This window comes from Tyto alba, unplaced genomic scaffold (assembly GCF_018691265.1).
Source record: "Tyto alba isolate M040663 unplaced genomic scaffold, T.alba_DEE_v4.0 Super-Scaffold_7, whole genome shotgun sequence".
In the NCBI taxonomy this organism is placed as follows: Eukaryota; Metazoa; Chordata; class Aves; order Strigiformes; family Tytonidae; genus Tyto; species Tyto alba.
The window spans coordinates 10398254-10464912 of record NW_024881328.1 but is presented as its reverse complement, the minus strand read 5'-3'; the positions used below and the strand labels follow the sequence as shown (position 1 = coordinate 10464912).

The window sequence follows — 66659 nt, the reverse complement described above, 5'->3', positions numbered from 1 at the left end:
CCAACAGAAAGAAAACCTTTCTACTGAGCTGGCTTGTACCTTTCTCCCCCACACTAGCTAGTGACTAAATATATACAGGCTGCTCTTCTTGTGTCTATTCAAAAAGTCAGTCTTCCTAGAGCTAGTGAAATAATGAAGGCAAAATTAGGTTCTGAGTACCTTCAAAGAAGGAAAAAATTACATTTAGAGTTCCTTCACAGAAGGAAATTTGCACTGAGTGCTACTTTCAGATTTTCTGTTGTCAGCTTTGATATTAGGTGTCATTATTTATGTCTAAAAACTTTGTCCTCCATAAAAACTGGAATTCTAATTTGTAAATCAAATCATTTAACTTTGGCACCAATCTGTTTGTGAATTCAAGCTGTGATGTGTCTGCATTCCATGCACTTCTAAATAAAATAACCTGAATGGACATTTTAATTCGGGATTTATGATTTTCATCAAAATTGCTTCAGTATCGAGCAAAATTTCCTAGGTAGGGTGAGTAATGAATTCATGTGTAGAATAAGCGGTGTGATTATTTGTCCAGTATAACATTAAACTTTTTGCTTACCTGTTACAGTAACCTGGAAATGTCAACATGGAATACAAAAACATCAGATCTGTTGCTCTAAGCTCATGATTTTGACTAAGATATAAGTCTGGAGTTTGTGAAGATCCAGTTATTCCTTGTAGAAAATAAATCAGAGTCCAGGTTATAACTTGATGTAATGAGTCAATTTCTTTCTACAATAGATTGAAATCCAGGGCAGATGGACACTACCTTTGCTTTCAGATCCCCGTGTGAAAAAGAGGAGAGAGGCTGGAGAGGTATGAAAAAAAGTTACATTGGCTGTTCCTTGCTTTCTGTCGCAGGCTGTGTATGTTGGGGGTGGCGTTTCTTCCGATACAATGGGGAGGAACCAAACTGAAAGAGGCACTTCTACTAACAGCCACCTTTGTTCCTCCTCCTGGTTCACTAGATGGCTGGCAGGCGTAACCACGAGACCAGGCTGGCCCCAGTCTGGTTTAGTGTGGAGGAACAAGAACACATCATGCTATGGATACTCGTGGGAAGGTGATTTTTGGGAACCATACCCAAGATGGTTTGACACTATAAACACGACAATCCTGCTAAGCAGAAACAAGTCTGTTAATTTTAGCTTTCAGTAAAATGATGACAGCTGTTTGTCAAAGTGAAGGGCAGTGTCAGGAGGTAACTTCTAAGTGGCATTTTCAAAGGAAGGAGGGCAGGGCTTTAAAGTGGTTATTTTATTTAAGTCAATACGCTTCAATGTGTACCATGTCTTTGCTGGATATTTAAGGTCTTTTTATATAGTTATTACATTAATTTTTTGATCTATAGAATTTAAAATCTTTTTAATGCCTATGGTTGGGTGATTGGAGCTGTGCAGCCGAGGTGCTAAATTCTGGGAGTGTAGATGCATGTATGCAAAGGACTATACAAACGTATAGCAAGCAGAATCTCTTAATTCTCTATTTCAGCTGGTTGCAAAGGAGGAGCTAGGAGCTTCTCAGAATTCTACCTCAGTGTTGCTGGATTTCTTTGACTGTTTAAAGATAAAATCTTGCCCTGAATTCATTTGGTGTTTCCAGGTGTGTAAAATAACATTTACAGGACTTGTAGCAAAACTTTTTTTATTTGATAGAGCCTGCTCAGAGTTTTAATTTGCATTTCAATAAATTTAATTATTTTGATATGCTGATGAATAAACTGCTGTCAAATAAGTCTGCTCTTTGTTTCAGAAGCTGAGACAGTCTCTGAACTTAAGGCATACACTTACCTTTTAGACCATGACAGCTTTCTTTAAATGTGGTTCCACAAGTGCATTTGTAAAATAGCTCTTGAGAGTGAAATTGATGAGATACACCTAATCCAAGCGTGACAAAATCCAGACAATCTTTTTGTTACAGTATATCAAAATGAATGGAGTATTGCACCAAGTCACTACTGATTTGAGTAAAAGAAAATATTTGAAGGCAAGTTAAAATGTGACCAATATTTTCTTTAAGGTTTCTTCCCTTCTTCCTTTTTATTTCTTGAAAAATCTGCTTATTGAAGTGTGACCTTAGTGTGCAGGTTCCAGAACCAAACAGTATTTCATGGGGGAGAAAGGTATGACACGCAGAAGCATTTTACTGTATGACAGAGTAGCAGGTTGTACTCTTTATTTTCTGGAAACACTGTTACAGGTATACCCAGCCGTATAGGACACAGCAAAACTTCACTGAAATTTCTTTAAAAACATAAAATTACTTGCATGAGAGAAAGGGTATTACTTCCTTTAGGTCTCACGTTGTATAGCTGCTGGTACTCATGCAAGCCAGACAGCTGGAGAATCGTGCTTTGCTGGTACTCCTGCCTCCTTAGAGCCACCTTTGCAAACTACGCACGTAAGCAGGGCACGTGTGCAGGGTGCCTGCCTTGGGCGGTGGATGCCGTACTCTTGGGACAGTCTTTTATCGAAAAAAAAAAAATTGACGAACAGGAGCCTGTTCACTCGTGCGGGTCCCCGCAGGCCGGGCTGCAGGCTGTGCAAACTGGCACCGGTGCTGCTCAGGCTCCGGTCGCTGGGGCTGGCGCCAGGCTCTGCCTCTTCACCGCAGCTCTTGGGGCAGCAGCGGCAGCTGCTTCGCGCCCAGCAGCGCGAGCCCGCAGTCAGCCGCCCCGAGACCTGGCGTCTCGGTGACGGGCGCGGGCTGGCTTGCGGGGTCTGCAAGTGGGTATTCCCAGGGTCAAACCCATCATCTCTCTTTGCATCAATCTTCCTGTAGGAAAGGCTCGGGAATTCTCGTGTGAAGTGGCTATTTAGGAGGAGAGACCGAAGTTTGGTTGGAAGATCGGGAACAACAATACATCGCTGAAGGGCTTTCAGTGTGGAAGCTGTAGCGTGGATGTGGGTCTCTTCGAGAGAGGAGCATAGAAAGTTATTAGCATCTGTTTGCACTCAGCTTCCAAAGTTCTTTGATTTCTGCACAATCCATGGATTCCAACAGCACAACAGAGGCCTCCATTTCAATGCAGCTGCAGAGTTCTCAGAGCCTTACTGCAGGATACAGCAATGCCTTTCTGCTGAGCAGTAGTCTCCAGTGAGTTTTTCTAAGAGCAGCTTCAGTGTCAGAAAAGAAAATCAAAACTAGCAGTCCACTACGTACAAGCAGAGATGACTGGTGTACTCCAAATTAGCAACTTCTATTTGAGGAAATAAATGATCGTATGTGTAAGTACTGCCAAATGATGTTTCTTCTTTAGAATAGATTATTTTTTTTTTTAATTTGGATATTTAAGATGCTATATAATTTATCTTAATTCACATGGGAGTTGTATTTTCCATATTTTCTTTGGTCCATCTTGAAGCCAAGGATAACAACACAGCAACAATGTAGGATCTAAACTGTAATGCTTGAAGTGCCAGAAAGAAGGATGTTTGCATGCTTGGTTTTACTCTCTTCCTTTTTCAATTAAAATAAAGTTGCAAGTTTTAATATAGGTAGTAATTAATCACAGAAATGAAGTACCAAGGGAGGTAGAAAATTATGCACAGTTCCAACTTTTTTTAATCAAGGTTGATGACTATCCAACAGTTATGCTGCCGTTGCACCAAGGTACTGGGTTTGACACAAACCTGCGGGGAAACCTCAGTGCTTGCTGCGCAGAAGGCCGGGGGGTGGTGGTCCCTTTTCTGGCTGGAAGCGGGAAGCAGCATCCAGCAGCTTGGGCCATAACCCCAGAAACTGTGTTTGTTTCTCCCACACTCAGCTCAGATTCCATGTGATTTAAAATCCTGATTATGTGCCGCTGCTCTTCTAAACGCAGACGTGCACAGAGCCAGTGTGGGAAGTCGAATTTGTTAAGAGCTTTCTGAAACTGCCGTGGAGTGAAATGAGAGCTCTGCTTGTTTCTCGTCGCCTCTGGGCGAGTATGAAGGCAGGCTGCTTTCAGTGCAAGCCTGTCATTCTGTAACAGCTCACTGCTGTCACAGATGCTTGGGTGGGCAGAGCACTAAGCTAGTTATCTTGAGAACTTCTCCCAGTAAAATTACAGGGGCTCAGATTCACCTCCTAAGGAAGCTAAATTCATCTTTGAGGAGGTGGAGAGCTACATTGTATGTTACATCAGTAGCCCTGCTGCATCTTCAGTGCACAGCTACACTGAGCTGCCCCGTACTCTTCTGGCTTTAAGGTGTTTTCTCAAGTTCCAGATGCCAAGACATGGTAAAACTTACCCCAAAAATCTGTGTCGCTTCTTGGAAGGGTTGCTGCACCGGAACAGGAGGCTGGTGTTCCTCTGGTCTGCTGGCACATATAGTTGGAACAAATGTCTTGGCTGCTGCTGCTTAACTTCAGTGCAGCAGGGTTGATATTAGATTTGCATGCTAGCAGGGGCTTGTCTTACCAGGCAGATGTGATAAAATTTGGCCAAAATGTGATTAATGGAAACTTCAGGAGCGGCCACATGCAGGAGATTCGTATGCTTTTCAACAACCTGCTTAAGATGACCATTTTCTCCTTCCACGTCATCTCTTTGAATTTCAAGGTTTTGAGAGCAGTGACTGTCTTACATGAAAAGTTCAATTCACTTGAAAAATTCATCAATGGTTCTGAATAAGGCCTGCAGGTTTTAGTAACTCTTACATATCTCTGTGTCTTCTGGTTTAATTAAGCCTCCAAACACTAGTTTGAACTGTAGCTATTCCATATGCAGGCAAATTGAGATTCACAAGGGAAAGAGTTATTTAAGTTGGCATTTAAAAGTCTGAGCCACTAGCTAAAGACCCTTTGAAATTCTAGGTTATTAAAATTTCTTAATTCCCATCGAAATTGAGAGAAGCATCCTCTGCAGGTACGTAAGATACGCAGGTGGCTGTGGCTGCAGACATGGCAGGTTACACTGGAACTTCACAGTACTGCAGGGCGTGACGTACAGCGGCGCCTGTCTCGCCATACATACGCTGTGCTGGTGAGATGGGGCCAGGCCGTTCCCTTGAGGAACTGGAGGAATGTGTGCTTGGATGGCATTTGTTTAAATCACTTACTTAGAAAGGAGCTGGAGCTTGCCTCGGTCTAAGCTGCCCATGTACCTGACATTAAGCTCATTTTGACATCACCAGGTACATGAATCCCTTTAGGCTACACTGCAGTAAACTCTGCTTTAAAGCTAAGCAAGTAAAGGCTGCATCATTTTTTTGGTTTTTTTTTTTCAGAATACACAAGCTGCATGGTAATACCCCTCTGACACGGCTGATGAGTAAGTCAGTCCCTAGCTGACAGGAATACACCTAGCTGCCATTGCCTGGGAGAGACGGCGGTGAGATCAAGATGCCAGTGGTGGTTATTGCTGGAGCCCAAAGCTGTGGCTTTTAGTCATTCTGGGCAGTTTTGCATTGTTTGCCTGAGGGTTTGCTTTGAATCAAAGTGTTGCTTAAGCAGCAGAAAACACAAAACTGGCAGAGAAAGGCAGTGTAAAAGGTCAAATCTCAGCTTCAAAAGGAGTTGTGATGTTGCCCAGCCCCATCAGAGCTAGGTTGTTTTGCCCTTACAGTACCTAAAGAAACTTTAGGAGGACATGGGAGAGGGTGCCAGGGCTCTGTGTCAGTAAAGAGCTGCCACACTAGAAATACTCAGAGATGCTGTCAGCAACCCCCCTCAGGGAAGGGGAGGAAGTAAAGCCCAGTAGAAGAACAAACCAAACACAGAGATAGAGACTTGGCAGTATGCATGAAAAATCTTTTAAGTTATTTATGTATATATTGTTGGGACAGAGGTGTTTGTTTGATCTTAGAAAAACAATTTAAGGCTTAGTTTTGAGTCACTTTGGAGTTTCTGGAGTCACTTAGACCTGATGGCATCAATACCTTTCTTACAGTAGGAGGAAGTTGATGCAAGCTGACAAATTGTGGACTTCACTCAGGTAGGGTGCTGAGCACAACATTTATGGTGCAATGACCCCAGGCAGCGCCGTGCAGATACCTGCCCACCACGGCCGAGCAGCCACATCTTGCTGCCAGCAAACCCAGTGACTGAAAACAACACGCTTGGTGTCTGTAACACAAATGCATGTCTAGTTTTATGGTAGCATGAAATAATAACGCATACAGTCCCCCTGCACTTGGAGGTATCGGGTGTCTATCTTGAGCTCACCCAGGTTTTGGAAAACAGGGAAAGCCTGAGCCCTGCAGAGTGAGGGAGTACAGTGCAGGGGAAAACTTCATGCTAGATCTTCCTCCTGCACAAGCGGTGTGAGCACATTCTCAGTAGCTCTGAATAATTTTACATTTGACTCTAAAATTTTACTTAACCACAGTGAACTTAACTGACCTATACTTCACCAGGACTTCCCATCAAGGACTGCTCCCTGCTGGAGAACACACAGCCCTCCAATCATACGAGGGCATGTTTTTGAGCTGCTTAGTCATCCATTTTAATTTCACATCAATTCAACAACTGACTGAATCCAGCATGTTTATTCCCTTCCAAATAAATCTCAAAATGAAGGCGGCGTCCTGCCCGTATCACAAACATTTCAGTATTGTTCAATTAGCAGTTCCCGCTGGTGCCTTTGCTAACAACGAGAGAGCTACAGAATGGCACCTGTAGCTGGCCAGAGGAGATCAGTCCAGTTAGGTTCCACAGTCATGGTATTAGACACACAGAGTGCTTCGCCTGCAGACCTTACCACGTGTTGGTTCCAGAGCGGATGGGAGTTTTTCACTGCTTCCATCTTCTTTGCCAAACCCTGGAGTAGCATATATATATTTCCAAGGGGGAACTATAAACTGTCAGTAGGTTTATATCCAAACATCTTCCATCTTCTTTTTCATTGTTCCTAAATCCCCTCAAGTAGCTCATATGACAGGCATGCTTCCCTCAAGAAATCTCTGTATTATGCAATAAGTAAAGGAACAATTTTCTCCTCTGTGTCCCCTTTTATCTCTGCTTTACAAAAAGGTTCTTGAAGGCATTGTTGTAATTTTTGTTAAATGCTGTATAAATGAGAGGATTAAAGAAAGAATTGGAGTAGCCAAGCCAAAGAAAGATGCTTTTCCAGACGGGTGGGATGTTGCAGGAACAGAGGGGACTTATTAATTCTGTGATGAAAAAAGGGATCCAGCACAGTACAAAAACTCCAATTAAGATGCCAACCATCAGAGCTGCCTTTTTCTCTTTCTGTTCTCTCCATGTTTCTCCATCTGTCTGGAAAGTGATAGCTGCACGACGAGCTGTAAACACCATCTGTGGTTCATGCGAAGCTTCCTTCACCTCAAAACAAAAGCAAACACAGATTCTTACCAAGACAATTTGTTTGAGTGAAGTATTACTTTTAAATGACAGCACGACATCTGTGCACCTACCACCAACTCCATTCTTTCCACACTAAAAGAAAGAAAATGCCCTAGAGTGCCAAAATTACCAGACTTCTCATTATGTTGGAAAAGCTGCTGTGACTGACAAACAAAGCTAAATAAAGAGTAACTGATGCCACGTGTATTGTGGGCATTCTTTTTCAGTTTATTTTATTGGATGTCTTGATAACTAGTGGGACATCAAGTTGTTAAGGAAGGCTAACGAGGGCATGTGCCTTCGGCCTATCCCTAAACCAGATTCTCCTATGCGGCTACATGACCTTCAGGGCTTTTCAGGCCTGAATTGTACATTAATTTCATTTCATTGCAGGCCTCTTAGGTCATTTCCCTAAGGTATTAGGGAGGGACCTGCAACAAATGCCTGCTTGTCGACTACAAGATAAAGCTAATTTCTTCAGCCTAACTGACTGGACACAGAGCTCCAAATCCCATCTCTGGTAGGTGCAGGAGCTTGGCACCACCACTTGTAGTGCAGAAGGGACAGAGCACACCCCAAAAAACTCAGCTAAATCTGCAGGAAGATTTTTCCATTGGATCGCTTTTTAATGAAAGAATGGGATTTCAGTTAAAGGAAAGTTTCAAGACATGTGTCTGATCTTTGGAAAATGCTGATATTTCATTACCCCCAAGAATCATAAATGCCTGAAATAAAATTGAATTCTTTTGAAATATTTCAGTGGAAAGTAAACCCATCAAGAAGAGTCCCTTATGAAAGACAGAACTCGGGTGCCTTCTGCTCCTCCTTGACAGAGGCTGTCTCATGGCAGGCACTTCTGCTTCCCGGCGAGGGACAGAGCAGCGTTTCACAGCGGCTGCAGCCCGGCCACAGTACCAACACAGTAGATGACAGTGGGTGCATAAGGATGGGCCTGAAATGATGCAACCTCAGGCCCTGTGCCACCATTTTGAATTAGCTTATAAAACACTCTGGTAGTAATCAAAGAAAAGCTTTGCTGGAGAAGCAGCATTTTCTGGTCCTTACTTTCTCTCTTCTGTCACCCGTCCGTTATTTCACTCAGATCTACTTGTTACTCTCACAAACAGTACTCCATTGCCAGAAAACCACCATTTCAATCAGCCTTCAGTTCAATCTCTGGCTTCAGCAGAAGTTACATAAGAGAGGGGAAAACACCAGCTACTCCAGGCTGCCGACGGTGCTTCTTGTCTCCTCTCTTGCTAGGGGCAAGACATTCATCTGTGCACAGTGCCCTGGGTGGCAGCAAGACTGTGGCAAACAGGTTTTGGGCACAAGTTATTAATGTGCTGAGAGTCTGACCAGAAAAAGATACTCCCTTGTGATTTTAATCTGAAGATTAAAGCATCTGTGAGTGTAAAGTTCTTCTAGGCACTACAGTTATGAAGACAGTGCAATAAAATCAACAGCTAAAGGATGCAACCTGAGGCTCTAAAATTTGCGTAAGTGATAATTCACAGGCACCGCAAGACTTTGACACCACTCCTAAAATGGCTTGTTGTTGAATTAGCTACATATTCCACGTGCACGTGCCCCCTTTGTGCAAGCTTTATAATAGATGGAGGGCCTCTATTTAATATAAGCACAGCAACTCAGAGAGGGAAGCACTGGCAATGGCTAGGCAATCACTCTTCAAGATGGATATCCCTGTCTTCACCCTCAGACATGAGACATGGCTGCAGAATGTAAGAGCAGCAGATTATGGGCGCAGGCAAATAATGGAGGAAAATGAAAATCACATCTGTCCTGACAATTAAAATGGGACACCCCTCATGTAGCAAGGATCACACCATTTGTCTGCAGAAGGACTTTACTCTGCACATCCTTAATCACACTCTGCAAAAAGGAATGAATATATGACATCAGGACAAATTTGTGACAAGCAACCCTGAAAGATTATGTCTTAGCCCTGAAGAATAGCCACATAAGTATGCCTCTTGGGAAGAGCCATACAAAGGACTTTGTCACTAGAATTGGGCATAGTTTGGTACTGTATTTAACCTTCAACTCTTACTCAAAAGATAGAGCTTGCAGCGTGCCATCAGCAAATCAGAGCCTTTTCAGTACTCCAGGTATTAGAAGGCTTAGGACTGAACTGCAGAATTTACTAGTAGCATCTCTTTTATCACTTATTTTCATAATGTGAGAAAAAAAATATTTGTTTTTATAGAAGATACCACAGTCCTCAGGTGTTTTCCCTAATGAAGCATGCATTTGCAGCCTGGTGAAGCTCCTCCTGAAATCAGAGGAGTTTCCACAAACTCCACTGGTTGTTAGATCGGGCCTCTGAATACTAACCAGCAAGGGAAAATAGATCATGGCAGCTTTTGTAAATTACAGGACAGCAGTTTTCTTCTTATCTACATAATTTCTACTTTCTCTGTTGTCACAGCTGTTTTTTTTCAATTCTTTTCTTGACTAGCTCTGCCTGAGACTTCCGAGTAACGTTGTAATAACAGTGATAATAATAAAAGTGCAAATAGTAGCCTGGTGCTTTAGGAAAAATAATGGGATCTCTCGTGGAACCTTCCAGTAAGTAACCTGTGTAAATGTCCCTGGCAGACTGGAGATACTTACTTCAAGTTTCCATACGGAGTCCTTCAAAAAGGATACACAAACTGTTCTTGAAAAGGTAACTAGTACTGTTCAGCGAGGTTCTTCAGCCTGTGCCTTCGACACGACTCACCCAAGCACCTAAACCTTGGCAGCTGTACGGAAGCTCAGCTTTCCATGGTCACCGGTGTCTAATGCTCACCTCCTACGTTGTTTCCAGCTAACCTGGGAGCGACCCTGGCTCAGTTGGCTCTCCGTCTGGCTCGCCCGCCGCAGCGCCTGCCTCGGGCCCTCCCGGCACGGGGTACCGCTCCGAGGGCCAGCTTGGCACGCCTGCCATCCACCGGCCAGCTGCTCCTGGCTTCCACCGTCGCACAAGGGACCAGGCTGTACGGAGGGTTTCTAGTGAGCTCCTGTGCTCCACCCTGCCGGGCACGCACCAGCTTTGCGGTCCTGTGCTGCCTCCCTGTCTGGTCACCACACACACCGACTAGAGAACTGCCAGATTTTTGAAGTTAAACACGGATTTAATCCAAAGTGCCGTTCGTATCAGAAAATACGGATCAGTGCAGACTGCAAAGCTGGGAAAGTCCAACCTTTCATTATATTTCCATTTTTTTTAATTATTTTTATCGCTATCTGTAGGATTTGCTGCAGACCTGACTCATCTCCCTGGCCTGGCTGGTGCAAGATTATCCTTGCTGCAACTACCACCTCCCAAGACTATGTTGTCAAGGCTGTTTGTTATAAGCCAACCCACACAAACTCCATGGAAGGTAAACTAGTCTACTGTAGGCAAACACTGTTGCAGTACACAGTGCTGGCAGAGGAACCATGCTAAAGGATTCCCCCCTTATGCAGGCATGGGGTAATTTGTACTGTAATTTGGCATTGTCTGAACAATAGCACAGGCCAAAAAGATTATGTATTCCAGCCTTGCCACTTGTGATTTCCTTGAAATAAACACAGCTCTGACTATACCAAATCTGCAGTTTTCAGTGCCAATCCCGGAGACTTTGTATGACTCCAACTTCTAATATAAGTCACAATACCTGACTGTTGTCCCTGTGCCACCTGGAACAAAGGACAACCCAGTATAAAAACTTTCCCCCCCATTTTGGGCCTAATGCTGAGCTCTATTGAGAAGGCTGTGACAGGGGTAAAGGTGGTCACAGAGTGCAAATTAAAGCAACCTGTGAAGATGCCTTAGTTTATACTAGGGACATCTCTCACATGTGAGCATCTCTGCACAGCGTTGCACACTATCTCACTGGGTGGCTGGCAGCACACTATGCCCCAGGCACTGGTCTCCTCCCCTTTGCCCAGGCTCTGCTCCAGGAGCTGCAAGTCAGGAGCAGTGGGGAAAAAAGCTGGCATGAAAGGACTGCTACTCTGAGGCCAGAATTACGTTCTGAATTTGTGAAATCAGCTACTTCCAGGACAACAGGCTCTGAGAAATGCAGAGATGACCACTTTCCAGTGAGAATATTATAAAGAGAATTAAAGGAAGGAAAAGAGCTCTCAAGTACAAATTCTTCTACAGACACAAAGGAGTTTGGTTTTAGTTTCAGATTTCATTCTTCCATATGTTGATCAGCAGCTACAGTTCAATGCCACTTCTGTTGTTTGTCTGTCCCTAGTAAATTAATGGCTCTGTGTTCCTAGAGCTCTACGTTCCCAATTCCTGTGTTCCTAGCAGCGTTATAAAAAACATGCCACCAAGCAGCTTCTGATGAAATCGCTTGATTTAGTATGTTCCTTATTGCTTTAATGATTGTTATTACGGGTCCTTCGTGGCAAGTACTGTGTATGTGTTTGCACTGTACCTCCAGGGTCTGCGATAACAAAACAACAGTATAGATGATAAACATCAATTAAATCTGGCTTACCACCACAAATTCAGAGGTTTGCCTATTACCGTGTGATTCAGCGAAGATCATTACTGCCTCAGTGCAGCTTTGGCATCCTTCTTGCTCTCTGAACATGAACACGAAAAACTGAAATGTACAATGAAGGATCAAAAACATAGGAATGTCTACACTTTCTTGGATGCTCCACCAATATGACAAACAGTACATTTGACAGGGAAAAGAACACCTGCTTTCTCTCACAGGATTTTCTTCTGCTGTGAGCAGAAATAGCTCTGCATTTCTCCCGGGGAATTGCTAGCCACTCCACTTTGCTTCCTGCCTCACCTTTCTCCTACCTGACATCTGCTGGCACTCTTTTGGATGGTTGCACTTTGACCCATCTCTTCTACTTGTACAGTCAGAGGCAGAAATAACGAATAGAAGGCTTGTGTCTCCTTCAGAGAAGGAGAATCTGTTTCCTCTCCCATACCGTCCTGACTGGTTACATGGGTTGGAGAGGCTGAACAGGCCAAGGTGCAGAATAAGGTGTTGGAGCTCTGGGAAGGACTCTCACAAAACTGATAAGGTTTGGATCAGGCCTAATTACTCATATACTATACTAGTTACTTTAAGAGGGGAGAAATAAAAAAAAAAGACAACTCAAAAACAAAACAAACAAAACAAAACCAGCAGAACTTGATTTTTAACTTCTCACATGAAAATTTAATCCTAACTCTGCAATTGCTACATGTAACTAATTCTGCCATCCTTGGTTTTGCTGGACAAAACCTATGCTACAAGTGACTTCATTGATTTAAAAGGGCACTATCCAGCAGTATCTGCTGCTTTTCAAGCAGTCTCATTTATTTCAATTGCACTATTTACGGAGAGAATTATTACCTACTGCCAGCAAGGTGTGACACAGTATAGCTCTTTGTCAGTGATGGTATGTCACTTGTTTTTTTACAAGGGTCACTAACATCAGTATTGACTATAGAATTCACTTTTTAAGGAGCTTCATAATTAGCAAACAAATAGTTATAAAAGCATCAGCCTAATTTAGGGTCTCAATCCTGCATTTTTTTTTATTTCAAGGGAAAGTAAGAAACAAGTTCTAATTAAAACCAGAAGCACCTCAAATGTTTCCTGTCCATCTCCCTCACCTGTTTTTTTTTTTTTTTTCAAAGACTTTAAAAAGTGTTTTTCAAAAATACAAGTAGAACTTTAACCAAAACTGACTCAAAATAGTTATTTTATAACTATTCTATTCTGCATCTCTGTAAGTGTACAGAACATAACGTATGTATGCCAATTCTCAGATTGGTGACAACTTCCCTTTGTCTGTGGATATACATATATATACACATACATATATACACAGTGGCAACCTGCAAAGCACTTTGGTGCCTGGCTCTGTTGGCTGAAAAGCACTGTGCAAAACCATCAAGGTACCACCATAATTGCTCTACTTGGTGCCTGTTTCTTCGAGGCAATTTTGCTGGCATACGAATACCATCACCTCAAATCTTTTCCTCCTCAAATTAACTTGCTAGAACTAACCAGCTACACTGCTGGTTATTTACCTCAGGCCATAAACTGCAGCCCTGGCACGCAGTTCCAACCCAGTGCTACCTGACAGCTAATTCCCAAGTACAGCACAGACATCTCTCCCAGCAGAGATCACTGCTGTTAGCACTCGCCTCCAGCCTGGGAAGCGTCGCCAGCCCTTGGCATTGGCTGCTAAAAGCCCCTCTAATGCTACTCAGATCGACTCATGCAGGGCATCCATGGTGAGAACTGACAGAGATGCAGAGGGCACTTCACACCCAGAGTAACAGGGACGAAAGAAAAATGTTGCAAGGGTGATCATGACAGGTGAGCATTCTCAGAGAAGGACGGGATGAAAAAAAGTAAAGGTCGAAGAGACATTAGATGAGAAAGAAATGGAAAATGAGAGTGAGTTGATGGGCAAAACAAAGTAAGTGGAACAGAATTTGCCCCACCAGAAAGGTCAGTGCTAACACTGACACCCTAATTCCCCCTGGATATGGATTAGCAAAGCTGGATCACCTCAGCAGGTTTGCCACATACCCTGGCAATGTTATCGTGTTTGCATGTTAAAAAAAGATGGGTTTTGCCAAAGGAACCGTAGTGATGTGTTTGAAGATTCCTCTCCAGAATTCACATGGAAACTGCTACTGTTCCTGTGGACATGATGGATCCTTGTCATGGTTTACAGTGGTTATAGGTGTCGCTCCTACGAGCCTAAATGAGATCAGGATAAAACTTGGTGAGTTAAGTCTCAGTCTCTTAACTCAGAAAGAAAACAAAGAAGAAATGCATCCTGAATGCCAACTCCCTTGATCCACAGGTTCATTTAACACACACATGTGCAGCTGGGCATCAGCTCTTCCTTGAGATGATGAGCAAAGGTATCACAAAAGTCTTTTTATTTAAGCCAGCAAATGAAGCTGCTGAGACAATGGGGAAGGTTGCCACTATATATCAATTGCAGATTCAGGAATCACTGATAAAAGAAGTCAATACGTCAATCACTGCAAACATAAGAAAGATGAAGAACCACTGGCTTGAGCACTTGCTGCTATTGCAATAACAGCTATACTGGCAATCCCTCCAAAATGGGTCTTCAGCTCACACTGACAGGAGCTCTTTTGTCAGTAGAGCCTAAACCAGCTCCAGACACTGCATCAGCAAAAAGCACTTACCTGCCAGCCTAGCTGTGCTCACGCAAGGGCTTTTGCAGACAGAACTATGACAATTAGGAGCCAGACTTTCTTCATGTTAAAACTGACATACCAACAATGTATCCCTGTATGGGCTAAAACTTAAGCAGCTCATTTAGCTTCCCAGAATTTTAGATTTCAAACAACTAGTTCCGTATGAGTATGTGTGTATGTAAAAGATAAAGCATGCAAAACCACTACAAATACTCAGCTTTTGTGCTTGGAATGATTGTACATTAACTCCAAGCAATACATTCATCATAGTTTCAACAACTTCAAAATAAATTTGGTGCAAACCAGGGGATGATGGCCATAGGAAAGAAAAAAGAATGTCACTAGAGAAGACTTTCTCATCTTTTCTAACGCATTTTATGCTTTTGCATAGAAGACAGCGTCCTAAATCAGTTTATATTAAAACCATCTTCAAGACATTATGATCCGAACCTGCAAGTCTGGACACATGTAATTGCAAGTGCTGTCACCTCTTACTAGAATCAGGGGACACAACCTACAGACCTTTATTTGCAACCGTAATAACATGTTTCCTACCATGACTCCAAATAAAATTTAGAGAGATTTGGCAAAGGAGTGAGGCTATGCAGGATTAGCCCCAGTTGAACAGAAATGTTCCATGTCTCTTCAGGTATCTCTAACATTCACACAGCTCATCTTTTGTTATTGGGAAAGGACTGGACTTAGCAAGCATAACATGCAATCACAACAGTGTACTGTAAAGAATCATTTCCACAGCTAGGAGTGAGAGTAAGAGTATGTGACAGAAAGTGAAGAGAGTTTACAGAGAGCACTACTGAGCACCTTGGCGACATGGCATGGGTGACAGCATGGTTATGCAGAGAGCCTGACTTAACGGGACACAAGGGGCCAACCCCAACCCTTCTGCAGGGACACAGCCTTCCTGTCAGCTAGGCATATCCCCGAAGTTAATGAGACCTCCCACGTGACTAGGGCTTTGCAGGATTACAGGCAATGTTTGGGATAAGAAGGAGGAGGATGTGGTTTTTAACACACCTGGTAATTTTAAAATAGAAACAATTAATTGCTCATTGCTTCAGTACTATGCAGTGAGCAATATGTTCCCAGTATTCACGGTAAAATAGCCCAAGCACATAAGTAAAGTGTATAATTTGCTTATTAAAATCTATTCAGACACTGACAGATCCCACACAAAGCCCATGCTGGTAGATAAATGTGCATGTATTTACTCTGTACATGACCTAGGGATCTGTTTCTGTCTTTGTTTACCCCATCAACACTGAAAAAACAGAGAGGAAAAAACCCAAAGGAATGGCAAATTCAGACTTAAAGAGACAATTTCTAAATGGCTCTCCAGACTGGCAGTGAATGCACCTGTCACTTACTCTTATGGCACACTTAAGAGAAAAATGAGAATAAAACTCTTCTCCAAGAATGGCGCTTTTTGACCGGCTAATTACCGCTCCCGTCCAGTCTGCAACAGAGCTGACTTCACACGAGAGCCCCGGGGCGCGTCTCCATCTTCTTGCCGTGCCCAAACTGCCGATGCAGGGGTGACGGCTGGGAGCAGATGAGAAGCAGGAGCAGCAGGCGCCAGGGGGGGAGGCAGCAGGGGCTCTCCTCCCCGTTCCCCAGCCTTACCTGGGCTGCCGCAGGCAGGGGCACCACGGCGTTCCTCCTGCGGCCCCCCACGCGGAACTTGGCCGCCTTGTAGATCTTCCAGTAGACAAAGAGCACCACGCAGAGGGGCAGGTAGAAAGCCCCACCAGTGGAGACGATGGTGTAGGAGGGCTCCTGGCTGACCTGACAGCGCTCCTGCTCGGGGCTGTAGGTCTCCCCCCAGCCGAAGAGGGGGGCGAGGGAGATGGCGGCGGAGAGCACCCAGGTGAGAGCGATCATGACGTTGGAGATGCGGCGGCGGGTGAGCAGCGTGTACTCCAGGTGGCGGGTGATGGACCAGTAGCGGTCCAGGGCGATGGCGGTCACGTTCCAGATGCTGGCCGTGCAGCACAGCACGTCGAAGCAGACCCACACAAGGCACAGCTCCCGGCCCAGCCGCCACCGCCGCCCGGCCGACAGCTCCTTCACCAAGCTCAGCGGCATCACCAGGGCCGCCACCAGCACGTCCGACACCGCCGTGGAGGCCACGAGGTTGTGGGGCACCCGGTGGAAAGCCTTCACTCGCAGGATGGTTGCCAGCACCAGCAGGTTCCAGAGGAAGGTGGCTACGGTCAGGAGCACCAGTAGGGTCAGGATGAGGACGGTGAAGATGGAGAAGGGCTCCCGACCCCTCCACGCGGTGCTGCCCACCAGCGCAGAGGCAGCCAGGGAGGCGTTGGCGTCCACGTTGGCCGACGAGACGTTGGCCTGACACTGGCCCCGTGGGGCGCAGGGGCTCGGGGTCTCCGCCATGCCCGGGGCTCAGCCCTTCACTGCTCCTGCACGCCACCACTCTCCCCCTTCCCACGCCGCCTGTAGCCCCCGGCACCGTCCCCAGCCCCGCTGCCGGCGAGCGGGAGCCCACACCGGGCCTCCCCTCAGCGGCTGCCCGCCATGTGCCGCCGCCTCAACGCAGCCCTCGCCCCCCCGCCCCGACCCCGGGCACCCGCCGCCCTCGCCCGCCGCTCCTCACGCCCATGCCGGGCGGCTGCGGAGGCTCGGCGGGGCCGCGGCGAGGAGCCGGCACGGGGAGGGCGGCACCGCCGCTCCCGCCCCGCCCCAGCGGCCGCCTCGGGGGCGGTGGCGGAGCCCCTCCGCGGCGGCCGGGCCGCGCCGGGGCGGGACAGGCGCCGCCTCCGCCGGCTTCTCCCCACAGCCCCCGTGAGGCGACGGGACACCCCCTTCTCCCCACAGCCCCCGTGAGGGGACGGGACACCCCCTTCTCCCCACAGCTCCCGTGAGGCGACGGGACGCCCTTTTCTCCCAGAGCCCCGTGAGGCGGTGGGACACCGCTCCCCCCCCCCCCCCCCCCCCCCCCCCCCCCCTTCTCCCCACAGCCCCCGTGGGGCGGGGGGACACCCCTTTCTCCCCACAGCCCGTGCCCGCCATGTTCCCCTCAGCGCTCCTACCAGAATGTCGCCTCTCCTCGAGCAAACGGCCCCTTCCCGCCGCCTGCAAGGTGGGTGATGGTTTTAGTACTGAGCACGAGTTATTTCTACGCAGCAGCGTTCAAATGGGAATTTTTCTAGTTCTTAAAAAAAAAAAAAAAAAAAAAAAAAAAAATCTGAAATTCTCTTTAAGTGGCCGGGAACATTTCCATCTTTATGCCTGATTCCGGGCAGCTTTACGGCACAGTTTCTCTACTATGGGCACGTGCCCAGCCTCTGAAAATGTGCCCTTCTCCTGGTCCTTTCCAGTAACTACCCTCAAGATCAAGATGTTTCAAAAATAATTTAAGCCTGTTACACAACCTCTTTTAAAGTCTGTAATAGATGTTAACAGGGTGGTATGCATAAAGGAGACACAGCAATGAGCTTTGTCACTTCCTGAGTAATAAAGGGTGACAAGTACCATGACAAGATCATATAGCAACCTGGATATTACATTTAAAATGTGTTTAAGGTATTATATCTAAGGTATTTGAGAGGTATCTTTCATCCCTGTTTTCATTCCTGGGGTCCTTTACAACCCACAACCAGCATTTCCACCCCCTTTTTTTCCCCTTAGCCTGTTACCAGGACAATTTCAGTGGGAGTTACTGGACAAAACACAGTCTCTTTTCCCTTACCAGGTCATATGGAGCTGTTGAGAAATCTCCAAAGGAGTCTGAAGTTGCAGAGGGTCAGAAAATAAGATCAAAGAAGGTCAGTGAAGTTTGTTTCCTTGCAAATAGCAGTACAGCTACAATCACAGACTGTAATGGGGCAGAGTTTGGGGGCAGGACGTTAGTTGCTCATTTTTGAGGTAGAGAAGAAGTATTTTCTGGGTCAGAATAATCCTGTCTAAATGAATGCTGCTCAAATCAATGTTCTTCACTTGCATTCCCGTTCACTGAAGAAACACCACCATCTGACAAAACACAAGCCTCTCACAGCACCACTATGTTACCCATACAAGCAGGGTCCAGCTTGGATTATTCAGGGATCCCAACTTCAAAAGTTGGAAGAATGATGAAATATTACAGAAATGAAAGACAATGCATGTAATCAGAATAACCAGGCTGTTTTGTGGTTAACTACCGGGTGCCACTTCACTTACCAGATGAACAATAAAGCAAATAAATCCTTTTCCAGGCTCTTAATGAAGACATGACTTTAGTTGTTCTTTCCTATAGTAATTGTAACAAGTGCTCTAGCGTAAGCCAGGAGCAAAGAGAAAACTGTCTGCATTACTTACCAGCTTTTATTATTAGGAGAAAAGGACTTCTGAGTGCTGAATATCTTGCATTTTGCCACTTGAGCTTCCAATAAGCAGAATCTGACAGAGCTTGTCAAGAAAAACCTTTTTACAACACTGCTGCAAGTTAAGCCTAAAGCAGCATCTGAAATAATTAGACACTGGTGAAAATTTGTCAGGGTTGGCAGATAGCATGTGACTGCTTCACAAGCAGCTTTGCATGCTTTGTCTTTATATTGCTTCTTTCTAATTTGTGTCTTATTTTGTTAGTTAATGCTACTTTTAAAATGCCAGCTAAAGAATCACTGAACAACACTTTATGCCTTTAAAAGACACCCAGACTTAAAAGCAGTAAGGGAATCAAGCAGATAAAAAAAAAGCTCTTTAACTTCTAAATGTTTCCACAATTGTCAGTCCAATTCTGTGAACTTAATAAAGGACTTAAATAACCTTGTCACAATTTGAATAATTCAGGTATTAAAGAAAGGCTGCAAACTAACACAACTCTGACTATCTTCACAAGTTTCATGTTTAGGGGCCCAGATGGGCCAGGGTATGATCTGTTTGTTCCTGCTCCTGCAGCAAATTAGGTTGTCTTTTTCTTGTGTGAGAGTACTTCGTTTGTGGCTTGTGGACTATGTGTGTGCCACCATTAAAGCAGCCCAGATGATCTCAAAATCTTCCTTTCCTAGAAGCTGTGTTGTCCCGTCCCTCTACTCCCTCTATTTATTATGTGTATGTTAGGTGCCACATCCATGTAGTTACATTACAGTTCACATGTCAAATGCATTGAAATCTCCCACTTTTCCTCCTGCTTGGCTGAAATAACCTAGTCCTGTAACACAGAGGCTTGAATAAAGTCTCAAAGGGGGTTATTTTTTCTTTACAGTTACCCCACTGCTGTCTTGTCCTGTGAATGCAAATGCTTAGTGCTCATCAAAGACTGCTATGGCAACAGTCGCAGAAACCAGGGTATATTTCAAAAAAGAGAATAGGGAATTTAAAAAAATGAGGAGACTTGCATGTATTCACATATTCTAAATAACAGAAAAGCAAATAAATGTTGCATGAAATGATAAAATTAAAAAAAAAAAAAAAAAAAACACCGAGAAAGAGACAAACCAAAACTAAACCATACTTTTCTTCTACTCAAACTAAAGGATGATCTAGTTTACTTTCTGCACAGTTACAGTGTTACAAGTTGCTGTCATGTCAAAGTGCAATGAAAACAATGAAAATCCTTTGTTTCATTCACTGATATTTTTCAATGACTTCAGAAACTAGTCTGCATCTTCATAGTTTCTTTTTTCAATGAAGTATGGCAGTGTGTATCCTCAAAAGACAACTGATACCACCAACTGTTTAATTGCTTTTAAAGTAAGCAAATAAATATGTGACTAAGGACTTGGAGCTAGATGATAGAATTAACAGTAAATACAAAATAACATCATCTTTCCATCTGGATGTTTTGAGCTTTGTGGGCTGAGAAGTCTGAGGGATGTCAAACACAAAAGGGTGGAAAATACCAATCTGCTTATAAGTCTAAGAGCAGAAATACTTTATATCTTCCCTTGCATCTGTTCTCACTCCTCCATGGTGACCTGAGAATTGCTGAGAAAAGGACTTACAACAGAGGAACTGCAAAACATATTTCCTAGGCCTTATCACCTTACCAAACACCACCTGCAAAACTCACTCTTCTGGCTGTTGATGTCGAATCTCCTCAGACTCAGTCTTGTCATTTTTTTTTTTTTCTGTCAGTCTGAAAGTTTTTAACTTAGCTTAACCCTCCCCGCATCCTTACAATTCCTGTCCAAGCTCCCCTTTGTACAGCTGTGCTAAAGAAGCGTCTGTCTTCACCAGACAGCAGCTACCCGGGCCAGCTTCATTAGAGCTCTCTGCTTTCAAGCACTTTCAAGGACAGCATGCTGCTTAGGAACAGCTTTGGAGGATGATGATTCATCCAGATGACAGAATCTCAGCTCATTATGTGAAATGATGCTGTATTTTTTATAGCAAATATATAACATTTAAATATAGTTTACATTTTTCAGAAGTTTGCTTTTATCTGTTACAGATAGAAGCAGCTTATTTTTAGATGTTATAAAGGGACTAAACTGAACTTGACTGTTTTGAATCGTTTTCCAGTTGTTTTAAATACAAAAGTCCTATAAGAGCTTCTAGTAGCTGCAGTTTTAGTCCATCCTGTTCTCTTCTCTTTAATAGAAAACCAGCTTCCTTTATAAAGCATTTTTCAGAAAAATCAGTTATATAGATCCTGCAATTAATTGGATAAATATCCAGAAAAAAAATCAGCTCAAGGGAAAAACAAGCCCTCAAAAGCCCTTTGACAGCTGGTTTCATATTTTTATGACTGAAAATGTGATCGAGAATCTAGATGTCACATAAATGCTAGCTAGTATTGATTTTATTAATAATAATGAGCAAATCTTTGACAGAATAATTTACACTGAAATATCAGTTTTATGTAACCTATGAGGATGCGAGCCACTAAGTGCAAGATTTTCAAACACAAGGAGTGGTTAGCAGAGATGTGTACACCTGCGTGAATTAGGTTTACCACAGGGGTGTGTGCATGTATCTTAACATATAATGAGCCCTAGTACAGCTAAGGCCAACACATGAATACAACAGCAGCGGATTTGCTAACCTTAGGCTTTCCACCTGTTAAAACCGCCACATAAAAAACCCCCTCAATAGTCTATAGTTGAGTAAATCTAATTTGTCTGATCTTGACTACTGGCTTCTACTACTGCCAATGATCTTGAGGAGTCAGAATTTTTTTTTTTTTTTCAAATTATTATCTTCACTATGTACAAGACATGCGCTTTCTACTTGTGGATTTTAGTTTCTTTAAATGTCAGATTCAAAGTTATTTAGGAATCCACATCCATTGATTTGTATTTTAACTGATGTCCAAGAAAATTGCAGTGTCCAGATGCCTTTGACTCTCGTTCTATCTCACTTCAAACCTGTGCAGCAACTTTTTACCCATTTGTCTTAAATTTGGTAGAAACAGCCTTCTTTCCTTGTACAAAGTGTTCACAAAACATTCCCTCTATGGGCCACCTATTAGTACTAATTAATTCCACTGCCATTATAACATGAACATAAAGCAAGGCCTTTGTATGAATTTATCATGGGTAGAAGTCTGGAACGTGCATGTGTGTGGCTTACTTCTCTGTGCAGTACTTTTGAAAACACAAGTTTCATACCCATACTCAAATAATTATTTGAATGAGTTTAACATTAATTAAAACCTGTAAATCTTATTGATTAGTTTGTACCTAAACTAGCATTGGTGTTATTAAGTATCCTTATTTACAAATAATCCCTTGCTGAATTTATGTAAAGTGGGACAAAAAATTTTAGAGAGTTTACATAAAGTTATAGTAGCACATACTCGCAAAACACCAGAAGATTCTTAAAATTTTGCAGTGAAGTAGAAAATACAATGTTAAATACTCATTTAGCACTTCATATAGTTTTGTTATAGGCCATCTGCAGCAAGGGCTTAGAACAGGTCAAGGATTCTTCTCCTAGTGTGAAAGAATTACCTCTTTAAGTACTACAAGCCATTTGGCTAGTTTTTCCTCTATCACAATTACAAGACGAATGTATATATCAGTGAATACAATTTATGTGGAATGATGAAGTTGCTTTATGTTTTTTTTTTTATATATTTTGTTTCTTTTTTTTTTTTTTTTTTTTTTAAGCAGTATCATTTTAGAGTTACACCTATGCTCTCAGGTTACATTTTATAGGTATTAGTGTTACTATGTACCTTCATAAATTAATTCTCAGGTCTCTTAATAACAATTAGAGAAAGGTGCTGGGTAGAACTTACCTCCTACTCAAGTCTGTTTTCTCTTACCGTACAGAGAGGGCTTTATTAATTAGAAGTAGCAATATATCAGGAACACTTACCCAGTGCTTATAAGTAAGACTTAATAGTTCCTACAAATTCATATGGTTTGTCAACTCCTATGAGTGAACATCTAGATTTAGTTATATAGAGTAATACGTTTAATATCCTTGTAATTGTCAACATTCATAGGTGAGGACCTCAGAAAGCCGTGAATGGCTAAATATCTTCAGATGACAGCCAAAATAGAGAGGAGCATTTGGAATAAGTTTTGGAACTGTTATACAAGATTTTGCAGAGCCTATGATTTTCTTCTTTTTAATTCTGACCAACCAGGAAAAAATAGTAGGTGGTTATGTTTTTCAGTGCTGTAGCTTACAAAAGTGTTTGGGAAGATGGACTGCTAGTGCAGAGTATGCTCAGATATTTTTTTGAAAGGTGAATGCAGTTCTTAAGCTGGATGACACCGATATAACAAAGTGAGTGTGTGTCTAGACAGCACCCCAATTTTCCATTTGTCTTCCATTCTCTTAATGGCATCCTTCCTCTACCTCTCCTCACAACTCCATATCAAAAGTTTATCGTGGTGGCTAAGAGAAGAAAAAGAAAGGTAATCTCTTCCCCACGTGGCTGTGCAATAAAGAGATTTGACACAAGCAGCATTATAGTATTTATGACTTTGATGCAAGCCAGCAAATTTTTTAGAAGCAAAGAGCATTCCAGTTCAAGAGGCTGGATTCTTATTTTCGCAGCTCAACATCTTCTATAAATCTAGAGCAAACAAAAGCATCAGCAACAGTTGCATGAATTCTCCTGTCAAACCACGCAGCTAAAATCCTGAGGAGAAATCAAGCTAGTATAGCAAAAGTCAAGAGCAGAGACATTTTATTCTGCATGCCTGGCCAGTTGATTCTAGGCTTCTTTCAGCATTGTTGTTTTGATCTGAAAAAAACAAAACAAAACAAAACAACCAACCTACCTTTTAAGGGCTAATAACTGGCTCTTTTCTAGTTACGTTTTTAGATCTCTGTAAAATCTGTTCTAAGTTTTGGGGGGTTGAAGTAACTGGACAACTATCTCCTAAACAGGACAGCTGTAGAACTAAAACCAAGTCACAGACCTGTCCTGTATCCTGCCAATACTCTGCCTTCCTTCACAGTGGGAAGAAATTGGAGACCTCTACTAAAATGTTATTTATTTTTAATCATATAGTCCTTTTCATCCTTTCCTGTGAGAGCTTGCTTCCCCCAGTTTGAAAGCAAATCATTAGCATATCTAAAGCTTTGGTAGCTTACTTAAATTGAGTCATCAACTCATACATGAAACAAAAAGACTAATTCCTGCCAAAACATAAACATACTTCTTATTTACAGCAGACCTAAGTAGATAGTATTCTTGCTCTACACTGTCAACATACATGCCCTCTACCTGTGACATTCACCCTGAAAAATTTGATGGCAACACTTTCTGACTAGTCTTGTGCTTGTCTGTAACTCGGCAGCGTTATGGCACGGGAAACTCATGACAAGATTTTTCATGATTATGAGCAGTAGCTTGGCAATGGAATTCTCCTTTATGGGCCTATTCCAAGAACTGTCAAAAAAATCTTCCAGTTCAAGCAGGACAGTTTTGATCACCCCCTTAAGTGGTTTAAAGAGTCCAATTTCTTTGTCAAGGTTCTCAGAGAAAGAAGGCAATTTCTCAAGGCACACAATATTGGTCCCCAACCTATCAGTCACTGTTATGAGACAAGCCTTGAGAGTCTGATGGCTGAGGTCTATTAACTGCTCACAAGATTGATAACAGGGAAAATTGCAAAGGAAACGTTAGATTTCCAATCAGTCTGACAATCTTTTAAACTTCTTGCAATACCATAGAATAGATGCTGCCTGATACACACAGGTATTTCATCAGAAACTATTTTTCATTTTTAATTCCATAAACAAAGAGAAGGTAGCTGCATCTGCACAAGCCAGGGAGCTGAAGCCTTTCTCTTTCAATTCTCATATAATCTCAGCTCGGGAATTTCTCTTCTGCTTAATCAGGAATTTACAGTGTGAAATAGCAGACTATGTAATTACTATAGACTGTGCAGCCATTATATATCTATAATGTTTAAGTAACTGTTAATTTAAGTAACTGTTAACTGTTTTCTGTGGTTATTTTGTGGGGTTTTTTAGAGTAAGCTAGTGCTACTCTAGAGCAATACCATCTGGTCTTTTAATCTTTCTTAGATGAGATTATTTCAAAGATCTCTTTGCATTAGTATATATAAGAAAATGCAAACCAAATATACTAGGGAGTAGTTGTGCAGACTTGTACCAAACCCAAATTTTTCAGTTGTCTTGTCCTCATATCAGCCTTCAGAAATTGACAGTGCCTCAACTCTTCCAAAGAAAAAAATTGGGTGAAGCTGGAGGTTGTCTAGCTGCAGGGAAAGCAGTCAGCCCTCTGGATGAGCAGCAACAGAAAAAAACAGTTCTCTGAGAAGCAGATTTTTGCCTGCCTACCTAGAGAAGTGGCAGGAATTCTGAGGTGCTTTTAAGCCCAACCAGTTCTGGCTCTGCAGCACATGGTCAGACAGGCGCTCACTGACTGTGCCCATCTCAGCTTTTTTCCTGTTCCAAACAAATACTCCACGCTACTTCATTCACACTGCTTGTACCCACATAACCATGCTCTGATCTTTACAGTGGTTTAGTGCAGCTTTGCTTACATCTCTCTCCAAGTAATTAATTTTGCAGTTCATCTAAGGAGTCCCTCTGAGTTAATGTCACCATCATGTAAGTTAATTCCTGTATAATAGCACAGCTGGCAGGTGTACACAGAACCCTTCAACTCTATGCTGCTGCAGATCTCAGAATTCTTAAAATGTACTATTAACACACAGCCATGAGATCTATTTTGATATCCGTTATTTATAAATATATAAGCAAACCCAGAATCAAAGATTAGAACTCAATGAGCTAGGCATCACATACTTAGTATTGCTTACACTTCAGAGCAGATTTTGCTTTTTCATTGCAACCCTGGAAGCATAAGACATTCAACTCCTAGTAACAAAATTAATCTACCTAAATATTTTGACATAGCGATAGTTGTTAGTATCTGACCAATGTTAATTAAGAGTCGCGGAAAGTCCATTAGGCTTAAAGTCAGCTGTTTCACAAAAAAGGGGAAAAAAAGCAACATTCCCAGTTCTGAATGGTGAAAGTACTAACAACAGATTGGTCATACTATTTTCCCCAAAAAATGATCTGGTTTCTCCAAGGGTGAAAAGAAAGTTCACCAGTATTTTTCGGCAATACCTCAATGAACATATCAGTGTTAAATCTGACATGCTACTTCAGAAGACCTAAGGAATTACACTCCATTTTATACTGGAATAACTACATATGCTTTTGGATTCCTAATTGGTCCTGGGTTATGTTTTAGAGGTAAATTAAAAGCTGGTTTACTGTGATCACATAGGGCCTAGATTTCTGGATTCTGTGACATTTCAATATTTTCCTGCATTGATGTACATTTTTAAAATACTATTGCCCCCCACATTGTAGCTTCCTAAGAAGTTACCTACTTCCACAATGGTAGATACTAAAATAATATATGTAATATAGTTATTCTACTTTTGTTCAACTTGGGTATTCTTTTTGTACTTAATCTTCATGTTTGTTCTGTGTGCAATGTGTATTCCACCCTCTTCCATTTCAGTCTGTTTCTCCCTCAAAGTATCCTTCTAGTATATTTATACCCCATTTCACTTTTTCCAGTTATCAAGTCTCTCCACCCCCTCAATCCTGTAGCAGTACTTTGACTTTGCCCATCACTGATCTGATAAACTAAGACTAAGAAGCAATTCAGTTTTGTAATTTGCAAGATACAACTGCAAAAATTCTCACTGCATCAAGGTTATGGAGTATTTTAAAAAACATTATCTGGGCCGAGTGCTTCAATTTATGTAATCTGCTTTTCTTAATTTTCTTTGCATATACATAAGAGTACACTAGACATTACCAGATGGATAAATTCAGATTTAAAGAGAACATGAAGGAAAACCAAACATTTCACTAGCATGTTACCATTTTATCACACAAAAGAAACAGTATTAAGCATGTCTCAGAGGTGGTGTAAGAGATATTTTTTTTTAATCTCGGACACTGTACTTGTTATACAGATACCATGACTGAAATTAATCACCAGCTCATACAGCCTTAATTATTCATAGGTATCCTATGTTCTAAAGGAATCTTCCTATATTCTTCAGCATATCTGATGGACAAACCAGAGTTCTATAGCACTAAAACCCCTTGCAATGATTCATGTGAGCAAAATTTTTTTATCTCACACTATTCTGTCCTTGTGTTGTCTACTCCAACAATTTTCAGAGGTGTGCATAGAAAAAAGTGTAAAACAGATTCTTCTATAAAATCTAAAAGTATTTTTACTTTCTTTAATAAAAAGCTCTGTAATATTGACTTAAGATAACTATATGCAATTACCTTCTTCCTTACAACAAGTATGGCAAAACTAGCTGGCCATATTCACTGTCTTTAGTCTCCCTTCCAGAGTCTTCCTGAATTGAAAAGATAAAAGATGATCCCAGAAACAAAACCATAAAGACCCCCCAAAATGCGAATAGAGTAGTTTAAATTGGAAGTAACTGTCAGAGGGTTTTGATCCAGGTAGTCTATTCCAATGCCACAAACCATTTTAATGAATGTATGGATTAACGAGAAAACTGCCGGCTGTCTGATTTCTTGCTAATGTGCTTGAAGATTTTAGCTTTGTGGACATTCTTCGATTTCTGGTAACCAAATCCCCCACCTCCACCTCTTTTCTGCAGTCTTCTGCCATGGTTGCTGTTCACATCTGGAAGTTTATTGGTTAAAGAACTTAAAAAGGAATAATTTGAAATGTTGCATTTTAGGTATTGTAAGGGTTATTAACATGAGAAAAATAGCAGCATTATACAAAAAGTTGAGTTGCATAACTACAGACGAAACTAGAACTTTGTGCCTGTGGTTCTAAATAATGCCTTTATTCCTCCAGTTGACCAGCTAAGCTCGTGAAAGTATTACTCTTTCAAATTCCATCCACTGGCAGGTCTGACAGTAAATCTAGACAGTCTTCTATTCCATGTTCTTGCCCCTGTATTTCAGTATTCCATGATTATTAAACTTAAGCACGTACCTTTCTGTGACAATAATTTCGCATGGAGAACAGTACTCTAGAACATGTATGCATTCCAGCAACAGAAGCACATACAGCACGTACATGCACTAAAGCACGGATGTTTTTAGACAATTTTTGCAGTTTTAATATTTGCTTTTAACATTTTAGTTGATAAACTATTGTTGGAGCATGAGGCATTTATGTGGCTAATAGCAAAATAAAATAATCAGTATTTCAAGTAGCACAGGAACTTCAGTAAGTTGCATTTAACATTTATAATGTAGAAATTCAGCTTTGAAACACTGCAGTAAAAGGATACTGAGGTCAACAAACGGCGGAACTTTAAAACCAAAGGAAAGGCTGACTTTGGGAAGATCCAAGTTATTGACATCATAGATCTGCTTCAGAGAATGTGAGTCATAAGCTCTAATGTAAGCTTTGTATGCTTCCTGGGCTGACTTGTGAAGGAAGTAGTTCTTCTCAATCAGTTTTTCCAGCTGGTGAGGGGGGAAAAACCAAAACAAACAACAAAACAAAAGACACATCCAATTACAGCTGTAACAAGTATACAAATTATATTCAAGCAGATTATTTACTGTGTGAGTTGCAGTGACATTCACTATTCACTTCAGCCAAATTGCCCTGTGACAGTAAAGTGTACATACATATATCAGAGTGTTTTTATAAACAGAGGGACAAAAAAAGCCTGAGGCTGAATTACAGTACAAATCCTCAGCAACATGAAAATTTACAGAACTATTAAATTGGGTTGTCCGAAACAAATTAATCAAGGCATATACAACTGCAGTCATACCCTGAAACTATGCGTATTGAAAATTAACAGACAATGACAGTATACTTCTAAAGTCAGACATCTAAACTGTACCATTCCATGTAATTCTACACATAGTCTTATCTATTATGGTGCAAACGGATTGTTAAAATAAGACTGTCTTCACTGCTTCTTGTACTTGCTATTTCAAATTTAAGTAACTGCAAAGAAGCTTTCCAGAGCTCTTGTCAAAAGAATGATTCACAGAACTGAACAATAGAAATTCACATCTACAGAACTATCTGAACTACTCTATTCAACTTTGTGCTCCATGATGATTTTTGAAGCACTGGAGCACAAAACAGGTTTAGCCAATGATGAGCTTTATTAACACCAGCTAGTTAAAAATACACCTGGACTATATACTAACATTTCTGAGTGTCAGTACTGGATCTCTTTCTGCACACTGAAGCCTGAGTAAATCATCTTATGAGACATGCATTACTCACAATTAATCTGCATATATGTAACTATTCAACAAAAGCTACTGAAACCCTGTGTGTTATGCCAGGCAAGAATATTCTGTTCAAAAGTTGAAAGAAGGTTTACATCACTATGGTTTTGCAATGTAATGCAGAAAAAATTCTTACATGCAAATTTGTACCGTATAATGATGACAATTTAGTACTAGACATTAAAATTAATCTTAAACTTCTAAACATTTTATCACTTTACTCTCATCAAGACACAGTATGGCAGGATTTACCGCACAGTACTCATCTGCAGGAAGTTTTCCAAACAAGCATACATATTTCTAAACTGCAGTTGTTATAGACAAACATTCTCTGTGTAAATTATTATACAGATATTTTGAGTAGCTGTAGGATGAAGTAATTTCATACCTGAGACTGGATGTCTGAAATTTTTGACCAAGAAAATTCAAATTCACTCAGTGGAACCTTAAAAAAAAAAAAAAAAAAAAAGAAAGAAAAAAGACATAAAATATCAAAAGTACTTATACTGTGTAAATAGTGAGTATGTTTAAGACCTGAAACAAATAGAAAAAGAGCTGCTAGATAACAGATTTTCTTTTTATTACCACAGCTGTATCTGTAAAGTGCCTTTAAATTAATATGCCAGTATTATCACTTCCTTTAAGCTAGAATAATAAAGATGCTCAGTATGACACTTTTACCACTTTAGCTTTTGGTTTAGAAGCTATACCACTGTAGTTACAAGTGGCAAAACTCTGTAAACAAGCCCATAAGGACAGCAGGAAAAACTATGTGCAGACTACATGTAGAAGGAAGCTACGCTTCTTTTGGAATTTAACAAAATACAATTGACTCTGAATAGGAAAAACAAAAACTGCACAAGCAACATCCGGGTTTTAATTTCCTCTGGATGGTCAAACTCCCAGTATCCTTCTACAAAGAGGTCATAGGAAATTTATTTATTTTTTAGTAATGCACACTGCACAGTTGCATTATAATTACACTCAATATTTAGCTTTGTGCTGACTTTAGACTTTAATTCAGATGCCCAGTTCAATATTTTCTACGCAACAGAATGTTTTTTTTCTTAAAAAGTTAAAGTGATTGATTATTCAGTGCAGTTTCTGCCTTTAAAAAAACGCTGCACAGTGGAAAAAAAGAAGCAATCAAAAAAAGATCTTGACGTAAGTTTACCCTGGCCTGTTTTAGGTAACGAAGAAAGCCCAGTTCTTCTGGTCGTAAAATGAGCAGAGCATGTCCTCTACCATTTATGCCTCTGGCAGTTCTACCAACACGATGAATGTATTCCTTTTGGAAAGAATAAGAAACAGCAAGATCAATCAGTCTTTAAAAAATGTAATTATAAAACAGCTTCGCAACCCCCACCCCAAATTTAACACTAACATAATGTAATGCAGCATCCATTATTTAAGACTTCTTAGCACAGACAAATGCATGAGGGAAACCAAGTGCTGAAGATGCAAAGCCTAATGCTGAGACAGAACCCCTGACTATTAGTATTTTACTTTTACTGTAGGAAAAAATATTAGTCTGCTGTGACTGAAAACTAAACTTTGCTTTTGGTATATTTGCCATGTGTATTTGTCAAAACTTATCAGTATTCTGAGTTTTGCCTGTTTACACTGGACGCTTATTCAAATAAGAATACTGACTTTCAAATAAAAATCAAATTTCCACTGGAAAAGCTGTCAGGAGACTCAGGGATGGATATATGAACTCATACTCCTCCTGAGAAGTGTTTTGTTGTATAGCTGATTAGATTTTAAATTAACAGCAGAAAGAATAATGATTTGAAAAGCAACTCTTAAAAGGTTAATGAAGGTCTCAGCTAGGTGCACATTGACCTAGGAGCTGGTGAAGGGAAGGGGAAGAAATCAGCGATTAAAATATGAACATGGCTGAATCTTGGCCTCTGTTAAGCAGCAGTTTCAGCTTTTCTTTGCAACTATGTTTGTAACTAGGATTTGATTTGTGCCTGTGAAGTTTCTCTATTTTCTTAACTTACTTTTGGATCATCTGGTGGGTCATACTGGACAATCCAGTCAACTTCAGGAATATCCAATCCTCTAGCAGCTACATCAGTGCACAACAGTATTCCAGATTCTGCATTACAGAACTGGAAAAATGTTGTAGTACGTTTGGTTTGTTTCTGCTTGCCCTAAAAGGAAACAAACACATTACGGATGAAATATCAACTAAATAATAAGTTAAACAATAAAAAAATCTGCCACCTTGTAAGCTTAAATCTAAACTCCTATTTCACATATCATTGCCAAAACCCTAAAATAATTTGGGGCATCATTCCATATCATGGACCTGTATAGACCAAGCAGGACCATTTTGCATTGAACAATGCTACCACAGTCAACAGCACAAGGCTACCTGAAGTGGGATCTCTCAGAAGTTACACTGTATATTCCAAAGCTTTAAAAATCTGGTTGCATAAGCATTCTTTTCAGGAGGGCTGTATAAATGCCTAAAGTTGAGAAAAAGGACGTTTGCAAGACTAGCAATATGTTACGACAGATTACAGGTTAAAAAATATAAACAGCCAAAACCATATTTGTAACAATTCTATCAAAGTATAGCGAAAAAAAATCCCCAGAAGAACAACATAAAAAAGGACATTTGCAGTCAGTTCTGTTTTCTAAATTTTCAATCAATTCTTTCTCCTACACTATGCATTTTGTAGTTTTTGCAAAAAGTTTAAAATACTCATCCAAATGGTAAGAATTGGCACAGTAAAACCAAACATTACCCTGGCGTTAGAAAAAGCACTCAACACTTCAGGGATCAGAGTGCTTGGATTCCTCCGACAATAGCTTTGCTCCACAATTTGAGTTTTAATGTTTATGAAAGGCAACCCCTGGGAAGAACACAGAAAGTTTTCTACACACAGAGTATAAATTACTATCAGTGTTCTGCCCTGGTTTGGAAAATAGCAGGATTAACAATACTGAAGTGTTGTTATTACACAGTCTTTGCTTTATCTCCTTCCTCTACAGACTAATCAAGATCATCATCAGTTTTGTGATCTGGGTGTCTGTTTATTAGAAACTGGACTGAAATAAACAAGGCAAACGTAAGGTCAGTAACAGCTTACAGGTACTATCAGATTAATTAAAAATAAATCAAAGAATAAAATACTTACATGTATGGCCAAAACAGGCAGATCAATATAGTTGAGTAATTCATAGTGGTACTTCACGGACATACACGAAGAAAAAAACACCATTAGTTTCTTCTTCCGGTTCTTCTTGAGGAATGTGAAGAGCAAAAGGAATCTTTTTTCAGATGGACACACTACATACCCCTGGAAAATTTTTAAATATTGTTAAATAAAGTAGTATAGAACAAATTTTTGTTTCAGCAATACAAGTAAATCAGGGAAGTGTTATGTTGTGAAACAAATATGCCAAACAGTTAATTTTTCCAGCTATATTGGGCCAAACTGTTCACTTTATCACCTGTACCTCACCTTGGTATATGAAACTCCTAAGGATTATGAATTTAGCAAAAAAGTTACTGTACTGACTTGAAATATGAAGAAGTAATTTTTAATTAATTCTCCAAACTACTGTCAGTTCACTGAAAAGTAGTTAGCTTATAAAATAAAAATTAATTTCAAGAACTCTGAATTACTGACATTAGTTATGAAAAAAACTGCACAGAGTTCTTAATGTTTTTTTATGACTTCAGGAATTTGAAGGAAATCTTGCTACTGGTTTAATCTTTCAAGGTAATACAGAGCTATTAGCAATTCTGTAGCAAGACTCATCATGTCAACTTCACAAACACAGAAACTGATGTGTACCTGAGGCAGCATGAATGAAACAGATCTAAACTATAGCTATCTCTGGTCAGTAATGTGAAAAATACAGTAGGAAAGACAACTGGATCTTATGTACGTAATATAGATTGGAGCTCAGGTATGTAATATAAATAGAGAAGTGTAAGCAACTATATTACTATTTCATGAGGTTTTATATCATCTATTCTGCAAACATGGACTAGATGCATGTAACTGACTATAGTTAGCAGACTGAATAAAGCCCTTTAAGCAACAGATAGCTTTTGTCCCTAAAGGATGGCAGACACCCTTTATGACAGTGTACAACCCAGTTAAAAACACACAGGACTTGCTGTGTTAACAGATCATACCCCTTTTAATAACATCTATGTTTTACCTGTTCAAGACCATCTACTGTTGCTGTCTCCTTGTTATCATCAACCCCAACATATAGTGGCTCTTTCTTCAGAGAGATCTTTGCCAGATCTTCAACCTTTCTGGTTTGTGTCGCAGAAAAAAGCATTGTTTGTCTGCGCTCTGAAAAAAATATTTATTTTCTTTTTTTAAAGGAAAACTGAAATAGCAAGTCCATAAAATCTCTAGCTGTAAACCTCCCTGAGGAGGGGAATTTTTTCAATTAAATTTTAATTCAAACACACTGCTACTGACAAAGAGAGGTGTAGTTGTATTACAGATTGTACAGGATGTTTACTTAGGCTGTCTTCATCCTCAAAATCCTAACAGCTATCAAAGCACCACATTTTTTCTCCTTGGGAAAATGTTAATCATCATTTTCACTCCAATTTAGACACAAACCAGTGATTTAAATAGAGACCGACCCTGTAATTCTAACTATAAATTGATTTAATTGACCTGAATATTAAAATTAAAAAAATTCATTCTAGAGACTGTGCAAGAAAAAACTCACCAAAACTAAAGTGCAAAATCAGTCTAGAACATACACATTTGTTTATGCTATGTAGTCACATGGCAGTACGTTTGTACTGAGCCTCAGTGGCTTCAGTGCTCTTCGAGCAGGTGTAGAAAATCTGCCCACCTAACATCTCTCAGCTCAAATATATATCCTGATCCTGTAACATTTTCTTGTTAGACAAGTAAATTGAGAATATAGTTAAGCAATAAAAAAAGACAGCCTGTTCCATTTCACAGCTGCAAGAACAGTAGCATTTGTGTTGCCCAACAACCATTGCCACCATTTTTGATTTTTTTTTTCCTGTTTTGTTTTAAAATGTAATTTCCTTTCTAACAGGACAGAAACAAATTAAACTTATGCAAACTGAAAGTTCCTTTGATATATCATTTTCCATTTCATGAAGAACATGTCACCTTCCCACTCTTCCTTCTCTTTCCGCTTTTAGCACTGTTCATCAACACTCTTCACAGGATGTTATTTATTGTATTATTCAGATCTGCATTTTAAACATGCAGATCTAAATTTTAACATTTTAGATGTGGAATCTCAAAATATTCATCACTGATTTTTTTATATTTCCATGGAGGGGGGGCTTTCTGAATGTTGAAAGTTAAAGGAAGAGCCTTGTTGACTCTGAGAATGTGTTTCATACATTATTTACAAAGAATAACCAAATGAAAGACGAGGAAAATAATATTTTAAGATAAATACTTAAACTTCCTTAAGATACTGTTTTTGGAGGTAAGAAGAAAATTTGAACTGCAAGTCAGAAGACCTTTTTCCTTCTATTTAAGCCTTATTAGGAAATAAAGAATTGTAGGAAATAAACAGGCAGAAGATGAAGGAGAGAATGTAGATGATAAACTAAAAGGATCTCATATGAACAGAATTATATTCCGAAAGTACATATGAAATCCCTGTCTTTCAGATAAATGATGTTAAAGTAATATATACTAGCTATCAGAAAAAAAGGACAGAGTAAGACAATCCCTCTGAAGTGCATTTACAGAACTATAAAAATTAATGACTTCTCTTATAATAATTGAGTCATAAAGAAGACATAATGTTAGTCAAGTGATTTCCAGGAAAGACAGACTTTTTTTTTTTTGTTCTTACTTGGTAGAAGTTTTATGATCTGTTTCATTTCTTCTTCAAATCCAACCTCCAAGATACGATCCGCCTCATCAATTACCAAACACTGTAAGTTCTTGTACATGAAACCTGGAGTGTTCTAGAAGATTAACAAATTCAGAATCAGACAGGGACAGCAGTTTTATTGGTTTAATAACACAGATTAGACATCAATATTTTATCTACCTGCATATGATCCAGCAGTCTTCCTGGTGTTGCTACAATGATGTTGATTCCATTTCCAAGTTTCTGTGCTTCTGCTGATCTGTTACTGCCTCCCATTATCAGACCATAGGTGTGAACATGATGATTCATAAGTTCTTTCAGAACTCCATAAGTTTGCATAGCAAGCTCTCGAGTAGGAGAAAGAATAATAACTCCTGTTCCTAAAAAAATACATCAGACAAGAATAAGTTACAATGTGTCCAATCCCCCTTCTAGGCACCTCCCTAAATGGCTGCACCACAGTAAAATTCAAATGTGAAATGAGAAGCCTTACCGTTTCTAGGCATGAATTTTAGCTTGTAGATGAGCTCTACTGCAGGAATAAGAAACGCAAGTGTTTTGCCACTGCCTGTTTTTGCAGCAGCTAGAATATCCCTGTATGCAGCAAAATTAGAAAAAGAAGTATTTAGCTGATTGTACAGAGAAAAGAACAATCCTATTTTGAACAATGCTGACAATGTAAAAGTATAACACGGCTTAAAGGGTACCAGTGGAGTTGGTATTACGAGCTCAGTGCAGATGGGGTCCACAGCAATTGGTCACTATGTCTCTAGTGACTGTGCGAGACAGTGCCTTTGAGACACACTGATAAGGCTAGTGAAAACAGACTTCACTGCTTTCAACCCCAAAGGCAAAGCTGTTTCCATGAGCTTACCCTAAGTATTTGTTCACATACAACAGAGGTATTTTGTTAACCTGTATTAATGTCTATAAACAAAATATATAAAACATATGAGAACACATCTTTAAAAAACCAACAGTTTATCTGCAGAAAGTCACACTTCACACATTTAGCTTCCTAGAAAAATTCACACATTTAGGGTCAATACAGACATATTTCTTACCTCCCTTCCAGAAGTGGCTTAATGCTTTTATGCTGAATTTCAGTCATGTGCGTAAACCCCATGTCATTTATGCCTTTCAACGTATTCTCACTGACAACACCAGCCAGGGAAGTAAAAGAATTGTCTTCAAAAGCACCTGAAGTGAGGGGAGAAAACATATTGAAACTTATTTCTTCAATCCTATCTGTCTTAAGATTACCCAGTTAAAACTGACCTAGACGAAAAAAAAATCAAAGCACTTTTTCTTATTCCTTCCTACCATAAAAATCCAAAGACATTAACAAAATACTCTGTGTTAATGTGCTCCTAAGAATTCTACACAGAGCTGCTAAAAACGCACTGCTTCTCCTGCCAAATTTTTACTAGTCATACACCTCCATCTTGTTCATCATCGACATTTTCCTCTACAATTAAACATATGTATATATGTTTTAAAACAGATTTTCACTAGTAATTTTAAGTCTAATAGAAATGTGTATATAATGCAAATTTTGAAGAACAGTAACTCAGTAATAGCTGCACAGTTGCCAGCATTGTGGCACCTATATTCAAACACTTGACTTATAAAGCTAATTTTAAAACTGTAACTTTCTCTGGAAGAAAGTGTTAGACCTTGTATTTTTGCACACGTATGAAAAAGAGAACACAACGTACCTGTCACACCTAGTGGTAAATTGGGCACTTCATTCTCCTCCCCCTCTTCCTCTTCCATTTCTTTCTCTCCAGAATCCTGTTTCTTTTCATCTTCTACCTCCACAGATTCTTCTTCAGTTTTCACTTTTTTAATTTCTGTTTCTACAGCATTATTTTATAGAAGACAAGTAAGTTAGAGACAAGAAAGACACGTTCATCATTAAAAGCTGCTCCACAGCGTGAATTTCTTCACTCTGTAAGTCACTCACAAATATCATGCTTTTTTCGTGGGGTTGGAGGGGGGCAGGAGAAGGGGAAGCAAGATTTTTCCGTGAGACATTCTGAGGCTGGGAACAAAACACTCAGAAGTTCCTTGCACACAGTCTGCTTTGCACAGTAAACCAGTGAAGCTTAATGTATACTATATGAAATGTTCTGTGGAGATGAGCAACAAGTTACAAATTTTTTTTCCTATCTGTAATGCAGACATCAAGTTTCCAACACCGTTTGTGCTCAGGTCATGTGAAATGTTCTGTCCTGAGTACCTGAATCCTCAGAGGACTGCATGTGAACTTGCATAACTGTGAGAAGTGTCACGATGATCAAACACGTAAGAGATAGAATTTTCAAATATATAGATATATATGCCTACAAAAATATACAGAAATCTAGCAATATTTGCAGGATGCAATTTTTGGGGGTAGTTTCCCAGTATACTTTCATTCCATAACATACAGGCTGGATGCATTGCCACAAAGCCATGTTGGCTGAGCATTCCACGCAGAAACCACCCGCCTGCCAAAGCTCTACTTTGACAGACAGCACCTACAATTTGTCTGACAAACAAGCAAACCACCTAAACTTAACGTTACCGAGCAGAATCCTATGCAACGATTAAACTGGTTGCGAGGGGTTCAGTGCACATCGGAATTAAAATGTTTCATGTGGAATAAGGAAGGGGGTAACACCATGGGCCTCGGGGGCTGTGAGGCCCACACCTCGTACTTCTCACAGGCCGGCCCACAAACCCTCTCCGACGGGGGGCAAAACGAAAGCAGCCGCTTTCTGGGGTCTCCGAGAGCCACTCGCCCTGAGGGACAAGTTGTATTTGTCAAGACAACGCACCGTCCCCCGCAGCAGACGCCGCTTTCCTCTTCTTCTTCCTCCTCTTCCCCTCCCCGCCGCGGGGGCCGGCAGCATCCGCGCCCTCCCTGCCCGCCGCCTCCGCCGCCTCCGCCGGGGAGCCCTGAGGTGCCGCCTCGCCGGGCGGAGACTCTGCACGGCGCGGAGATACATTCCGGAGAGAAACGGGGGGGGGAGCAAAAAAAGAAAAAAACAAACCGAAATCAGCGACGGCTCCGCGAACGCTCAACCGGGGAGAGGCTCCGCAGGGCCGCCCGCTCGCCCCCGTCCCCGCCGTACCTTCCCCCTCGGCCGCCCGCAGCTTCAGGTTGCGCTCCCGCAGCTTCAGGTTGCGCTTGTGGATCTTGCGGCGGAGCAGCCGCATGGGCAAGTTGCCCGCGGCCACCGACACCGACCCCGACCCCGACATGCCGCCCGTCCGCCGCCCGGGCCCCGCCGCACGTGGGGGAGGGCGGCGCGGCGCAGACCGGCGCCGCCGCGGAGCCTGACGGGCGGCCCGCAGCGCCCCCTAGCGGCCCGGCGGAGGCAGTGCGGCCCGGCGGGACCCGCGGCTCCCCAGGAGGCTACGGGGGAAATGCCCGCCTTTCGGGGGGGGGGAGTCCCCGCCTCTCGGGGAGGTCCCCGGACCTCCACCGTGTGTTCTGCCGTGGGCCCTTGAACCCCCGCACCTCAGCGAGGGAGGGCGGAAAAGGCGCCGATTTACCCTGAGGAAGGCAGTCGCCATCTCCGCCACAGACACCCGCTCCCCCCCCCCCCCCCGCCCCACAGTGCCTGTTTGCGCGGTGGTGCTGCCTCTACTCATGGTTTAACGGGTGTTTAACTCCAACGGGAGAAACGCTCCCGAGCACACACCCCCCGCCCCCTCTGCTGTTCCAAATTCAGCACCTGTGGATGGTTTTGGGGGCGCCCTGCGTCGCCCTCTTCGTGTGCAGGCCGGCGGGGCTGGGCGCACCACTGTGTGCCCCACAGGGCTGCCAAACCTCAGCCCAAAGTGGAGCTCCCCACCCGCCGTGGGCTCCGCTGGCACCCCCGGGGCAGGCACCGCGCGGCGACTTCCAGCACGAAAACTTGGTGAAACTTTCGGGCTTACAGATTCCCCAGCACCGACGCTGGGGACAAGGGTCACAGCTGTGCCTAAGTCCTGCATCTTCGGTAGCCACCCAGTCTGCTGTCTGTTCCCCCCGATGGATGCAAAAAACATTGAAATTCCTTGGATTTTCACCAGCCTGGCAGCTCTAGGGAGCAGGCCAAATCTGGGAGCCCGTCATTTCCAGCGCACGGTTTCTTGGAGCTCTGCTAGGCAGGACGCGCCAACTTGAGCTCCCAGTTCCACCTCGATTCCAGCGATGGGCAGCAAGGCCTTATCTCACAGTTGTCCTGCTTTTTGGCTCTGCATTCCCTTCCCAGGAGCGATTCCCACAGGCTGCCATGCGATGCCCTTCGGCCCCTCCGTTGCCAGCAGATGGCACAAACAGAACAGGAATTTACAGCGGATCGCTTTGATATCTTAAACCAGTAACCACCGTGTTCTTAGAAATCTGAATGACTACAAACTGTGTCAGGTTCAGCCTGCGATACCTCGCTGTAGTGCAGAACAAACTGCAGGACTATTACTATACTAATTTCGAAGTGTTTATTGCATATAACATTTGTTTTTCAAAGCTGCTGATGTTAGAGATAGAGCAAAAGTCATTTTTCACCATCAATAATTGTTGTCTTGCAGAGGTCAGAGGGATCACCAGTTTGAGAATTAAATTTGTTTTGCCAGAACTACTGAATATGAGCCACGTGGTACTGCCCAGACTTTAACAGACTGGATAACAGGTCTGGCCACTGTCTTACTAAGTTGAAAGGACAGCTGCCATCTCCATCAGCTGTATTTGAAAATAAACTAAACCATATTCAGCAAGAATGGCTTTTGGTACAAAACTCCAGGGCAACTCAGTTCAAGGCTGAATTTTAAGCATGTAAAAGTTCCTCGTTGCAACTCAGTGTAATTTAGGTTCTGGACATATTTTCTTCCCGGTTATCTTATATTGTGTCTGCAGAATATATTTTTAAGTAAACACAGGCTTGCTCTTCCTAGTCTGTACTGATTTATATGTATGTGACTAGGTTTACTCTTTGGATCCAGTTTTAAACCAGCCAGTGCTTCTTTCTGGAATATGTTCAATTGTGCAGATAGAGTCAATAAAAAATTAGGGCAGAAGGGAGCTGCTACTAATATTTACACTGAGGGAGGAGAAAATTATGTCCTTCAGGCATGGCATAGTCCATATGTTCCTATCTTAACCAGTAGTGTCAGGATCATCACCATTTTGTTTTCACCCACATCATCACACGCCCAGGTCTGCCAAGAATTAGGACATGGAAACCCATGTCAGGTAAAATCCTAAATAAAGAACTCATCTCCATGTTGGGTCAATGTTGGGTCCTGGCTGACTTGGCAAGTCTTTGTGAAGTTGCATGAGTGCAGAACAAGGGCCAGATTGATAAACTGTCCTGAGAATTTATGTTAGGTCCCAGTGGGCAGAATATATTGGCTATGTCAGCTGTCTACTATCAGTGTGTCACACAACGAAAACTTTGTGGTGTTTGCAGATAAATGATGATCTTGCATCTCGGTAAACAGATGTCATGGCATTATGTATAGGAATTCAGAAGTTACAGATTTCATTAGGTGGCAAAGCATCATGTGCTCCAACATTGCATTGTCTCAATATCTTGTAAAAGATGTTCCTTAGAGCTAGAAAACAAGTGTGCTTCTCTGGAAATTTCAAAACATGTTTTACGAGCTTCTTTCTTTTTGTCTTTGTTTTTTCTTCAAGCTGCAACTGTGGAAAGACACACACACAAAAAAAGAAGACTCAGAAGGCAATAATGAAAATTTTATTGTGACAGGTCTAGACAATAATTTAAAACACTAACTCATGTTAGTAGTTTTTCTCTGAAGTTTGGCATTTCTTAGATATCATATGAATTCCCCCTAGTACATGTCTTATTTCTTTTCAATAGATTCATTCCTAATTGCCTGACTTATCAGGCAATCGTTACTAACAATAGGATTTTCTCAAATGGTTATTGAGTTGTTGTCAAAATGTCTCAAACTGTCTACATGTGATCTTGCAGGAAGGTTTGTAGGGAATCATGTTTTGGGTTAGCAAAGCCTTTGCAGAGCTGAGTAAGTCCATATTAGATACTCTGAATTTATCTCTGAAGATGAATGGTTTTAATGGGCTACCAATATTAGTATTTTATTTCCCTGAGTCAATTCATCATTTAAGCCAAATTCAAAATCTTTGCTCCTACTTACCATTAACTAACTTGTGTTGATTAACAAAAGTGGTCATTGATTTCAGTTGTATCATTTCAGGTAGATGGTGATCATTTATACAAAACGTATCAAAATTCCATGTAGAAAAGATCATGAAACAGAAGTGTGTAATCATTTTTGGATAGCAAAGTTGTGGTACAGATCTGAATTAACTCAGGTTTTATTTTCAGAAAGCAGAATCTCCAAAAAAGTGCTTTTTTTGATGTCTGAGGTTGGACATGAAAAAACCCCACCACTGTTGTAATTTATGAACATTTGCACCATTAAGCTAAAAGTTTTGAACTAGAAAAGTAGAGCTTTTATTGCTTACAGCCACAATCTGGAAAACCTTTCAGAGCTCTTTTCATTTTTAACAGATCGTAATTTTCCCTGTTAGATCAAATTTATCTGTCAGACAGTAATAAGTTCTGGATAGTGACTTGATTTAAAATCAAGTATCAAATAGGTAGAAGTTTTTTTCAGGTATGTCTAACCTATGTAAGAAAAAATCTGTATAGGAGTGCAAGTGACAGATACAAAGGTATCTGCAGAAATAATCAGTTTTCCAATTTGATTGAGACATATAATTATGAAATCTGGACGTTGGCAGATAAAAGTTACCCACACATGAACTGATGTGAATTTTGTAGATACAGAGATATATCGCATAGAGAACAGATGACTTGATTTATAGAACATGTTAATGTTAATGGGAGTTATAAATTGCTGGTACAAATCATATCTCCATGAGGTATCATTGAATATCACTGAATCTGTGATGGAATTTAAAGTATGGCTTTGAGTTTAAGACAAGGAGAGTAAGATACCTGGGTTTGGAAAAGCTAGCTAGCTACCATAGTCACAGTTTTTTAGCGTTTTTGTTTAATACTGCTTTCAGATAATGTCTCCTTTGTGTTCATATGAACGTATTGTCTCAGTTATAACTGGCACCATCAACACTTTGTGTAGCATGTGAAATACAGCTGGATTCAAATCACATTTGTGAATTTTTTAGGAAATTTTTCATTTACTCCATATTTTACAACTGAAGCTATTCTGTGTATCAATTGTAAATGCAGATGGACATTTACCTGACTGTGTTCCAAATCAAATCCAGTGCATATCTGCATCTGGGATGAGAAAATAGAGATGTGTTGAATTGCATTTTATAGAAGACCCTGTACATTTTGCGTAGTTCTTGTGGATTTTCTGGAATGTACAACTGCTTGGGTGTTTCTGAGAAGTAGTTTAATCTCAAAGTGTTAGGCTGCCCTTATTAGTTCATTAAAGGGAAGCCAATATTCTAGAGTAGGAATAATCTGAATCATGCCAGGGTAAGGAACTGAAGCCATTTTAATTGTTCTAATGAATGATCTTCTCTTTTATACACATAGAGGACCAAAGTCTAATCTCACTCTTTTAGACCTCTCTGCAGAGTTTAGCGTGGTCGATGGTGAAATCCTGGTGTGTCATATGGGCTGGATGGCAGGAGTCCAGGTTACAGTACTAGTCTGGGCCCTTCCTGAAGTGATGCATCCAACAGACAGTGATGATCAGCTCCATGCCTAGTCCACTTGACCCTTAATGGCTGGAAACCCACAAAAATCAATTTCCTTATGTCCTTTACTAGCAGTGCAATGCAACCACATTGGCAGCTGGACTCAGAGGCTGGCAATTTCCAGATAATACCTGTCTGTCTGTATTCATTACCATCTGTTGATTACATCATCGACTCTGCTTCTACCAAGGTGATCAGTTAATTGTGTGAGATTAGCTTAATTAAACTGAATTATATAGATGTGACTATAGCTAATGTGACGTTTATGAGCAAAAAATCTTCAGTGTTTAGAAAATTCCACCTAGTATAAAATGCTGTAGTTATTCCCAGCAGTAAGAATGATTAGGCATTGGTTTTCCACAGAAATTTATTTAAAGGTCAGCAATTTGGGCCTCATCTCCAAAATACATCGTCACTAGGGCCCAGTTTATCTAAAATATTGCTTAAATTTCCCTGGAATGAAGAAGACAGTTGCAAACATAGAATCACAGAATGGTTGAGGTTGCAGGGCATGTCTGGAGATTGCCTAGTCCACTCCCTTGCTCAAGCAAGGTCAAGTAGAGCAGGTTGCTCAGTACCCTGTCCACTCAAGTTTTGAGTGTCTCCACAGGTGGAGACTCCACAGAACACTCTGTCTTCTTTATTTCCTCCCATCAGGTATTGATACACATTGAACCTTCTCTCCTCCAGGCTGAACAGTCCCAGTTTTCTCAGTTTTTCCTTGTATGCGAAATGTTTCAATCCCTTTATCATCTTTGTGGCCATTTGCTGAACTTTCTCCAGTATGTCCATGTCTTTGTACTGGGGATTCCAGAGCTGGACACAGTACTCCACATGTATCTTACCAGTGCTGACTAGAGGGAAGGATCACCTCCCTTTTGTTTGTCAGAGTTGCCACAGTAGGACTTTCTGTTATAATTGTATAACCCTTTTTTGTTAAGAAAACTTTGCCATTTCCAAGATAAATATCTAGTCATTTTATATTTAACACCTACACACTGCAAACAAAAAAAATCCTCTAGGAAAACAAGGTGCTATACACACTTTTATCCTCACAGAGGCAATGAGAGAACAAATAATACATACTACAAGAGCAGTGCACAATTTGTGATGTACTCCTGGCAGGCAGGAGGGTACCATGGGGAAAACTGCAGTGTAAAAGCATGCATGGCACAGAGCTGAATAGCGTAGATTCTATTTTATTTTATTTTATTTTATTTTATTTTATTTTATTTTATTTTATTTTATTTTATTTTATTTTATTTTATTTTATTTTATTTTATTTTATTTTATTTTATTTTACCAATGCAGAACAAGTTGTTTCTGACAGTTGTAATTTAAGCTTACAAAATATTTTTGGGGTACTCAGAAGCTGCTTTTCTGAATTGGATGAAATAATAATCAAACATTTTCTGTTCTATTTTACGAGGCTGTTTACAGCTGTTTGTTTCAACTGTTCCACTATCCCTAGTAAGTGTTGATAAATAGCGTGGTTTGCATATGACAGTAAGGTACAGTCACTTTTATTAAGATAGCTTTTAAATTCATTATATTATTTTTTTACATACAAAGAGACATTTTAAAATATTTTCCTGTTTTTAAAAAACTCAGTGAAGATTTTTCAAAATATTGCAAAGGCTACAAGTAGGATCAAGTGATTAATTAACAGATTAATCAAACTGCAGGTATAGCAGCTAGCTTATAATTTACAGACTGAGAGGTTCATAATCTTTAGAATAATAATTTTCTCAGGCATAAAACTCTTTCCTTTCACAGTGCCCTCATTAATTTAAAGAATCCTAGTAAATATATTGCTGTCTTCTTTTCAGGAGTGTGTCTTTTATACTGCCTTATCATTTACATATCTTCATTTAAAATAGCTCTGTTCAAATAATACAAAGTCACAGTCGAACTCAAAAAGAGTATGAGATCTGAGACAGTAAGTGAAATACATAGGTTCAGCTAAAATACTTTGCAACTATTTTGAAGATAAACTTTGAAGGGGAGGAATAGAGCTTTGGATATTCTGGGGTGCATAGCAGCTGGATGGAAGCAAATCTGTGGCATTTTGTGGATGGAATGAACACAAGATGTCACCCAAGCTGTGAGATAGCTCCAACACAAAAATGCCATTAGTTGACGCGGAAAGGGAATGAAAAATTGAGGTTACTTTTCTTTTTTTTTTTTTTTTTTAAGCTGCCCATCACAAGTTCTTTCATTTACCAGAACACTGTTGCACTACAAAATTTTCTACACCTTGCTGGATATTTCTAATTTAATTATCTCATGCCATTTAGGATTTTTAAAAACTTGTTGTTTTAAAGTAAGTTCCTGAAATTTTAAGTCAGATTTTACTTCCTTGAATAGTAGCCCTATGTTTCTTATACTGTTAGTGAAAAATAGGATGGAGAACCTAGTGCAATATTTTTCTGACTGTTCTTGAGTCTCATTCATTTTCATACATTTGCCTGGAAGTCTAAAAGCTTATAGAAGGATGCAATGGCAACTATTGTGAAAAAAATTCAGATAACATCACATAGTTAAATAGTTATGTTTCTTCCTAAAATGTGTAAAACTTTTTGTGCGAAGAGTAGTATTTTCTTTATGTAACAGTTTGAAATTCCTTTTACCTTTACTTTGAACAATGCAAAATTATTCCTTCAAGGAAGAAAGGGTTGTAAATTTTGAGTTAAACAAAGCTTTATTTGTACAATGGTGTTAGCATTCTTCTGAATAAGGATGTGGAATGGATACCTTAAATATTCAGCTCCTTGAGCCCAGGCCCCTGATTTCAGTAATACAGACAGCACGCCTATGTTAAAAATTACATTTATGTTTTAAATGCTTGTTTTCTTCCTGTATAAAATAATAAAGAAGATTTTTCAATGAAGGCATCTGTCTGGGACTTGTGAAGACAGAAGTCAATGCCTTGTTGTGTTGTAGATGCTCATATTACCTTAAGTGATCAATCCTGTTTCATTTATCTCATCCATACAGTAGGAAGATCTTCATCTGTAAGATGAGGATAGCCATATTTCTTTACGCCCACTGCCTGTTTGTGTTTAGATATCAAGCTCTTAATGCAAGGACTAATTTAAAAAATGTGTATGGGACTTAGAGAAGGCCTCTATGTATCAGGGAGCTCTGGGCACTGTTGTAATACTAATTAAATAAAAGAGTATTACTCTTAACCACCAAAATTTAATATACAAGTGATAGTAAAATACTGTTTTGTTACAAAGTATAGGTCTTAGTGGACCAGATTCTCGTCAACCTGGACAGAAGAGGATTCTAAATAGTGAACATAGAGCATGTCAAATAGTCTGTGATACCTCTGTCTGTGTGTGCTTTTAGCCCATGGTGAATAACAGAATACCTTCAAGGAAGTATCAGATGTTAATACACTTACTAATGATTTCCTTGAAGTGGTTCACCTCTTCCTTGCCCAATATTATTAGTATGCTCCTACATCCATAGTTTTCCACTACTCTTCTGCTTTACATAATTCTGCATGTCCTTAAAACCAGTGTAAGTTACTTTCAAGACCCTTTCAGATTGCCATTTAAAGGAGTTTTAATATTCCTGAGAATGGTTGATTCTTAGTCTGTTATGTAATACTGCTTTTTTTGATTGAAACTCAGTGGGAGCCTGGACAGTCAGCACTCTGTAAGAAAATGCTCAATAGCTTGTAGTATTGGACACTGAGCTTTTATGGTTCAATCCTTTATAAACTGTGTCAAGCTGTGATAGGTATAATTATTGCACATGTTGTCTTAACCTATCTAGTGTAGTCATAACGCATTAGCCTTTCCAACTTTCACTTGCCTGTCCTTTATGATCAGTGACATTTTCCCTTAAAGGTTCAGAGCAAGCATGACTTTATGATCAGCCATAAACTTTAACTAAGCCAACTCCTTTTTCCAAGGAAGACTGTTGTTGAAGAAACCAGGAGGTGGCAGTCTTTCTTAATGGATCAGAGTTAAATTTTACTGGTGATCACAATTTCTGTTCTTGTGCCCCAGAATATGCAAAAAAAATAAAATTAAGTGAAGGAAGAGCCACACCTCTTGTATGTTGGCAGAGCAAGTCATTGCATGCTTGACCCCTCTAGTATCTTCCAGAGCCTTTTCTTTCAGGTGTTAGTTCTTGAACAGTTACACAAATCCAGGGAGAATTACGGTCTTCCCAGGCTTCAGATTGGCTGTGGTGCAGTTTTCTTACCTGGCTGTTTCAACATACCTGAGCTACAGTTCTGTGTTCTCTGGTAACACACAGGAGAAGTCAATGACTAGCCAGCCTTCCCAAGACTGTGTGCTTCATCTGAAGGCAGGCTGTTTCAGAGAAAACTATCTTAGAAACAAAACAATACATTCATGTATGTTTAATCAGTAAAAATGTAGTAATCCAGAGACTGTATGACCTAGTCTCTCTCTGTTAGTTTGCTCCTTAATGTATCTGTCACCATTCTTGGACAACTCAGAGCCTCCACAGGGGATCAGGATGGTTTTAACCGGTTGTGGTGCTTTTGTTCGCTGTTCATGTAACCTGACAAAAGGCGGTGTCACATCAGTTTATAACTCAGTGGGATATCACTGTACTAAGATACGTGTTTGTCTGTTCTTACTGGAGAAATAATTGCTGCATGGCAGTATTAGATATCAGTTTCTTTTGAGCTGTTGGCTGCAAGCATGAACAAAAACTTCTTACCTTTCTGTATGTTTTTCTGTAAAGTGAGCACCAGAAACTCTGAGACAAGAGAGCATAAAAGTGGCTTAAATTGACTCTTTGTCTTTATTGTCACAGTCCAACTCAAACAGAATTTAGGAAAACGATGATCTGCCTTCAATTCTTTACTAGAACCAAGTATAGATTTAATTCTAACAAACTAATAATCTTGCATCTCCATAGTCATCGTAGCTTTTGAACTCCCAAAGCTGCTTCTCAGTGCTACCACTCCTTCCCTTAAACTGCAGTAAGGTGCATGGGAATGGCAAGTGTATAGAGACCAAGAGCACATATTATTCATGACCACATCAAGTTTATACCTTGTTTGGACTAACACTTTGACTTTTATTGAGGCAAAATCTTGCTTTGTACCTTACAAACATTTCAGACTGTCTTAAACAGACCCTCACTGACTAATAGCAATAATAACAATAATAAATTATTTTAGGCACTGCTGAATAAGATGATCAGATGTAGAAGCTAGCTAATGTTTAAGTTTTCTGGTTGCTACCTGAGCTCATTGCAGAACCAAGCAAAGGGGGAAAACCATAAATTGTTCCAAGTATCCAGCTATAGTCTCACTTATCATACTTGTCAGTATTATAAGGGAAAGGTTTTAGATCTTTTGTTGGTGACAACAGACATCCGTGTCACAGTTGTGTGTAAAGGTCCTCAACCTTTTTTCTGCAGCTCATCAAGTTCAGTTTAATGCACGTTACTCAATGTCTTGTCACTGTTTTCCTGAGCATTCATGCCTGTAGACATCCTGCAGATGACTGGTTCTCACAGCAGAGCTCTATTTTTAACTTGGCATGCAGAAAGACGAGCTGTTCGCATCTAGCAGAAGGCAAATATCTTTGGACTTGTGTGCCAGGATTCTGCAGGTGAGATTCATGTACATGGTAAGGAATATCTGGATATAGGTTTGGAATATGGATACATTGAAATTTCAAAACTCCTTGGTGTGGCAAAACTACTTGATACACAAATGACACTGGATATATTGACCAAAGTTTGTTATCTTGCCTGCTTCACAAAATCTCAGCAACATTTCCCACATAGCTATAATGGAATTTACCTTAGCTTTGTATATGAAGTTTCAGTTGCTATGCAGCATCATAATACAAGCCTCTCAAATCTATGTTAAACATTTAGCTTGCACTCAATCATCTGTCAGGAATGTTTAAATAATGTCTCATTAATAATTATTAAATCATTGAGTTGTGCAAAGAGAGATGTTCCATCTTTACTTACATAATGGTAAAACACAGGTCATTTACCAAGCATGCAACAGCACATCGGAAACTGGAATTTTCTTGAAGGGAATTAACCCTTCTTAGAGCCTTATTAGAGGATACGTATTAGTAAAGGAAGGAAGGAAGAATTTGATGATTGAAACAGTGCTCAGCCATGGCATACGGTCTAGTTTCTATACTCCCCCGTACCCTGACAGTTTAAAACGTTCTCATGTAAATTGGCAGATGTGAAGAAATGACATTAATAATATTAACAAAATTATTTCAGTGTCACTCAGTTATGGGACCGAGACTCAGAAACTACACATGGAGCTTCTACCTCTGCCACAGACATCCTGTGTTGTTGAAATAAATAATTCATGCTCACATTCCTGCTATCTAACTATGGACATTAACAGAGGTCCTGTATTAAAGGACTGTCATGGCTTAACCCCAGTCAGCAACTAAACACCATGCAGCTGCTCACTCACCACTCTCCCCCTCGCCAATGGGATGGGGAGGAGAATCAAAAAAAAAAAAGTAAAACTCGTGGGTTGAGATAAGAAGAGTTTAATAACTAAAATATAATAAAAAAATAACTATAATAATAACTATACTACTACTGATGATAATGAAAATTAATATAACAAAAAGAGAGAGAAATAAAACCCAAGAAAAGATAAGTTATGCACTGTGCAATTGCTCACCACCCACTGACCGATGCCTGAGCAGCAATCCTCCCCTGCTGTCCAGCTCCTCCCAGTTTATATACTGAGCATGACATTCAGTGGCATAGAATATCCCTTTGAATAGTTCGGGTCAGCTGTCCTGACCATGCTGCTTCCCAGCTTCTTGTAGACCCCGCACACTGGCAGAGCATGGGAAACTGAAAAATCATTAACTTAGGGTAACAATTACTTATCAACAACTAAAACATCAGTGTGTTATCAATGTTGTTCTCATGCTAAGTCCAAAACACAGCACTGTACCAGCTACTAGGAAGAAAATTATCCTGGCTGAAACCCGGACAAGCACTTGCTTCCAGAAGCATTTCAAATGTCACAGGGGCTCCGTAGTGGTGTCTGTCTCTCTTCATTGACTGGTGGAAGTACAGAACAAATAGGCTGTTAACATAGTCAAGGTCCTTAAGTGCAGTTTTGGAAATAGTGCTGGATGTATATCTGGATTTGTAGGCTTTAAATATTACCTAGTTGAGTTGAAATGCTGCACTTCCTTAGACGGTTCCTCATACCCTTTTGTATAGAGTTCAGTAATTACTTACGCTTGTTTATCCATGATAACAATCAATCTTTGCCTCAGGTCCAGGGTATGTAGGGAATCAAAGCTCCTGGTTACTGTCAGAGACAGGGTCTGGCCTAGAGGTGTTGCTGTGTCCTTCTGGTGAGCCCTTGGTCTCTCAGAGAGCCTGTCCTCCTTCAGCCCTCTCTGCACAAAATTAGGGAGTCCTGGTATTCAGCTTGCTTTGCATCAGTTTTTGTGCCTATGCCTTTGTTCCTCTTCCAGAGGGTATGGAGTGAAAAAAGGTTTTTTTTAAGTCAATTGAGTGAAATGGAAAGGATTTTTCTTTTTTTCTAGTCTCAGAATGACATTGCTTCTATATAATGCCCATCCTTTGGATTAATAGTGTGTTTTAGCCCTTCCCATCCATGTCCGTAAAGAATGAAGATAATCAAAGACAAAGGAAGGGAGGCAGCAAATCAGTATAGGTAAGCTCCAGGCAGAGAGCAAATGTACTCACTGTGTAGTGTGTAAAAGGGCAATTTAGGGCCTTAAATTAAGCCTGAATTACTTCAGCCTTGAATGGCAAAATGCATTAACCTGTAATTATGTTATTTCACAAAAGAAAGCACAAAAAACAAGAGATGCCTAACCTATTTAGATGTCAAAATACCAAATAAAAAATCCTGACCTGGGATTTGTACATTTCGAGAAAAATGAAGGATGCACATGGAGACCTGGAACAGAAGACTTATAAAAATTTTGCAGATATCTGACAGGTTTTGATGAATGAAGTAGATCTCTGTGTGACTTCTTAGGCTCTAATCCTTAATGCCCCAGCAAGCATAAGCATTCAAAAAATGTCTTCTGTCTAGAGACCAAATGTGGAGCAAAATTTCTGCTGTAAAACTGCTATTTCAAGTGCCATAAAACTAAACTTTGATTAAAAAAAAGTGATAGTTGACTTCAACAAAAAGATTTGGTTTTACTATACCCTGGAGTCCACTGACTGTGCTCTTCTAAAAGAGCACATTCCCGCACTGACCCTGACAACACAAATGGGACAGTCCTTTGATGATGCCAAAATGCAATGTCTCACACCCAAGCATAATGCCGCATTTCAGTCGCCACCATCTATATGTTGTGTATCCTCAAAGATAAACTTGTATTTTCTCCAGAGCCCTGTTACATCTTGAAATTAATGACTCCTGGTTGATCATCTCACATCAGAAGGACAATGAGCACCTCTGCTGATGGGTGGTGCTTATTAAGACCAGTGGAGATGTGTCTGGCATGAGGTCAATCATGTTGCCTGTGCTTAGAGTCTGCCTCATCCAGGCCCATATCTCACACAGGTTTGGGCACTGTAGTGTCTGGGATAAGCTGGATGCCATGTCTCCGCTCCCTCAGTTGTTCTCCCTGAATTTCACGAGCCTGTTACAGGATTCTGGCACAATACAGTCAGGAGAAATCATTAGGGAGAGTGAGGAGCTCGCAGGACACTTTGTTGGACTGTGTGTTGAGCCATGGAGTTGTGGTAGTGCAGGTGAGGTGATGGGGACATGAGTATTGGAAGGGCTCAGTAAAGATGGAGTAGGAGGTACAGGTGTTACTTAAAATAAAACTTTCTATGCTGGCAGCTCAGACTTAGGACACACACAGATCTCAGCCTTCTCAGGATATACATGCCCTGTGAAAACAGCACTTTCAGTTGTCTTCTGCATTCATGATCTTGCAGTACTCTCACACTGGCTGATGTTGTACAGCTATTTGTTGGCTGCTATGAGACTTTCCCTGGAGTCTGATTGCTCAGGATAAGAATTTACCTACAAAAGTGAAGTAATTTGTTCTGTGCTATAGAATTAGTGTTAGTTACTTTTTTTCTGGCAGAAGAAGATAAAACATTGAATAAGTCTGGCCCTGCAGGTGATGCTGAGAGACACTGGGAGATATAACAAATCAAATTCCCTAGCCAACCTGATTTTAATGCAGAATATTTACCTCTTCCAGGGAAGTTATACCTCATCTCCACCACGCATTTCTACACATTTACACCTTTTACAACTTTACATCTTCTAAGTAGTTAACTATCTTCAAAAAGGGTAAACAAACTAATTGTAAATATATTTTTCTAATTACATAATTTCCAACATCATATTATCTTTCCATTAAACAGCACAGCTTTAGCAGAGACACAGACCTGTGAAGCAACAGCTGTGGATCTGTTCAGCTCTCTTTCATTGTTAATGTTTTGTTTTCATTGGTTTTAAGACAGATTCTTTGAGCCACATTTTCAAAACTATCTTGTAGATTTGCACACATGATTTTAAGTATGAATGATTTGAAAGCTCCAAATGTCTCTACTTCACGTCTGTGATTTTTGTCTTTTATGTTGCAGTGAAGGTGCTGAATGAAGAGCTGATCCTACTTCAAAATTATCATAGAATGGTTTGGGTTGGAAGGAACCTTAAAAACCCCCCTTCCACAGGCAGGGCCCCCTTCCCCCAGCCCAGGGTGCTCCCAGCCCCGTCCAACCTGGCCTTGAACCCTTCCAGGGAGGGGGCAGCCACAGCTTCTCTGGGCACCCTGGGCCAGTGACTCACCACCCTCACAGCAGAGATTTTCTTCCTTAGATCTAATCTAAAACTATGGTCTGTCAGTTTGAAACCATTACCCCTCGTCCTGTGGCTGTACTCCCTGATAAAGAGTCCCTCCCCATCTTTCCTGTTGCCCCCTTTAAGCACTGGCAGGCCGCTATAAGGTCTCCCCAGAGCCTTTTCTTCTCCAGGCTGAACACCCCCAACTCTCTCAGCCTGGACTCACAGGGGAGCTGCTCCAGCCCCCTCATCATCTTCATGGCCTCCTCTGGACTTGCTTGAACAGGTCCACGTCCCTCTTATTCTGGTGGCCCCAGAGCTGGACCCAGCACTGCAGGGGGGTCTCCCCAGAGCAGAGCAGAGGGGGAGAATCCCCTCCCTCGACCTGCTGCCCACACTGCTCTGGATGCAGCCCAGCACACGGGTGGTTTCTGGGCTGCGAGCGCACATTGCTGGCTCACAGGCAGTTTTCCACCCACCAACACCCTCAAGTCCTTCTCCCCAGGGCTGCTCTCCATCCACTCCTCACCCAGCCTGGATTTGTGCTTAGGATTGCCCCGATCCATGGGCAGGACCTTGCACTTGGCCTTGTTGAACTTCCTGAGTTTTGCACCTCTTTATGTCTCTATCTTGTTATATTACAATTAATGAGAAAGTGTTTATAATTTCAGCATGCAATTTTCTACTATTCTCAGATGGTTTTAGTTGTATAACCAGTACTCAGGGCACATTTGAGAGATACACTTTGACTAATAAAAAACAAACTAGTGAGCTAATATGAAGAACTGTGTAAAGATTAAGATTTTCCCATTTTGTCGGAATGGTAATAGACCCTTGGGTAAAATATTTTAGGAAACAAATCCAATAAGAGTCCAATTTAAAGAAAAAAGTCCACTTACATGCATAAGTACAGGTGTCTAACTTTTCCTTTCTTAAATAATTGCCCCCAAAGTTATGGAATAAGAATAATTACTCTTAGCAAAATTTTCTGATCATTTATTCCACCTGGATTTTCTGGAGTACATTTTCAGATCATGGATTATATGTGCATATCTCATTATCATGAAAGAGAATTTCAGTGCAGCATATAATTTTACTGTGCTATTTTGTCTGACTTGTATTACACCTGTCAGTCTGCTTTCCTCCTGCTATTTCATTAATATTTAAATATTAATATTTAAAGGTCAAACTTATCCTGCAGTGATATTAAAATATGTTATTCAGTTTCGCCTGATTTGAGGAGAACATCTTTGGGACAGTGTTCAGTAGATAGGGAAAAAGACAATCACCATACACTTTGCTGCCTTTTTAATGCGTTTTTTTTCTCCTCCCTCTAGTAGAAATTGGACAGTTTCTGTCTGAGAAGGAGAAGAGAGATTTATAAAGGAATAAAGTGTAATTCATACTGCAGTCAATGGGAGTAAGGCATCACTCTTCTCTGTACCTGAAGAGTCTTGCACTGAAGCAGTTGCAGAACTGAAAGTTTTCACAGGACACTGAAGCAAAACTGTTTGTCCACTAGAACTTCTCAGTGGAAGATGTATCTATCAGGCTCAATGCAGCTCAATTTCAGGTCAGTGAAAGAAGGTGGGTGATGGCAGGATCTGGACCAAACCGCTCCTTCTTTATACCGGGTTCTTGAAACAAACAGGGAGCACATTTCAACAGTATGGCATCCTGGAATAAAAAAGAAATGCTAGGTGTTAAATACAGTGGTGTGGTAGAGGTAATGCTCCAAATTAAGCAGCATTTGTTTACACAAATATTTAGGTAGATGAACTGTGTTCCATATGTGGGATTTTGCATTTTGAGCAAAACTGGATTATACCAGAAACTGCTTATCTATGCAAATATTTCTGACATCAGAATTGAAGGTTATAAGGTCAGGTTTGCAAAGAATGATGAATACAGGATGCAAATTCCATAAAACATGTCATTTGACTTAAGATCATGCTAATGCTAACATTTTTCTTTGAACGCTTCTGAAAACACCAAAGAAATTACATGGCCTTTATTTACTTGCTGCGTCCCAGAAGGTAATTTGGTGCTATAGAGAAAAAGGAAGGAGTCCTACAAAGAGTGGGAGGGATCTGCACAGATATTCTTCATTGCATCAGAGCTGCTGCTTTTGTGAATTTAAGGGAGTCTGCCATGAAAATACCTGAGAAGAAGGTAAAATCATGTACATATGCTGTGCATGTAAATTGTTACCTATAGCATGCACTTGCTTGGAGTGCAGGAGTCCTTGCAATATTTGCTCATGTGCAAACAAAAAGGTCCCAGGAACAACCTAGCAGATGATAAGTCTTCTTGACCTCAGCCATGAGGCATTGCTGCAAGAGCAAGTGGGATATGTGGTAGCAGCCAGGTTAAATGTAGCATATCTGTCCTATCCACACTGGATATTGATGTATTTGGACTTGTGCCAAGGGACACTTGGGATCCAGTTTTTCTCACTGTCTTGTCTCAATACACATCAAGGGATTATTCAGACTTAAACCAAAATTGTGTCCACACAATGTGGACACAATAGTAGTTTGGACTGAGCACAAGTTTGACCAGATGTTGATTATATAGACATACCTCTGGTGCTGGGAAACTGTGCAGCTTAATGTATTTTATTGTAAAAGACTATCAAGCAACAGGGAAACTGTTTAGTCAAGGTGTCAGATCTCTACCATGCATGTCAACAGAACTGTAATTGTTGGATTCGGTGAAAGTAAGATCAATCTCCAAGTGCCTAACAGTCTAAATAATCTTGAGCTGATATCCTAAATATTCCCCTGTAGTTGTTCACCACTGTTGAATGCCAGGCTGTATTTTTTTTTTTTTTTAACCACTGTTGTGGTTTGAGCTCAGAGGGCTACTGAGTACCACACAGCTGCTCATTACTCCCTCCCCTCCCCCAGTGCTGGGAAGGAGAAAATAAGTAAAGATTCAGGATTCGAGATAAGGACAGGGAGGGATGACTCACCCATTATGGTCATGGGCAAAAGGCAGACTCATTAGGGGAAGACAACTAGAACATAAATTTAATACAGACACTAACAACAACACTTAACAGACAGGGTAGGACAGTGAAAAGTATTACCACATCTTGAAAACACCTTCCCCCACCCCTCCCTTCTTCCCAGGCTCAGCTCTGCTCCTGATGTCTCTACCTCCTCCCCCTCCAGTGGTGCAGGGGACAGGGAATTGGTGTTGCAGTCAGTGCTGCTGCTTCTTTGATCTTGGCAGGGTATGGAACTTCTGGAACTTTTTCCCCCCTGCCCCAGCATGGTCCCCCTCTCACAGGAGACAATCCTCCACAAACTTTCTCCAACTTGAGTCCCTCCCATGGGCTGCAGCCCTTCCTGAGCTTCTCAGGTATGGGACACCCCTCTGTGTTGCAATCCTCTCAGTGCCAAACTACAAGAGTGGGGTCTGCTTCTTTCCACAGGATCATGGCCTCTTTTGGGCAAAGTCACCTGAGATGGTTTGGGGCCCCCCACAGACTGCATGTTGGTGTCTGCTCCACCGTAGACCTCCATGGGTGATCGGGGGGGCCGCCCTGCTGTCTCACCACAGGATACAGGGGGTCTCTGATCTGGCACACCTCCCCACCTGCCCTTTCCTGCTCTGTTTTCCCACTGACCTTGGTGTTCACATAGATGTCGCAACTCCTTCTCGCAACTCCTCCTCACAACTCCAACTCCTCCCAGGTCCCGTCTTAAATATGTTATTTCAGAAGTGCAGCTGATTGGCTCGGCCTTTGTGCAGAAGTGGGACTGACTTGGAGCTGGGGGAGCTTCAAGAATCTTCTCACAGGGGGCTGCCCCTGTAGCCCCTTCCCCTGCTGCCAAAAACTCCACCACTCACTCAACCCAGGACAACCATGGCACTTATTGTGCCATTTGAGAGTATATTAGTCTTCCACAGGCAATGTAAAGAGATCACAGTCTTTGAGTCTTTGTACTTGCCTACTAATGTGCGGCTGTGAGGTAGCAAATGAAAAAGGACTGCATTTCTTTTTCTGCAACCTTTTACCTAACCCAGACACGTTAGAATGGAACTTCCATATCTACACAATGAGTAGGTGATTATAGCTTTTGCTATCAGATATAAAAATAGAAATTGTAAATCCATATACTTTTAATAGAAGAAATTATCTTCAGCTATATAGCTGTTTATCCAAAACCTAATGTCATTCTTATGAACCTAGAGCTACCTTCTTGTAAAGGTCTGATGTAAAGTTATAATTAATTTTGTGACTCTCCTCAGCTTAATATCATTAATCAGTGTGATTTCCTGACCTCAGCTGGTGCTGAATAATCAAATGCCCTTGCTGTATTTCTAAATGCCTCTTTTGAAACACAGAAGAGAAATAAGAAAATACAGTTGCAGATACATTGAGGGAAATGTTTAAAGTGGGATAGGATATAAGTAGCTGATCTTTTATCACTTTTGGCATATCATCAAAGAAGAAAAAATATTTTTAATAAGCTAAGTGAATCTTCCTAAATTCAATAGCTGAATAGTTCCTCTGGGGGGTGTGTGTACAGGAAAAAAAAAACACCCTCTTTTCTGCTGCCATAGAAACCAACCTTAACTAGGACATTGTAAATAAAAAGAGCACCCTCTGGCTTCATATTTATGTTGCATGTGTATTCCTTTTTAAATATGAAAAATTACACTTATTTTCTCAAATAGGTTGTCTGTTGATCCCCTTTTAGATTCGGCTGTATTTGCAGAAACAAGATTAAGGAGTAATTTTTGACTAAGAAATGAAAAATACACAGACATTAAGAGACTGCAGAGGCAGCCTGAGTGCGCCCATAGACTTTTAGCGCATGGCAGAGTGCATTGGGTGGCACGAGTCAGAATGCTCCTGTTGCATCTCAGCGAGGGGGAGAGACAGCAGATGTGCACTTCTTCCCTTACTGTGCCATCACCCTTCACAGCCCTCATGGGTTTTCATCATTTCAAGTCTTTTTTTGTAAGAAAACAAACATTTTTTTAGAGTGGGGCAACTGGTACAGCCATTTTCCTTAGCTCAGGTCTTACCATAAAAAACATGACTCGTGCTTTTCAGAGAAAGGAGCTAGTTGGTGTTTTGATAGATAAGTGTCCATCTGACAGCAAAACATGAAAGCAATTTGCCTTGAAAACAAGTAGGTTTCATTAAAGTGTCACAAGCTGAAAACCCCAAAATGAAGGCACTAAAATGACACATGAAATGCTGTCCCTATTGGCATGGAAATTTTGGCACATATCAACTGTTTCTTGTGGAAAAAAAGAGTACACTAGTACATTTTTTGGCACATATCCTGTTCACAATTGCAGAAAACGTATTTCAGTTCATTTTCATGTTGTATCTACTTTGTTAAATCAAAATCTTCTTTCTGGGAAATGACTGAACTTACCTTGTTTACCAGTGTGATCATGCTCTAGCTCTCTATTTCTAAAGACAACATTAAAATATGCTAGTTTTAGGAGAAGAAACTCTATGTTAACTACTAATATAGCTCTGAACCAAATTAGCAGCTAGTAGTATTTTTCCACATATTGTGTGTGTTGTTTGTATATCTGTTTTTGGTGCACTACAAAATTGCGCATTGCAGATTGGAACTCCAGTGATCTTTTTATCTGTGGCGACTCTTCTAGGGAGATAAGATTGGGCTTGACTGTACTGGAAACATGACAGTGTAAAATGAAGGTCAATCTATCTGCTCAGTGCAGCTATACTTTTCCAGCTGTTTCTTCAGTTTCTACATTTAACTTGAGGAAGAAAATATATAATATTAACATAGGTTAAAAAGACTTTCTACCCCTCACTCCTGCTGCCTCAGGAGGGATGCCTGTCTGATCACTGTGACTCTCTAGAATAAGAAGCTGAAATGCTCATTTTAACATCTGTGAGAGTGAAACCAAAAGACAAGGCTGTGTACAGCCCATTCTGAAGACCCGCAGGGGCATTCCTATGTACATTTTCTTGTGGACTGCGGGGAGTCCAGCTGCACCATTGTAATGAAGAGACCTGGCAAAAAACACTCTCAGGAAGGATCCTACACTGTTGTTTGTCTGATGTCAGTCATATGGCACAGCCACAAGGATAAACAGATAAGCAAAAGCAGCCAGATCACAGCCTAGTTAGTTCTACATATTTTACATATATAATGGAAAAGCAGTGAGCCACCCACAGGTAATGACAGTGGTTGACTGTCAGTAGGTGCAAAATACTGTGTCTGTTGCAAGAAATGTATAAATATCTGCAGTCAAGACTGGGTGCAACTGGCAATATTCTGTGTGAAAGTCTGCTGTTCATTTCAGTATGGTCTGGGTCAGCCCTCAAGGCTTTGTGAAGGGCATGCTTTGTGAAGGGCTGGATATCCATGCTGTACAAGAAAGTATTTCATCATGGTTCTGTCTTTTTTTGCCATTGCTGGTTTCATTCTAGCACATGCTGCATTTCTTTCTTCTCTGACTGGTCTCTGCGTTCTCACTTTGAAATATATACCTCTACCTGAAAATGCATTTGTAGATCAAAAAGTATCTATGTAAGGATAGTCTCTTCCTTCTCAACAAGGCTGCAGTCAGAGAATAATACTCACTGACTAGTGTGACAAGAGACAGCTTTGAATGATTTTTTACTCTGTTAGCAGAGTGCCTGTGAGGTTTGCTCAGCCAGTGCCACAAAGAAAAACACTTCTTTCCTTGTCCCTCTTCAGCATTAGACCCATTTGCTAAATCACAGCTGTGCAAATACACTGACAGCTAGAGTGTTACACAGGTGAAATGGGGCACCTCATCTGACCTACACAGCCTTCCCCCTTGATGATAATGTCGCACAAGAAATAAAGAGCCAGTATAAGGTTTAGATCTCTCTGCCTTTCTAGAGAGCAAGACTATTCTTTCACAGAAAGACACGGTGTCGTTCAAATAAGAATTAAATGAAGTCTCTGGAACTTTTCCAGGTGCTAATGGCTGGGGTGTGGTATAGGATGTAGATGTCAGGATAAGTGTTCAAGGGCTGCTTCTAGGGAAAGAGCAAAGTCAGGGGTGATGCAAAGGCAGCACATGGGGGAAGAAAAGAGTTGTTATATCCATTTTAGCTCCTTGGTAAATGCTTGTTTGACCAAGGGGTTGGGAGTCTTTCAGGGCTCAGTCATACCCTCTGAATTCAGAAGCAACTTCAGGCAAATGCAACCAGACCCTCATGGCATGGGTCTGTGTGATTATCAGATGTGTCCATAGGATGACTGACAAATTGACTATGGGGATGTAAGCTTGGGACTGGGTAAAAATACAAAATGATGTTATTTATACTTCCCACTTCAAAGTGATGCTTGTCTAGATTAAAAGTCCACTTCTTTGGAGCAATGCAGTTCATTAAGATAGTTACTTAGGTTGCAAAGTCAAGTATTCTGAGGCTGAAAAATCCCAGATTTATAGTTGGTCGTGCAACATTAACCATATGTCCATTGTCTTAAATTATAACATCCTACTTTACTTTAGTTCTCTACAGAGTACCTGGCTTAGTATTCAGAAGGGACTTACAGAGAAGGAAGGGAATCAGGGCAACCGAACTGGCCTTGACTAATTGCTGTCTGCTAGACTTTGTTCCTAATAGCTCCCATTTTCCTTGGTTTCTACAGAATATAATGGATACTTAATATTAGTCTGGTGATATCAGACTGGAAGACTTTAGGTTCTTTATAAATGGTACCTTACCTTTTCAAACCTTCTGCAAATTAAATACTTAATTTTACAAAGATAGCTGAATACACAAATATGAAATTATATACTTGGACCCACAGGCACCTAGACTCAACTCAGAAATATAACCTAGATATATGGTCTCCTGATCTTCCATTTTAATAACAACTCTATTTCTCTTGTTTTATGCCTAGTAGTTACTGATTTTCAAAACAAATGGGAATCAGAAATCTATGGTCCCTTTCAATAGATCTGCTGTAAACTGCTAGAATTATATTTTATAAAATTTCAGGCAGGGTCTCTTAAACAGGTAGAACAAATCAATTAGAACCAGCTGTAGATCTGTTTATATATTGCCAAGTGACAAAGTCTGAAAGTGAAGTCCACTGATATATCCAGCAATGTTAAAGGGAGAGGAGACTTAAACGGAAAAGATTTTTCTTTTCACAGTAACACTACATGAAACTACAAGTTGAAACTTTAGCTATACCTGTATCTTCATTACAGTTCTCTCTTTGCTTTCTTCTGCAGTGCATGTACTTGCCATAAATCCTTAAGAGGAAATTGTACTGTTACTCCCTCCTACCAAATTTTGTTTGATTCTGTGGAGATTAAACTAGGATTGTGACTGCATTCTCCCCCAGAAGCCAATGTAGCTGATCAGCGTGGGACTGGGAAGGCTCTGGATAATAGGAATGCCAGAAGATCATGGGGAGATACGGTGACAGTCCCTCCTGGGGATTGTGTATAGGGACAGTCCAAGCCCCATGCTAAGCAAGGTGGATTTTTGCTTGAAAATGTTAGTGCTTCTTTAAAAGCATAAACTACCTTTTTTTTTTTTTTTGGCTCAAGTTGAAAAAATAGTGTTTTAAAGGTGAAAAGAAGAAATATAATCCTCCAACAAATATATAAAACATATATACTAAATATATATATATATATATATAATCCTCCAACAGATGTGGCCTCATTGCCATGCATAATTATGTAGAACTTGGAAAAAAATTTTAATAACAAGCATACAAAATACTTTTTTAAAACGTATCACTAGGGCTGTAGGTACTTTCTGTCAGAGACCAGTGACGTGTACAGCATCACTGGAAGATGTGAGTGTGGCACAGAAAAGCAAGTCAGTTCTCTTAAGGTAGAATGAATGCTGGTAGCAGTCATACTCCAGCATCACAGTCTTCAGTGTGAGCTGCACATGTCGGTCACAAATTCCAGGTGGATCTTTGCAAATAAGGGGTGTCAGCTAATATACACTGGTGTTGGTCTGCTGTCCCTTGGGACCACTGACACCAAAAAGAGATCTGGCCCTGGGGTGCTGTTAGGACCTCAGGTACCCTATGTATTCTTTGTTTAAGCAAAAATAGTATTGTCTCTGGAGCATAGAGAAAGAAGAAGAGAATAATAGTAGATGTTGTTCTGGATGTAATGGAGGCCTGTTTACAGAGTAAATGATTTGTCTACATATCTGTGTGAAATAAGGCTGCCAAAATTCCTGCCAAAATGTAACCACCAAAAATAAATATAATAATACTAGTGTCTTCGCTATGTACTATGACAATTTCTTTACTTAGCATGAAGTCAGGAAGGGGATATCCAATATAATGAAAACCTACTGTGTAATTTAAGAAAGAATATTTGTCTTAAACTGTTTCCTTTTATCTCCTCTCCATCCCCCACTCTGTCTCCTTCCTGCTGCAGTATGATGTAGTGCTACTGAATGCTAATGGATCACATTAAGTCCAACCCCAGCCACTCATTATTGGCCAGCTAAATTGATGCCATAGCTGCACTTAATACTTCTGAGTGGGAGAAAATCTGTGGAGAAGACTAGTCATGATATTTAGTTCTCTAGGGAAAACGTGGCTTTTATTTTGTTTTCTTTTTTAATGTATTTATTCAATTCTGACTTGATTATATTCCCTCCTCACCACGTTCGTCTCAAAAAGGCAAAGTCTTCCTGTGTTCTGTAATCTCAATCTGTTTTCTGAAGATGCACATATAGAGAGAAGCCAAGACCTTCTTTCAGCATGCAGTGAGGGAGATTTATTGTTCATATTTCATACTGTTTCTGTCAGGATAGTGACTGTGTGCCTTGGTTGAAATGCTTCTTAGTCCAAAGAAATTTATAGATGAGACAAGGAGATTCAGAAGCAAAACCGAGGCAGAGAAGTACCAGAATGGAGAGTGGCATATTGAAATTCAGTATTGGTGCTATTTGGGACATATATACAATAAATGTAGGTAAGATTAATCAGTTCAGAATTGCTGTTGAGATTATAATAAAGTTTAGAGAAAAACTAGAGGCAGTGATTGCTATTAAGCAGCACCTGACTACAACTGGGTGCTTGTGTGTGAAACAGCTCTTCTTCAATAAAAAATATAGATGGATTAGAGAGGAAAACAGGTGATCCTTGGCTCTGAGAAACAAGTCCCAGGATTTAGGAGTTGCAAGTATAATCAATAACACGTAAGTGCTGATATCTTTGAATTATGACAGCTTTAAAATATGTAAAGTATGAGTTACAATTTCTTTCTACATTAACAAAGAGGCTGGGCTCTTTCATAGATACATTACTTTGGAAAGAGCAATGGCATCCATTCTTTCAGGTACTTCTGTCTAATAAAGGTACCTAAACAGTAGGGCCAGCCACACTAATGCACTGTAATATAAAATATACTTTAAAACCATTTCCCTAACTTCAGCAGTCAAACACAGCATAAGATATGTCCTGCCTAGTGGAATACCTACATTTTTTTATATTAAATAATAGACATATCACAAATTTGTTGAATTACCCCACTGAAAGATATGTAACCAAAGTGGTAAATTCACGTAATCCCAGATTGGTTGAGGTTGGAAGGCACCTCTGGAAATAATCTTGTCCGACTCCCGGTCTGAAAGCAGGGTCAGCTAGAGGAGATTGCTCAGGATCCTGTCGAGACAGTTTGGAATAGGTCCAAGGATGGACACTCTACAACCTCTCTGGGAAACCTGTTCCAGAGCATAACTACCCTGTTAGAGGAAAAGCTTTTTCTTATGTTTACACAGAATTTGCCATATTTCAGTTTGTGCCCATTGCTTCTTGTCTGGTCACTGGTCACTGCTGTGAAGAGTCTGAATCCATTTTCTTTACTTCCGTCATCAGGTGTCAATACCTATTGATGAGATCACCCTGAGCCTTCCCTTTTCCAGCCTGAACAGTCCTAGCTCTCTCAGTCTCTACCTGTATGCTGAAAACCCTTAGTAATTTTTGTGATGTTTTTCTGGACTCACTCCCATATGTGCACGTCTGTCTTGCCCTGGAGAGACCAGAGCTGGACACAGGATTTCACATGTGTCTAGTCAGGGCTGAGTAGAAGGGAAGCATCACCTCTCTTGACCTGCTGGCAACACTGTTTGCAATGCATCCCAAGATGTCTTTGGGCATCTTTGCTGCAATAGCACATTTCTTACTCATGTTCAACGAGTTCATAGAATCATAGAGTGGTTTAGGTTGGAAGGGGTCATCTAGTCCCAACCCCCCTGCCATGGGCAGGGACCCCTTCCCCCAGCCCAGATTGCTCCAAGCCCCGTCCAGCCTGGCCTTGAACCCTTCCAGGGAGGGGGCAGCCACAGCTGCTCTGGGAAACCTGTGCTAGCTCCTCACCACCATCACAGTAGAGAATTTCTTCCTTAGATCTAACCTAAACCTATGTTCTGTCAGTTTGAAACCATTACTCCTTGTCCTGTCACTGCACTCCCTGATAAAGAGTCCCTCCCCATCTTCCCTGTAGCCCCCTTTAAGTACGCCATGATCTTTCATTATTGACAGTGGACTTGCAGTGACATTGGCCATCTCCTCCTGCACTTGTGAATACACACCATCAGGTAGAATGGATTTATGTACGTGCAAACTCTTTAAATGTTCCCCAACCTGATCCTCCTCCACGAATGGTAAGTCTTCCTAACTCCAGACTTTCCTACAGGTCTCATGGATCTGGGATTGCTGATGGCAAGCTTTACCAGTGAAAGACCAAGGTGGAGAAGTCATTGAGTACCTTGGCCTTTGGCACCAGGTCAAACTTCTAAAATACTTTAACATGTGAAATTAGCACTGTGGGAGACTGCACGGAGATGCTTCTGTGTGCTTGATCTCTGCTTTCACATCTGTCTCTCACTGATAAATGTGTCTTTCATTTTATGATAGAACAATTATTTGACACAAGTACACTCTGCTCAAAATATCAAGTACTGCAATCCAGTCTGTCAAGATAATCCAAAATGTAATTTCCTGGTCTGGAAGTACAACAATGCGGGTTATATCATTCCATATTTTTCCTTCCTGGTAACTGTGGTGTGAGTTCCTCTGCAGCTATAAGTGTCTCTGATCTTGGTAGCACATTTCATTATCAGAAATCCAGCTTTGGAATCAAAACTGAATCATTTATTACATAAAGTTATCATTAGAGCAGATGTACGTCTAACACTGCCTAATGGGGTTCTGTTGCACTGTGTATGTTCTAGTGAGTTGAATTATGCTGAATCATTTCTTATCAGAATGAGATGAGCCTATTGAAACAAAAAGGGGCCCAAACAATAGGCCTCAAACCAAAGTTGACTTCTGAGTGAATTCCCCGACCAGCAATCAGCATCTTATCAGCAGACTGAAGCAACCAGTATCTTATCAGCATGAAAATGTAACCCTGGGAACAATCCTTGGGAACTATAAGTAAACAATAGGAAGTAACTATAAATCCCAAATGTAAAGAAAAACAGAAACTCCTCAGACATGCCCGGATCCTGGCCAGATCCGGACATGCCTGAGTGAGGCATATCAATCTACCAGATATCTCCTGTGCATTTTGTTTAGACTTGTTTGTTAAACTGTATAAAAGCTGGACCCTCTCACAGCAAAGACGGAGACCTCACCTACGAGTGGACGCACTGCGTAGGACTTCCCAGTTGCCGGGAAAGGCTCTCCGACCCTTCGCTGTGACGGGGCTCCCCAGCTGATGCACGGGTCTGGATGATGGTAATGTATGAGGGCAATTGGTGATGTATCTTTCTTAATCACTATAGCTAGCTTTTAATAGTAATGTCTAGGTGCATTACCTTGCTTATTCTTTCTGCTATTTCTACTATAGTAAAATTTCTATTTCTACTAAAGTAAAATAAGCCTATTTCTTTAGCTTGGTGTCTGTGTCCTTTGTGTTAACCCCGTCAATTGGCAAAACAAATTTGGCGTCACGGACAGGATCAGAACAAAATGTCATTTTTTAAATCTAAACGTAATGAATCAGCTCCATCTGAAATTCCTGGATGGGAAGACCTTCCTTATAGTTCACTGGCTCTTGAGTGGGCTAAGGTCGGAGGACCATGTGAACAGTGGGAAAGTCGGCTAAAAGAAGCTGAACCGCTGGATGTATTAAAATGTATCCAAAAATTATCTATCGAAAAAGGAAAAGAAATTGTGTGTTCGGGAAGACGGGGATGGGTTTTGTTAACAGCATATCGGAAACAGCACCAACAGAAAGAAAAACTGTTGTTAGAGCGCTCCCACATGGAGCGACAGATGTGTGATTTGCAGAATCAAATTGTAATGTTACAGTGTCAAAACAAGTTGCTTGCCGATAAGTTGGATACTTATCAGACTGTAGCTGAAAGAGCTGCAGTAAGAGTTGCACAGTATAAGTATAAGAAAAGAAGGGGACGAGTAAACCATAGGAAAGTGCATGCTGTGATTGCAGAAGCAGGGGTACAGTGGGATCCTGACAGATGGGATGGAGATATTTGGGATTCTACAGGTTCTGATGAGGCTGGTTCCTCAGATGAACCTGTGGATGTAAAACCAGTGTGGAGACGGAAAATAGAATTGGATACTAACGGGCAACAAGTAAGGAAGGATGTGATTGAAGATTATACTCAGCATGAAATAAATGATATAATTGAAAGATTTAAGCAGAGACCGGGGGAACCCCTGCTCTCTTGGATGGTGCGTTTGCACGATCAGGGAGCAGCAGGGGTAACCCTAGATCCAGAGGACTCTAGGAAGTTTTTAGTTTTGAGTTCTGACTCCTTTGTGCAAGATGCATTCCGAAATAATCCTCAGGATACAAATTTGTTAACCTTGGCTGCCCGGGGATGTAATAATAAATACCCCACGGAGAATGATTGGCCAGGTGGGGAACGTCCCTGGTATACTTTGCGAGACTGTATACAGCGGATGAAGGAGGAAGGGATGAAATTGGCAATCTTTATAGGAGACCCTGACAGAATGATGCAAGCTGCCTTGTCTGTCACTCATAGAAACCGATTGATTAAAACTGCCCCACCAGCATATAAAAATGTAATAATGACTCTCTTAATTAATGAGACCGGAAATCCCATTGATGAAATAATTGAAAAAATACAGCAGCTAGGTGATCTTGGAGAATGGGGCCCCCGAGGA

General features: G+C 40.8%; 2 protein-coding genes and 1 long non-coding RNA gene across 4 annotated transcripts; 1 reads left to right on the top strand and 2 right to left on the bottom strand.

The window, feature by feature from the left end:
* Positions 1 to 6449: 6449 nt before the first annotated feature.
* LOC116964242 (5-hydroxytryptamine receptor 5A-like) lies at positions 6450 to 16925 on the bottom strand. Its single transcript, XM_033003147.2, has 2 exons — positions 16121 to 16925; positions 6450 to 7260 (listed from the first exon to the last, which is right to left on the bottom strand). The coding sequence occupies exons 1-2, from the start codon at positions 16889 to 16891 to the stop codon at positions 6928 to 6930; spliced, it is 1104 nt and encodes a 367-aa protein (XP_032859038.1). The 5' UTR covers positions 16892 to 16925; the 3' UTR covers positions 6450 to 6927.
* Positions 16926 to 17513: 588 nt separating this feature from the next.
* On the top strand, positions 17514 to 37836 carry LOC116964243. 2 transcript variants are annotated; one of them, XR_004408634.2, is made up of 5 exons: positions 17514 to 17597; positions 18210 to 18282; positions 32165 to 32246; positions 36886 to 36973; positions 37204 to 37836. It is a non-coding gene; the product is annotated as an uncharacterized LOC116964243 (long non-coding RNA). The 2 variants fall into 2 exon arrangements; XR_004408633.2 differs by having other exon boundaries at positions 36886 to 37836.
* Positions 26824 to 38334, bottom strand: DDX18 (DEAD-box helicase 18). Its single transcript, XM_033003146.2, has 14 exons — positions 38140 to 38334; positions 37843 to 37992; positions 36739 to 36879; positions 36085 to 36220; positions 35514 to 35614; positions 35201 to 35400; positions 35000 to 35114; positions 33347 to 33486; positions 32311 to 32472; positions 31165 to 31317; positions 30333 to 30446; positions 29547 to 29603; positions 28192 to 28369; positions 26824 to 27569 (listed from the first exon to the last, which is right to left on the bottom strand). The coding sequence occupies exons 1-14, from the start codon at positions 38267 to 38269 to the stop codon at positions 27427 to 27429; spliced, it is 1920 nt and encodes a 639-aa protein (XP_032859037.2). The 5' UTR covers positions 38270 to 38334; the 3' UTR covers positions 26824 to 27426.
* Positions 38335 to 66659: the final 28325 nt, after the last annotated feature.

Bases quoted from the DNA above. Each gene is read 5' to 3' on its own strand.
- LOC116964242 (XM_033003147.2), bottom strand. From the start codon at position 16,891: ATGGCGGAGACCCCGAGCCCCTGCGCCCCACGGGGCCAGTGTCAGGCC. The intron at 7,261-16,120 runs GTAAGGCTGGGG...TTTTGTTTTGAG, and splicing joins CCCTGCCTGCGGCAGCCCAG to GTGAAGGAAGCTTCGCATGA.
- DDX18 (XM_033003146.2), bottom strand. From the start codon at position 38,269: ATGTCGGGGTCGGGGTCGGTGTCGGTGGCCGCGGGCAACTTGCCCATG. The intron at 37,993-38,139 runs GTACGGCGGGGA...CGCGCCGTGCAG, and splicing joins GCGGGCGGCCGAGGGGGAAG to AGTCTCCGCCCGGCGAGGCG. The intron at 33,487-34,999 runs GTAAGAACAAAA...TATTTTTTTCAG, and splicing joins GATCATAAAACTTCTACCAA to AGCGCAGACAAACAATGCTT.